Genomic DNA, 71,653 nt, shown 5'->3' with positions numbered 1-71,653 from the left:
GCGTGTTTCGCGATGACTTCAGAAAGCCAAACAGTTGTCACTTATTTCCGCATGTCTGCCCTCACTTTGACGCTGCTTTAAAGGTTCAATGATTTTATAGCCTGATAATTATGGTCCTATTTTCCCTATGTACATTCTAATTTCGATCTGGTAGCATCCGATCGGTATATATGTCGTGAACCTGAGCCGATAGAATTCGTCAAAGATTGTGTAACTGATCGTATCAGGTTCGGATCGTTTTGAAGGCAAACGACAGCATGCTGCACTGTATTTGAAGGTTCCCGACAGCTTATTTACACTGATGCGAGAGCGCTCCAGTGCACTGCGCACGCCAGATACATTCTCGACAAGCCATCCCACGATGGTTGGTGTGAAATGTTCGGAAAATCTGTCTGTGACACCAGCTTGAATAGACAAGGCAGCTTTGTGCCATGGCGCTCTTCAGCCACAGATGACCTAGCGCCATAAATATTCATCAGAATCGACAGTAAAGGCGAAGATGAGAGAATAAAATGTTAGAGCCTACGTGGATGGCCGAATTAGAAACGACGATCAACCGGAGTAAAGGAGACGATGGGGGACTGAAACACTATATGACATGTGAAAATGGAAGCAAGCATGATGGGAAGGTAAAAGCATAAACCTGCTTCCTGGCTGCCTAATGATGATGTTCGCATTTCTTTGTGACCTCAGCAGCCCATCTATGCAGGTTTTCACAGACTCTGCGCTTGTGTTCGCAATCTTACGAGCACCGCAAATCTTGTGTGTGCGCTGGGCCTACAGTTCCGTGGTTTCTGAAGCAATCACAGAAGGCGTTTGCTGTGAAGGGATTAAACATTCCTAGCGCTTCGCGCCACCACATCGCAGGATGAACTAGGCTGTAGCGAAGAAAAATGTGTCTCGGTGACACACACACCTGCGCCACACAGTGCACAGCGCCCTCTCCGCCCTCCTCGTGTCCGCCTTTTCGGTCCGCAAGCCTTTTTACAGCCTTTCTCTCTCTCTCTCTTCTTCGTGTAACCCAAGAAACAGTTGCTACATTGTCTTACCATCAAACTGTGTCATAAAAGCTATCACACTACAAGCAAGACAGACTTGAAAAAAAGAAAAACAACGCTTACGAGATCTGTTCTTACCTAGTGCTTGCCGTTAGCAGTACGTAAAAACTAACGCCCAGCTTCATTTCTGAGAGGACTGATCAGCACTGCACGATGTGAACTGTGCGGCTGAACTGGGTTCCAGAAGCCGCCACCGGAATGGCGGTCGCCATCAAAGGGAAGGTTTAATCGTTCGGCCTTCTCTACAACGGCCATGAATACATTAATGAAATCCTACGCAGCCGATTCGGCGTATACATCTTCCGCCCCGCATCGTACAGATGGGGTATGCCGCTGACTAATTTGCACCTCGACGACGATTCCCTTAACTTTGTCGTTCACTACGTTGTCGAATACGACCACTGCGCCTACATGTGGGGGATCCTATCGGACATAAGGTCGCGGATTGGCGGCATATATACCGGTTCGATACCCTCGCTAGGACATGGAGCCGCCCGGAGAATCTGCGGCCAATTCCGACACTCAGCATCTTCTCTGCTTGCGTTGTGGGTGAACGGATGTACAGTGTTTGATTTCTTGGCCCCGGAATTCTCACATCGTGTATATTATCTTGACGTGCAGAGCCTGACGTGGCATCGCGTTCCGACCAGTGCAGAGGCCCCGGCTAGCCGCTGCTTCCACACGGCGTCCGGGGTCGGAAACCGAATGTATGTTTCAAGTGGCCAGGCGTTCAGCATAAAGATCAATGACCGGTACGATAATTCCTTGCATTATCTGGAAACCACCACCTCGATGTTTGTGCACCAAAGAGGGGAATGCGAGCGCCCCAAAGGTCGCAAACGTCACTGTGCCTTCGTGTATGAAGAGCTGTACATCTTTCGTGGTGCAACGGACAGCTGGGTGCCTACTGTGCAGACATGCATAAGTATGACATCCAGAAGTCCTGTTGGATGGAAGTGACACCATGTGTGTTGAGCCCGTCTGCTAGGCGCTCGGCCGGCTGCAGCGTGATGGGATAAAGGATGTTAGTTTTCCATGGCAACCATTTGAACAGAGAACAAATCGACGTTTCTGAAGATGAAAAGCCGATAACTGACCTGCACGTGTTGCACTAAGCACCTACGCTGCAGAACTTGTGTCTCTCTGCTGTCGTCGACGCAGGTCTGGACGTAGGCGGATTACCGGCAGCTATTAGTAACGAGATCAACGCTATCTCTTCTGGCTCATTATAGACAGCGGACGCGTGCGGCACTTCGAACGAATGGCGCCCCTTCAATGGAGGCACAGACACTGGTGCGGTGAGCACAATAGCGATATAAATGCTTCTAGTTGAGTACGACATTCTTTGTTTCTGACAAATGGCCTAAAAACTGAGCCACAGCGGCGCGCAAGCAACGGCGTCTTACCGCCTAGGAGCGCCCTGCAATGCGATCAGCGCTCCGTCCTCGGCAGCCAGTAGAACCGTGACTGTGGTCCGCAGCTCTTGTGCGTATTCAGCGAGACCATCGAACGCTTTGAAAAACGCGCATGTGTCAATAGCGGGGCAGTGGTTGGCGGGTCGCTGCGGCGTCGTGGGAAACCAACGGGATGACGAACTCGCCACCCCGCAGACCAGCTGCCTCCCAACGACACCTCGTTCGAGTTTGGGGACAAGCGTGCGGTGATTCGCGGTGCACTAACACTGGCAGAACTGCGCCTCACACATTAAGAGCGCGGTTTCATCGCCAGCCCACGCGTTTAGAGTTGCAGCGTGCGTCTTTCTTAGGTGCCCCGTGGAAAGGCAGGTGCCCCACGGACATTCTACGAGCTACGCAGGCCTCGATTGTGGTACCGCGTAGCTCGCCGTAGCTCGTAAAACGTTTCAGAGTTTTAACGTGCCTTACCCGAGTAGTCGTGCGAAATCATTTGCTTAGCCTGGTTGACTCATGGTTTTGTTTTGCTCGGTCGTTGGCACCTCTGGCTACAATAAACTTTGGTTAAGTGCCTATGAGGTTAAGCTCGTCTATCTGCTCGCGCCGCAGGTGAAAGTCGAAGACAACATTGTGCAATGCGCAGCGCAAGGTTTTGTAGCAGTTAAACACGAGGAGTGATCGCCTACGGTGATAGCATATAGTGCCCTCGTGCAGTGACCAGAGAAGCTCATTTGTTCTCGCCACCTAGGGTTCGAAACCCGGTCACAGCAAATTTTTATTTTATTTCTGCAGGGTCTGAGCTGTGCTCAGCTTTACCAAGGTCACCTTCAAGGTCGAATTTAACGCAAACTCGGTGAGCTAGTTATACATACTGAAAAATTTGCGCAGAAAAAACGAGGACAAAGCAAGACAGACAAGAACGAGTGCTAACTCACAACTGAAGATTTATTCCGAAACACAAGCACATATAAATAGGAAAAACAAAACGAATCATACCAATATGACATCAAGAACATCACATGTCACCCCCTGTGTACCCCAGTGATGTTGCCAAAAAAGCGGAACTCCCTATCAGAGAAGCGGACGGAAGTCTGGCTGATGCATTATCTCCGCTGATACGCATATGAAACGCCTCCATGAGTTCCCGCACAAGTTGGTCCCTATGCCTGAACAGAATTGTTGCTTGGTCAAAGAGCGGTTTACACTGCAGCTTCTTATCACCGGCAGTACAAGTGCGGCAATGTTTTGGGAGGTTGTCAAGGGAATCTCCCCTGAGTAATCTTCGGTGTTCACCTGATCGTTCGTTGACGCATCGCCCTGTTGGCAGATGTACATCGAACCATAGGATAGCGGCAGCTTATACACAACTCCCCTGGCACAGGGAACGAAAGGGGCTGTGTGCTTGATACTGCACTCATTTTTTCTTCCTTGCCTTCTGCCGCCTCCTCCCTTCCGGCTGCTCACCTGCGAACAGATTGAAGCCAACTTTCTAGGTGCGGAAAACACATCAGGAACGTTGTAACGTCCGGCTAGGTTCTTCAGCCCATGCGCCAACCTGTGCACGTACGGTATAACGGCGACCCTTCGCCAGTCTGTTTGCCGGAGTTTGGGCCTCGAACCTGCGTTGATCCACCTTTACAACCTCCCGCAGGCTTCCACGATTCTTTGCGGAGGGTACCCACACACTAAACAATTTCTCACCCTTAAGGGTGCAAAAAAGGGTGCGCCATAAATTTACACCCTATTTCACACTCTTTGAGCACCCTATTGAGCTGCAGCACCCTACGAGCAGGAAGCAAAAGGTGCATTTACCAGAAGGGTGTAAACGAGGGAGCAAGAAGGGTGCTACAACTAATGGGTGCTGAAGTGCTGAAAAGGGTGTACATGGAACTAAGTATATTTATTAATGTACACATAGATATAACCAAGATATAACCAAATATCTAAACGAATAACAAGGCGAGAAATACAGCCAATATCCTTTGTACAGAATACATATTTATTTGCCTTGCAAAATACTACTTTGCTTTGTCATTCCTTATTGTTGAAAATGCATAGCGATTATGTGTACATATTACTCATGTAATTTATAGTAGCAGCAAATACAAGCGATAAATGTTTGCACAGTGGACAGTACAACTTCTGCTTCCGATTTCATAGGTTCCCAAAGTCTAACAAAGCTGACATCTGTCATTATTGCGCGCAATGTAATTAGCGAAGTTTTGTGAATGACTCACAAAAACAGTTGTCACCTGAAAACTAGTAGGATGCAAGCAATTACAAGTGTGCATAACAAATGCAGTTAGACAATACAGTTCAATGTTGTAGTTTTGCTTAAGCAAGTCCTGTTGCATTAAGACTCAAAACAATGAATGGCGAGTGTTTACAACACTCCGGCCCTTGTGTTCCCGCATGTACAACGGCTCTATGGCAAACTCTGAAAATGAAGTCAGAACACTGTACTCTTCAACAGGACTGACAACATATACATGGAAATGCTCATCAAAACAGACAGTCTCGAGCAGTTTAGCCATAACCAATAACACCTTGTTGACATAAAATAGTTGACACACAAGTAAAAATTCTGGGAGACTATCTTCTGGAACACTTCTGACAAGGCAGCATCCTGCACTGTATGTCCTGCCATCAACAATCACAGATTTGACAACCAATGTGTTCGTGGATTCAAGGTTATTCTCAGTTATTAACTCTTTAACACAGCCAGGAAGATGCTCATACAGCACACTCTTCACGCCTATATTACGGGGAATATTGTCATCACCTGCAGCAAATAAAAAACTCTGCAAGAACTGATGCCTCATTGCAAGACTGTGAGAGAGATTCTTCCAGTTCCGTATCTTTCTAGCAATATCTTTAAAATACTGGTGCTTGGCCTCGAACCGCATAGCCCATAGCAGGCTTAATGGTCCAAATTTCTCTATATATGAAGGGTAGTGTATAAGGTAGTGCATTTTACACGGAAGTGATGCTGATGGAAACAATTCCTTAAAGTCAAGACAAAAAAAATGAATCTTCCTTTGCAAGTAGGCAATATGTGAAGCAGGAATTTTGTGGCTCATGACGACATCAACAATTTCTCGGAGAAGTAGGTAAAGCTGCCAAACTGCACTCTCTGAAGGAACGCTATCCCCAACAAAAAAGGTTAGGTAGCGAAAGAGGCAAAATACTTGTGTTGCCGACCCGTTAAAACTGCTTTTCCTTGAAGATATGGCTTAGCAATGGCCTCTGGTTTGTTGCGGATGTCATGTGGATCATAAACCCATTCTGAAATGCTTTTGTTCAAATCAGTGAGTGAAAAGAACCGTTTTTCAATTAATGAAGATATTATATGCCGCAGAGCAAATGGTAGGACCCCTTCATGAAGGTCATGCATTATATCTGGTGGAAGGTGTTGTGTCGGATCAAAGCCAGGGCACGAAAGAGCCCATGGCGCCTTGACCCCATACAATGGCAGAGTCGGCAGCCCTGCGCTCAGCATACTCATGTGGTGCTTGTGCCCTTGAGGTGAGCGAAGCACAAAATCACCTTCCAAATGTTAATAGTCAGTTTCGGTCCGCAGAGCCATGCAGTACCTACAAATTCTTCCTTGGCTGAATGTACATTTGAAGCCTCCAATTCTATGGCTAGATAAATTGTCACCAGTGAAAATGAAGACAGATCCCTTTACAAGGTTTCCATTCACAGTTATGCCGTGATTTGCTAGTGTCCTGATATCTGTGATGAATGGCTCAAGAATTTTAGAAAATCCATAAGTGGCTATGTGTTTATCTTTGACAAGTAGTATGAGGTGAATACCTGACAGTGCTGACCGCAACTTTGCATGAAAATTTAGCACTGAGAAGTAGACAGCTGTCATTTTATGCTTTCCCCTCTTGCTGCCCAGTGGGTTGCAGACTTCGAACTCATCACTGTACAATTGCAAGCAAAGTTTACTTGTATTGCCTGCAAAATACTCATGGTTTTGAAAAGCACTTCCATCAAATACTGAATGCATAAAACCATCTGTACAGGAGTCAATGCTGAACTCATTTGGAAGTTCTGAACGTTCAAGAATGCACTTGAGCACTTCACAGAGAGGAACATATTCCATGGTGTCACTTCCATGCAACACTACCGTACGGGATTCAACAAGTGGAAAATGCGCCTTCCAATAGGTTGTTCGGGCAGATTTTGTACGCAGCTGGTCAAGTTGCTGCTCGCAAATTTCTTTTACGCTGATGGCTGGCCCGTCTTGAGGTTGTGTATGCTGGTGGTCTACAATTGTTTCCACGAAATCAATAATATCGTTGGCTAACTCATGCACAGTGGATTCAGGTAGCCGCCTTCCTTCTTCCACTTGAAAAGTAGCTTTGCGAGTTGATAACCAAAGTCACTTGAACTGGAGTCATGCTGTTCAGCCTCCCCGTCTAAGGGTTCTTCATGATCTGGAGGCACGTCACGTGCTGCATTTGTACCACTTCGTGCCATCGCCGCATATTCCTCCCAAGCAAGAAGCATGTTTTCGGTATACATGCTTCTTGTAGGATAAGAAGTGGCGAAACGTTTGCATGCAGCCACTCAAGCCACACACCCAATTTGTCTCATGGCCATGGGCAGTGCACAGGTGCCTAAAGAGTGTCTTTAAGGAGAATTGGTGACAGGCACATCGTGGACAACGAAAGAAGCGGATTCCTGGCATCTGAAAAGACAAATGATTGGTTTAAAAAAACTTTTTCATGGCTTTTACTGCCCATCAAAAAGAGTTGTCAATGTAAACACCGGTCCGTTTTGTGGAATGGATTAGAAATCTCCATGAAAGCAAATCATTTGCATGGATGAATTTATGGTGTTGCAATACAAAAAGAATTCTGTTATCAGCTGAAATTGTTTTTGGAACCATGAGCAAGCCGCTGTGTGCGAGTGCTAATCACATCTTCATTTTTGTAAATGCCTCATAGAGCAAAAAAAGACAAGCAAACATTTCCCGCGACATTCGCTGAATAAGGAGGCCATGTGCTGAGCTCCTACCAACAGCACGTGATTATCTTTTCTTCTACCTTCCAAGCAATTATTTTTGAGGTGCAAAATTATTACACCACATATTTCCATTCACCAACACAAAAATTAAGAAAAACATCTGGCTATGTTTTCCTTAGTTGCAATAATAGCCAACTTCCTTTATATGCATGTAGTAATAGTCTGCTGACAAAATTCACAGCTGTCATACAAATAACCAAATTGTGCACAACATGACTGAAGTAACACTCAACCTCACATGAGCATTGTATGCTAGCACATGAACATAAAAATAAAATTAAGAGAACATGCATAATTTACATTTCTGTTTGCTTTTTTCCATGCTGCAATATAGCAAAATGCTTTACTTACTACCCTATTTACTTGCATACAGGCAGACCTGACTTTTTCTTTTTTTCTTAACTCACACTGTTGAAACTCTCTTGTTCAGCCAAACTGGCTACAAACATGGAAACGGAAAGGTGGGACCCTCAGTGAAGCTCCTCCATGAATTTTCAGGCTGCTATCAATCAGGTTGGTTGGTTGTTTTTTGAGGAAAGGTAGCAGTATCTGTCTTGCATATCTCGGTGGACACCTGAACCGCACTGTAAGGGAAGGGAAGAAGGAGGGACTGAAAAAGGAAAGGTGTCGTAGTGGAGGTCTAAATAATTTCGACCACCTGGGGATCTTTAACGTGCACTGACATCGCACAGCACACGGGCGCCTTTTGCGTTTCGCCTCCATCGAGACGCTGCCCCCGCGGTCGGGTTCGAACCCGCGTACTCCAGCTCAGTAGCCAAGCGCCCTAACCACTGAGCCACCGCGGCATGCAGGTTGAAAGTCCCCGGTTCGGGCGACTGCCGCTTATCCCACAAAGCAGGCGGCACTTCCCTACTCTCGGCCTAACGGCAGCGGGCAAGAAGGCGCTCGCTGAAGCGCGCTTTCGGGGCGTCGTTGGCGTCGTCGCGGGAAACGCGGAGTCGGGAGGGGGAAGGGGAGATGGGGGGGGGGGGGTGGAACCACAGGCCATGGAAAGCAATAAACACCCACCTATAGCATGCCTCGCACGGTTGTGCTATTTATGACGATGATGAATGTGACCAAATTGACCAATATGCAAGTAAACACGGTAACTCTGCGGTCGTACGAAATGGCTTCAACGCAAATAGGAGCAAAAGTTGACTTTCACGATGCTTACCTTAGTTGTATCCCTTCTAACGCGGTACTGCTCGGATCGTCTTAGCTTTGCAAGTCCGCCTGCGCAGTTTGAGCCTTAATACACCGACGACACTGCCCAAGAGCAACGCACCAACCCATGATCGGCCTTTCGAGAACAAAAAGAACGCAAGCATGTAGGAAGGAAAACCCGGGAGAGGCCCTCGCCCTGGCCACGCTCGCTTTCGCAAGGCCTATTGGGAGTCTTAGTCCTCTCAGTAAAGACTCAAACTAGTTCCATAGTTCTCTATCAATTTTAAAACTTTTAAGTTGTTGCGACACCTATGGACAAATTTGTAAAACACTTAACGCAATTTGCCGCAAAAACTGCGCAGTTGTGTTTTTTTGTTTTAGCTATAGATGGCAAAAACATCGGTGTAGTCCTAATATTTTCAAGTTTATTTAATTTGCTAATATTCTTTGCATGCTGTGTGTGAGAAGTTTCGCGACTACCTCTTGTTTTGCTACGGTCACATGGTGTTGTTTCTTCTTGGTGCCGTCGCCGCTGCAACCGGTTGCTGCATCTGTGAGAGCCTGCTGTTTGGAAGTGCGTGCAACCGCGTGTGTACGATTCTGCCCTGCGATGCCGCGTTGCCTAGTTAACGTACCTCACCTTGGTGCGGCAAGAACGTACACGCTTCAGGGCGACACCCTCAGCGCGCTTAAAGACGCAGTGTGCGCGTGCCCGGTTATTGGCGGCAAATTGGACCTGGCGTCATGCTCGTTCCAGGCAAGTGCACGTGTGTTCCTTTGCTTGTTTTCAGCTGCACTCTATATTGTCACGTTGTAGTGACGGCAGTTCAGCGGTCAGGAAGACACCAGAAAGACTTGCAAACGAAGCTCTTTATTTGGGCTGACTTACGCCCGCAAAACAACTGAATCACTCGGTAGCGGCGTAGAAAGAGAAGTTTATTTTATCTGTCATAGCATAGAAAATACAACAAAACAGATGAACTTAATTCTCTGATCATTCAAGCACATGCGCAGTGACGCAGCACTGAGCATGTCAGTAATGCAGTAAAAATGCATGTCAGTAATGCAGCGGCGTAAGTAACAAGCGTGCTCGTCCATCGTCGAACTGCGAATGCCCGCCGCTCGCGGCATCGCTCAATTTAAAGCCCGCAAAGAAACTTCCAGATAGCAGGACAAGATCATCTACAGTAATCTGGAAAAACCTAGATGCAGCCTTTCATGGCTGCGATCAATCGAGATTAGACTGGTCGCTTCTCGCGTCACGAACAGAAATGATAACAGCCCTTTCCTGCAGCCTTGAGCGTGAACGAACAAACACTAGAATGATATGTGGCATTACCCCCCTTCCAAAGAAGCATCGTCTCGATGCTTTAAAATGAAAATAAACGCGGAAAAATGAAACTTCGAGTCCTTTAGCGTTCATAATATGGCTTCAGGCGTACGACATGTACGACTTCCGGGCGTGGGCGGCGTCACTGAGATGCTGTCGTGGCGTCGGGGATGACTTCATAGTCGAGGTCACCGATGCGACGGAGAACCCTGTACGGGCCAAAGTAGCGTCGCAGCAACTTTTCGCTCAATCCACGGCGGCGAACTGGCCTCCATATCCAAACCCGATCACCTGGCTTGTAATGCGTGTCTTGTCGGCGCAGATTGTAGCGTCGGGGGTCGGTGTGCTGCTGGTCTTGAATGCGAAGCCGCGCAAGTCTTCGGGCTTCCTCGGCGCGATGAAGGTAGGCGGCGACGTCGAGGTTGTCTTCGTCGGAAACGTGCGGGAGCATTGCGTCGAGTGTTGTCGTGGGCTTCCTGCCGTATACCAGCTGCAATGGGGTAAGCCTGGTTGTCTCCTGGACTGCAGTATTATAAGCGAAGATCACGTAGGGCAGAATGGAGTCCCACGTCTTGTGTTCGGCGTCGATGAACATGGAGAGCATGTCTGCGATGGTCTTGTTCAGACGCTCTGTGAGTCCGTTGGTTTGTGGATGATAGGCAGTGGTCGTCCGATGGCTTGTCTGGCTGTAGTTTAAAATGGCTTGCGTCAGCTCCGCTGTAAACGCCGTTCCTCTGTCTGTGATGAGCACTTCCGGGGCGCCGTGTCGCAGGAGAATTTGTTCGACAAAAAATTTTGCGACTTCTGTTGCGGTACCACTAGGCAACGCTTTTGCTTCGGCGTAGCGGGTCATGTAGTCGGTGGCCACGATGATCCACTTGTTTCCTGATGAAGAGGTGGGAAAGGGGCCGAGGAGGTCCATCCCTATTTGCTGAAAGGGCTTAGTTGGCGGTGGTATGGGGTTCAGGAGTCCGGCTGGTCTAGTCGGAGGCGTCTTGCGTCGCTGACACTCACGGCATGTTCTCACGTAATGGGAAACGTCGATAGCTAGCCGTGGCCAATAGTACTTCTCCTGGATGCGGTGCAACGTGCGAGCAATCCCGAGATGTCCTGCAGTCGGCTCATCATGACATGCCTGCATAATTTCTTGCCTGAGATTTTTGGGCACGATAAGAAGATGCACTGTCCTGTTCGGCGCGAAGTTCTTCTTCAGGAGGACATTATTGTGAAGGATGAAGGACGACAGTTGCCGCTTGAACCCTCGGGGAGGCGATGCAGTCTTGCCTTTCAGATAATCAACTAGGCTTTGCAAGTCAGGATCCGAGTGCTGCTGCTGCGCGAAACTGCTGGCGCTTACCGGTCCTATAAGAAAGCGTCGTCGTCTTCTTCTTCGCTTGCTGCGTCGACGGGGGCTCGCGACAAGCAGTCTGCGTCGGATTGCTTGCGGCCAGATTTGTAGACTACAGTTATGTCGAATTCTTGAAGACGCAGGCTCCAAAGGGCAAGGCGGCCGGAGGGATCTTTCAAATTGGCTAGCTAGCACAGAGCATGGTGATCGCTCACAACCTTGAATGGTCGTCCGTACAGGTAGGGGCGAAATTTCGACGTGGCCCAAATAATGGCGAGACATTCTTTCTCGGTCGTCGAATAGTTGGCTTCGGCTTTCGACAGTGAACGGCTAGCGTACGCAATAACTTTTTCCTCTCCACCATTTTTCTGAACGAGCACCGCTCCTAAGCCCACACTGCTTGCATCGGTATGGATTTCGGTTTCGGCGTTTTCATCAAAGTGCCCGAGCACAGGAGGGGACTGTAATCGGCGCTTTAGCTCTTTGAAAGCCTCCTCTTGCGGCGTTTCCCATTTAAAAGGCACGTCCGCCTTGGTAAGTTGGGTCAAAGGCTCAGCGATGCGCGAAAAGTTCTTGAAGAATCGCCGGTAATAAGCGCACAATCCAAGAAATCTGCGTATAGCTTTCTTGTCATTAGGCTGTGGAAACTGTGCGATCGCAGCCGTCTTCTGAGGGTCTGGGCGAACTCCATCCTTGCTTACGACGTGACCAAGGAACAGCAGCTCCTCGTAGGCGAAGTGGCACTTCTCTGGTTCCAGTGTTAGTCCTGAAGACTTGAATGTTTCCAGCACTACCTGAAGCCTTCTGAGATGGTCTTCAAAGCTTGAGGAGAAGACAACAACGTCATCTAAGTAGACTAGACAAATTTGCCACTTCAAGCCTGCGAGCACCGTATCCATTACTCGCTGGAACGTCGCTGGGGCAGAGCAGAGGCCGAATGGCATCACCTTGAACTCGAAGAGTCCGTCTGGTGTGTTGAATGCAGTCTTCTCGCGATCTCTTTCGTCGAATTCAATTTGCCAGTTGCCGCTCTTCAGGTCCATCGATGAAAAGTACTTAGCGTTGCACAGCCGGTCCAATGTATCGTCGATGCGGGGGAGGGGGTAGACATCCTTCTTCGTAATGCTGTTCAGGCGGCGGTAATCGACGCAAAAGCGAAGGGTGCCGTCTTTCTTTTTCACTAGGATGAATGGCTCGATGGCTGGATGACGTCGTCACGAAGCATTTCCTCAACTTGCTTGCGGATAGCTTGGCGTTCTAGCGGCGATACGCGGTAGGGGCTCTATCGCAGTGGTCGGGCGTGTTCGTCAGTGACAATGCGGTGTTTGGCAAGTCCGGTTCGTCGCACATTCGATGCTGATGAGAAGCAGTCGCTGTACCTTTGAAGAAGACTGCTTATTTTGTCTTGTCTGCTCCGTTGTAATGCTCGGTTGATATCAAACGTTGGTTGATGGCCTTGGTCAGATGGTTCTACGGGTTGGTCGGGGAGGGCAAATACATCTCTGATGTCTGCCAGCTCGTCGAGGAAACGATCGTTGTACCTTTGTTTAGATGCCGGTATTCTTCGGTGAAGTTGGTTAGCAACACCTGGGTTTGGCCATATCGAATTTCGGCGACTCCCCTTGAGACGCCCAATCCTCGATCCAGGAGTAACTGAGTGTTCCCCTCGATGACGCCTTCGGTATTTTCGATGTCTCTAGTACCTATGGAGGCGAGGACACTTGATCGGGGCGGCACGCTCAATGCTTCGTCGAGGACGTTTAAGGCAACGTGATGAGTCGCGCTCGTCACAACAGGTATGGCTTTGTCCGTGTTTTCCACACTGCGTGTATGTTTTTTTTTCTTTGCCGCAATCGTATGTCACCTTTTCTACAGTCTTTAGTTAAACATTATGTGAAAGTGCCATTTCGCCCTGTTGTTTCTGTTAAAAATATATTTCATTGCATAGTCAACTCTTACGCCGAAGTTACCAAGTTTTTGTACGGGGCGCAGCCCCTCGTCCAGTGTTTAATAGGCTTTTTGGCTGTGCCCCTAGCATCCCTGTGATGTTGAAATAAAGACGACTGGACTTGACTTGACTTGAAAGCTTGATCGACTTAGATCGAAGGTCGATGATCGCTCGATGTTCATTCAGGAAGTCCATTCCCAAAATCACGTCTCGCGAGCACTGCTGTAGGATCAGAAAGGTTGTTGCATAGGTTCTCCGTTTACAGTAATTCTAGCGGTGCAGCGTCCTGACGGCGTAATCAGGTTGCCACCTGCAGTGTAGATCAGCGGGCCATCCCAATTTGTTGTTATCTTGCTGAGTCGGACAGCGAGTGGCCCACTCATGACGGAGTAGTCAGCTCCGGTGTCCACCAAGGCAGTAACCGTGTGACCGTCGACCGTAACTTCAAGGTCACTTGTTCGCGTTCTCGTATTATACGTTGTCTTCGGTGTCCGATCTCGGCTTCGTCGAGTAGTCAGGCTGCGGTGGGCGTACTCCGACGTTACTTCACTGGGCAGCGGAAAACGTTTCAAGTCTGGTCGCGGCGTCGCGTCGTTGTTGTCGTCGTTGTTGTCGTCGATGTTGTCGTCGGTGTTATCGTCGGTGTTATCGTCGGTGTTGTCGTCGGTGTTGTCGTCGGTGCTGTCGTCGGTGTTGTCGTCGGTGTTGTCGTCGTAGTCGTAGTCGTAGTTGAGGCATGGACTTGGGTTTTCGTCGATGGAGGATCTTTGTACTTGCGCTCGGAAGCAACCTAACCTCCAGAGGCTGCTTTATTCAGTTTACCATCGGGAGCGGGGGAAGCGTCCACGCGCTGCGTAGCCTCGGCTAGGAGATACAAAGCGCGGTGACGATGGCGACGGGGAACGTGATAGGCGGCTGCGCGGTGAGCATTCTTCCCGACGCAAAAACACCTCGATTTCGGCTGGTCGCTGGCCGGGTCGGGGTCGTGGGGCGTCGTAAGAAAACCCTTGGATGCCCATTCTCCTGTATGGGCAGTACCGGAGAATGTGACCGGCTTCGCCGCAGTGGAAGCATAGTGGGCGGCGCTTGTCAGTAGTTCTCAACTCGTCGCATTTTCTCGGCTGGGCACGTCGCTCGTAGGACGGGCGGGTTGGGGCGAGAGGGCGGCGGTCCAACGCAGCTGGCTGAGGGCGATAGGGGCTTGGGTCCTGCCGTCGAGGGGCAGGACGACGCACAGCTGCGGCGTAAGTCATGGCTGGGGGCTGCAGAGGCTGCGTGGGTGTCGGCGCCACACCCAAGGCGTGGTTCCGTACGAGGCCTGCAAAGAGTTGTTCCTTAACTCTTCGCATAAGCAACTTCACCTTCTCTTCTTCCTTCATGTTTACGTCGGCCCGCCGGAAGAGACGCTTCATCTCCTCAGTGTAGACTACAACGGTCTCGTTTGGGTGTTGTATGCGAGACTGAAGGAGCTGCTGGGCTCTCTCCTTTCGCACGACGTTTGTGAATGTCTTGAGAAGCTTCTCCTTGAAGGTTTCGCAGTTCGTCAGGCTAGCTTCCTCATTCTCAAACCAGACTCTTGCTGGCTCTTCCAAGATGAAGAAGACGTACCTAAGTTTAGTGGCATCGTACCAGTTGCTGAAGATAGCCACACGGTCGAACTCTTCCAGCCATTCTTCGGGGTCGGTACCAGGTTCGTGGCACCCTGGGCTGGTGAAAAATGATTGGAGTCGTCGTCTGGGGCAAGCACATGGTGGACGTTGCTACTGGCTTTCACTTCCGGGTAGCGTCCGGCAAAGTGTCGAACTCAGGTGCGTCACCTAGCAGACGTCGGCTTGCGCGGTGAACTGGACTCAGGTCCTGCAGTGAATGACTCAGAGGGCTGGCGTCACGACTTGTAGGGGGTGTCCGGAACATGGAAGGTTACCCAGCACCTCCGCCAGATGTCACGTTGTAGTGACGGCAGTTCAGCGGTCAGGAAGACACCAGAAAGACTTGCAAACGAAGCTCTTTATTTGGGCTGACTTGCGCCCGCAAAACAACTGAATCACTCGGTAGCGGCGTAAGTAACAAGCGTGCTCGTCCATCGTCGAACTGCGAATGCCCGCCGCTCGCGGCATCGCTCAATTTAAAGCACGCAAAGAAACTTCCAGATAGCAGGACGAGATCATCTACAGTAATCTGGAAAAACCTAGATGCAGCCTTTCATAGCTGCGATCAATCGAGATTAGACTGGTCGCTTCTCGCGTCACGAACAGAAATGATAACAGCCTTTTCCTGCAGCCTTGAGCGTGAACTAACAAACACTACAATGATATGTGGCAATATGGTGGCGGTGTATGGAGTTTAACGTCCCAGAGCGACCGAGTTTTTGAGGGACTCCATAGTGGAGGTCCGCGGACAGTTTCGACCACCTGTGGCTCATTTAACGCGCACTGACATCGCACAATACACGAGTCACTAGCATATCGCCTCCATCGAAATGCGACCGCCGCGGCAGAGATCGAGCTCGCGTCTTGTGGGTCAACAGCCGACTCAACAGCCATCGCGGTGGCAGCTGATAAGAGGCTTTTCGCCAGATGTTCGAATCCGGATGGTGTTTAAATCGCTAAGAGAGGCATGACATGGCATGTGAGGACGAGAGCAATTTTGCAGTGGAATATACTCGTATGTTTCGCGCCTGGTTCGCGTCGTGTTCCGCTTGGCAACTGCTGGCCGAGCTTTAGCTTTTACATTTGTTTGTGTAAGAGCACATGGCGCATTTTGCACTCTTCCTTCGTGTTCTTTTGCGCAACTTATGTGTAAGGATTACATGCAGCAGTTATTATTTTTACTACTATGGCCTTACGAGAAGTGGCACTGCTGAGCTGTGCTATTATTTCTGGCGATGGTTGATGTTACTGTAAGTAACAGTAACAGTCGCGTTTCGGGCTTTGCGGCCGAAACCTATGTGCATGAACCTCAGGGCGACGGCGGCGAGCTACGAGGCGTTGCCGTCGAAGCGTTTTTTCAATGACTTTCTTCTCGTAGCTTGTTTTCCCAGTTTTCCAAAATTGTCCTTTTCGCCCGGAGATGGTACTTATATGTAGTTTGACTAATCAGGCAGTCACTCTCGGACTGTACACGTTAGCCCTTTGCCATATTGCTGCTCCTCCTTGTTCTGGCTTCGTCTTAGCAGTCGCGCCGTGCAGCCTAGCTGTCATCGCCGCTGCCTTGCACAGTCCGCAATAGGCATAATATTCTGTTTGCCGCGGCTGTGAAGCATAGCCGAGAAAAAAAAAGAAAATAGATCTATGCTTGTCAGTAACAAGAGGCTAAAACACTTCTTGGGGGGCTACATGCTAGTACACACAAGAGTGAAATGCATTTCATGCCAGTACAAGCACTTCATCCACTGTGCTGATTTTTTTAGTGGTCGGTGGAGGATCGCTCACCATGCAAATGCATATTAGTGATTTTGCTCATATCAGAATAAATTTAGGGCACATTACTGGTATGTTTTCTAATCTGAATGCATAGCTCAGCGGTTGCACATTTACTTTGTTTTGCTGCACTAGGCAACGGAGGCAGTGACGGCAGTCCTCGCCGCACCAACTTGTCTTGCATGGAGTTTCCTGAGACTCGTGCACAGTATAAAAATCAGTTGTTATTTGCCATTTCCAGATTTTGGACAAGGCGTTTGACGAATACGTCAACCTTTCTGCTGAGGACAGTATCCCAGATTTGTCCAAAATTCAGCTACGTGCACATGTCAGTGAGCAGCAGTGTGCACCGACATCTTCAGAGGTAACTTGATTTAGTAGCTGTGTAGTCAATGAAATCACAACTCAATTTCGAATTGATGAATGAGCTATTGGATTTTTCTTGCAGCCCACTGTGTCTGACAGGACTCTGGCCAGTGGCGGAGATGACCACGAAAATGGCCTTCATATGTCCTTCAATCTGTAAGTGCATTGAATTGAGTGGTACAGTACAATCTCAATAATGAGCCTCACAGGATCGCAAAATATTTGTTTTGCCTTTTAACCACGTTGTAAAGAAAAATTTATTAACTGTATAAAGGCAGAGAAGTCGGCCTGATGGACATAACTATATATTAACCTGCTACTCTGTGCTGGAGAGGGGAGGAGGAAAAGAGAGTTCAGAAACAAATGAACAATACACTGTAGCATGGGAAGTGAAACTACACCTATCCGCTATGGCTAACGCCATTGTCTGCTGCCCACTTTATCGGTGCTTGCAGTGTGCACTCTTCAACTAGCAGTCATGGCGGTGCTGATGTCAGGATAATGCTTATTGCTCACTGGCGCATTCACCGCTCCCATGTTTATATTGCCACAGTTTCAAGTAAGACTTCTCTACACCTCAGATTTTAAAATTCATACACACTACACTTGTGGTATGAACTTTTACGATTTCGAATCATATCGAAATTTGTTACAGATGTGATTGTATTACCAAGATTCTGCTTGGATGTAATTCTGCTTTCCTCATCATAACACTGGCTTTGAACATTAAGATTTTTAGAGTCCAAGCGTCATAAATATTCTGAAGCACAACGCGCTTAACATAGGCATCCAGTATGGCCTTTTGTTGCATTTAGAATAGTGGCTAACCTTAGAATCCTATAAAACAAATCCATGAGAATGTTCATTACTGATCTTATGCATTTCAATGCCTCCTAATGTATATACTAAACTAGTTCTGGAACCTTGACAGTGAATTTAGTGCTGGGATTCGCTGGCACAGACACTATGTTACTCAATCTTACACAGAAGGCGCACAATTAGGGTGCAGTAGTACAGCCAATGTGAATATTTTTTCTCTGCAAGCCCGTTGGTGATGAAAGGCACAGATACTTTGTTCCTGTAGCAATCTGTTGAGAACTGAGCTCTAAACTGCAGCTTTCTTGTAGGCCTTCTCACTCGGATGACGATGGCCACAACTTCAAGTTTGCATCTCTTGGAGGCCTCCATGAGAGCATCACCAATGGCAGCCCACTTTCTTCGGCAGCTTTCAAAAAAATTGTCAGTTTGCTGTTCTCAGAAATGAAGAAAAGCACGCTGTAACTAAATTACCCTCTAGTTTTGGCAACTGTGAGGTTTCCAATCACTGCTGAGTTAAGATCAATGGGAACGAAATGATATATTTTGCAAAATTCTTGCTATCATAAGTAATGTGCACAAATGAAGCCACCAGGTTTCTAAATTTCTTTCTGTTCTTTGGGAGAATGAGTAATACCTCGATAACTACAGGTTCGGTAGTTTAAAAACTGGGGTAATTCATAAAAAATTTTCATGATCTTGTAATTAGTAGCCAAATTTTTCGGGCTAATTTGTGCTAGAGTACGCACTGTCTCGGCAAATTCAGAGATGTGGACTGTGAAAACACGCTTATGCAAATATTTTATGTCGTCAATGCATTAGAGGTAAAGCCATAAACTATCTTTGTGGGCTACAGTAACGTTAATTTTGTCAATATTTTTCAGGTTCCCAACTCGTAATTTTTACACAGCAGTCACTTCACAGTTGCTTCAGAAATATCCACAACTGAGAGATGTCGTTGGGAGTGGAGCTGTAAGTATATTGTGATTTTACTGGTGGCAGCCTCTTGTGAGCATTCTAGATAGTGTGATTCTGGGAATATTCCTTATGATAGCTTAAAATATACAGTAGCAGCATTATTATTTAGTTGGAATTTTTCAGTGGACAGAAATTGCAACATGTTTGCGGCTTGTCGTATTCATATTCCATCACAGTGAAGAGCCCCTCCCATTCTGCAGTGTTGGCAGCCAAACTGCGTTGAAGCACATTTGACCTGCCTTCCTTTTTTCTCTTGTCATTATCACGTGTGCTGTTCTTGTAACTACAGCTGCACTTGCTTCTGATGAATGCCAGTTTCGGCTAGCTGGTTCACTAAACAAAGGTAAAGCAGCACAAAAGCACAGACAACAGAAGCGAGATAAACATGCAGTGACTACTAATAACCGAAGTTGGTTTTATTTGCATGCACAATAAATACCGATCAGAAAGAGCTAAGATTATAGACACCACAAGGTCTGAGGGTGGGAGACAATTTCTGAGACGAAGGAGCTTAAGAGTTCAGATAAAGCAGTTCCTTCTTCAAGAGTGATCGAAGGCGTGCTGACGGAGGTCTCTCCTCTTGTGTGGATGATGAAAGTTCCATAGATTTTTTGGTTGTTTTCTCTTGATATCTTCTTAAGATGCATGCATGTCTGATGAAGCGTCAGTCTGCAGTTTTTATAGCGTTTGCAGTGTATAGAAAGAATGCTTCCTTTGCCACTGCTCAGCAAAGTTGCATGCTCTAATTCGTATTGAATATTTGATTCGGCGTATTCCTTTGTGATAAATGTCTGAATTTGAACGCAGTGGGTAATATTTTATTGCTCATAAAATTTTCAGGACTCCTGGAAGGTAGCCCTGCGCTACAGGTTTAAAAATCAACGAAGGGTTCTCCCTAGTGATGGTCGAATAGGAGAGAACCGGACAAAGTTTGCAGCTCAAAGAAAATTCAGCGAGTCAGCAGCTACAATGGAGCTTGAGCGGCACAAAGTTCAAAAGCTGGTGAGGGGCATTCTGCAGTAAAATACTTTTTCATTTCGATTTTATTAAAAAGGATGATGTGTAGCTAGCTAATAAAGAGCACAATTTTAATTCGCTAATGCTTTCAAATATTTACATTTTTCTGTGATCACATGTGCTCAGAGTGTTAGTGTTTATTTTTGGGCTCTGTAGTGTTGTGATTTGGTGTTAAAATATTTTGGATGCATTGATTTGATATTGAAATATTTTGGAGCAGTTTAATTAGGCCAGGCTAAGAACCATAAATCAAAAACAGCAAAAAGGTAACAAAAATCAAGGCTACCCTTTTAATGGGGCCCTTGGGGCAGTAATAAAGTTGTTTGAAGTTTAGCCACAGTCCTTTGTGGGTTGGCTGCCAGTCAGCAGGTGGGAACAAGGCCAAGTGTTAAGGCAACTATTCGGCTTTTTTCATGACCCATGCAATTCTAGGTGGTCGTCAGTTTGTGAAGATGTATCGCATAAAAGCGCAGTACATGAGACCAGCTTTTAGACAATACTGCTCAAACATTAGTATACGTTTATATGCATTGCATACGTCTATTCATGCCACAGTTGGTTATGTTGCTGTTTTTTCTTTCAGGCTGCTGCAATCGCTAATATTTCTGGGGAGGACGAAACCAGCTTCGGCATGCACACAGAGTGGCTTCTGTCCGAGTGCCGAAAAGCCTCCCCAGATGAAGTGCAAATACAGGAAAGGATGGCGCTGACTTCCCGCCACAGGATTTCTGAGCTTGCAACGAATACAGTGCAAGAAGCCAAGGAGAAATACCCTTACTTAATGAACTTTGAAAGGGTAAGTCAACTCTTGCTACTATATTTGAGAGACAGCATTTACATTATGTTAGGCTGCTTCTTAGGTGAGGCAGCATTTGTTGAAATAGTAATATAGGTTCTGTGACTGGTCAAAAAACAAATTTTTGATGCACACTAAACGTGAGTGCTTGAATAAAACTTGAAAAATTGAAGAAAAATGCCAAATTTCGAAGCTGAATTTTCTGCACAGTAGCATCTCACACTATATGCACTATAAAATTTTGTCCAAATGAGCTGTTTGGGAATCTGCTATCCACATTGTGGCTATGTCTTTGTAGCAAGCGACTGCTGACGTCAGTCATGTGTCGGCTACTCCTGAATCCAACGTTATCTGTGCTGTGAAAAAAAAACTGGTCACAGTTCGGTAATGTGCACACTGAGCTGCTCTACGGGGGGAATGCATACAAAGCGTTGTGTACCTACATGCTCTCGAACCTTAATGCAAGAAAAGGTGCATGAGCGTACATTTTTTTCCCTAGCGATGACGTCATAGAGATGCAATAATTTTGTTACTGCTACACTTCTGCTAGCACTTCTACTACACTTCTACTAGCAGTTCCTGCATTTAGCTGTTGTGTGTTTCATAAGCCAGGGCTCACTGCGTTACCTCCAGTGGGCGACGCACTATGGGTAATTTATGCTGATGTCACACATTCAGGCGACTAAGTAGTAATCACCGGGCAGGTACTAACAACATAGTAAGCAAGAACCACCACGCAGGTGGTAATCAGGTTGTAAGCTTGGACGGTAACAGGTGGGGTGGGGCGTGTAGCCCATGAAGGAAGACACACCCTACACTCCTCAGCGTAGCACCGTTTTAAGATGCAAAACCAAGTGAAACAAAACGAAGTATATCAATAAAAGCAGCTCGAACTACCACGCTGTTTTGACTTCGCCTAGCCGAGGAAATGACTGCCATTTTTTAATGCGAAAGCATTTCTTGGCTCATGACGCGGTGTTCTGTGCGTCAAGTGTGTGAACAGAAAGTGCGCACTCCTAGTAGGAGAGCAACATGGGTCGCATGATCCGTATGGGTGCTTGTGGCAGGCAGAGCTACTTGCCAATGCATTGGAGCTTCGCTTAACTGCTGCACCACTGCACTGGCAGTGGCATGAGCTCTTACCGGCGTCTGTGAACGTTCAGTAGAGAATGACTAATTCTGCATATAGTATGGGGATTGGCCCATGGAGGAGCTCTGAATGGTGTGCGGTTTGGTGGCCACTGCGAACTAAATTCCACAAACGCACCAACAGAAACAGCAGTAGTGCACATTGCTTTTGCATTTCTCCACTAAAGCAGACTTCAGTGCCCCCGGTATACTCTTTTGATTATGAGATTGAATGTTCTCAAGCAAGTCAGGGCTTTGAAGTACGCGGTATTGGAGGGCTCCGAATTAATTTAGGTCATCTGCGATCCCATAGCAGACGGACGTTTTTACATTTCGCTTCCAATGAAATACAATCACAGTGGCCGGGGTCGAACTGCCGACCTTGGAATCGGCGGCCGAACGTTAGTCACTGAAATGTCATGCTGGGTAGACTGATGCTGTGCTTTGCATCAACTGCTTTCTATGCATTGCCACTAACTTTTCCTGAAAAGGATTTGCAGTAGCTTTGCTCTGGTGCCAACAAAATTCTTTACTTATTTCTGATTTGCAAGAAAAGTTTGTTGAATGAAAATGTGCTTTATCGTTTTTTTTTTACAAATGTTGCATTCTTCTGGGGAAGAAAACAAAAAATTGCCTTTTTCCTAGCTTTCAAAATTTCTTGAGATTTGACATCTCTTCTACGAACTCATGTTTTTTGTAGTACAAAAAACGGTCAGCTACTGCTTCCAAAACATTGATGTAGAGAAAAAGCTAGTGCTGAAATGCATTTGGGCAGAAGACTCATTTGCTGTGTCATGAAAGCTGTGCTTGTGCCAAGATTAAACTGTGAGCACCATAACTTTTGGTTTTCTTTCGTGTGTGAATCAAAGTTTTCAGGCACAAGTACACCTCCAGAAATAAGGTTGTGTTAGTATTTTGTGTGGTCAGAGTGCTTGTTTGAACTGCACATTTGTCAGTTCCTTGCCTTATATTCAGTTGATGCCATTATAAAGTAAAATCACTGCTTTGTATGTGTTGGGGTCTTGTTGTAAAGCACTTTTATATTTTTTTTCAGTTTTGCAGCGACTTTCAGAAACTGACAAAGGTCAACCCTTCAGCAACCATAGCAGAAGGGATCAACAAAGTAGTGAAATTAGCACATATGCAGCTGATTGCTTGCGAAGCTACCATCATGGAATCTCTCCGAAGTGCTAGAGAGATGGCACCTGAGAGGCTGCGAACGCGACGTGAGTAGTGTTACAAAGGCTTTATTGGTATATTTAAGACGTACACTCTCTAGCAAATTATTTTTGCATGGTTTCATCTTATAGGCATAGCAGTAGAGTTCATCCATGTTTGAAGGTTTGGTTCTTTCGATGTTTGCAACTCGTGTCTGGTCCTGAATGGAAAGAATTTGATGGCATGTTGCTTGATGTACGGAACAGAAATAAACTGTTGTAATATAGCAGAGTTACATGTGTAATAAGGAACATTTTGCACTGTGTCAAGCACTAGACAATACCTGAAGACCCGTTAGAATAGCCTTCAAGATGCAGCAGACATAAATAATATACTGTTAACCTAGCAGCAATGTTCCGTTACTTGTGGGCACAGGTTACAGAGCAAATCACTTTCTATGCAGCCGTTGTCACATAATTAGGAAACTTTAGGAAGATACTAAAAAAATGCATTGAAGCGTTCCCTATAAATGTTTTGCTTTTGCAGACATCTAACAGTCGCAGTTTTGCGCATACTGTCTGCAAATGTGAAAGAGGCGAACGGGCTCTCAGCTTTGTTTGTGCGAGAGGAGGTAAGTTTCTTGATTTTGTGCTGCTATAATGCATGTGTAGAACTAATGGACTTTACTGAAAGCATTGGATTAAGACGTTGCTGAGCTTTACTGTGATGCAATGAACAGAGGAAGCTTAATATCAATGTAGTTACTTTAGTGTAATGGTGTTATTTTGGTTAGCAAATGTATTATAAATAAATAAAGGTAATGAAGTTGTCATGTAATAATTGTGAGTGCTGCTGGTTAGGGTCCAAAAATTAACGTTGCACATAAACCAAAATTGCATGTGTAAATGTAAGAGAAGCCATTTTGTACTGTTAACATTCTTTGTATTGTACTGAAAAAATGTATAACGTACAGATAACTTTACGAAGGGGGTGACTTAAGCATGGAGAGATGGGATTGAATTAATCTCTTGTGGCCTGTTTCTAACAATGAAATATTTCTTGCCATCACAGGACTTGAGCGTTCCTGCAACGCCGTGCATAGTTTTTACGGGACGGCACATTGAAGAGGCGGAATTTCTTCACATCAAGGTGGATAGAGAAAAACTGTTTACTGTAAAGAACGCAGAGGAGGGGCTGGCGGCTGTTCTGTCGGCCTACTGGCTCTTTAATGTCCAGTACAACCGGAAGTTGTTCAACACCCTTGTGGTGTTAGAGCGCCTTTTTCTTGGCCTCACACTGAGCACACCAAGGGTGGTGGCAACGAAATTTCTCAATAAAGTTGCAAAAAGTGTGTAATTAATAGGGCCCGGAAATTTAGGCATTAAAGATCATCGCAAATAGGCAGGCATCTAGGCTCTAAAAAATATTGAAATAGGCGCTATAAAGCAAAAATAGGCGCTTTTAATAATACTTTTTTATTTATTAGTACAGGATTTGTCAGTCAAGCACGGAGCGTACGCTGTCCTCAATTGAATCACGCGACAATAAAGCACATTCTCAGATTTTCAACTTGAAGCTCCTTCGGTTTTCGCTAAGCATAGCTTTGTTGTTTAAAAAACTACTTTCGACGTCACATGAAGTTAGTGGGGTGAACCTAAAACATAAGAGTTCACAGTGGCTCAGGCGTTCAGGTGATGTGGCCGTATCGTCTCCACCTAGAAGGTCTCTGATTTGCGAAATTGTTTCCAGGTCTCTGTTTTTTTCTACCAGTAGTTGCATCTTCGTAGAATAGTTTGGTTTATGGTTTATGGGGCTTAACGTCCCAAAGCGACTGAGGCTATGAGAGACGCCGTAGTGAAGGGCTCCGGAAATTTCGACCACCTGGGGTTCTTTAACGTGCACTGACATCGCACAGTACACGGGCCTCGAATTTCTCCTCCAAAGAAATTCAACCGCCGCAGCCGGGATCGAACCCGCGTCTTTCGGGTCAGCAGCCGAGCACCATAGCCACTGAGCCACTACGGCGGCTTCTTCGTAGAATAGTAGCGCCTTTTCTTTCCAGTTTTCGAAGTGCTGCCTGTACTTCTTCGACTGCCTTCAATGATTCATCTACTGAGAATCCGGCCTTTTCCAACGTTGTCATCCTTTCTATAAGCGTTTAGAAGTTTGCAGTGATGTATGTCAGGTCACTTTCCACGCTCGACTCCTGGAACATAGCTGTTGTTTTAATCACACGCGCAGCGTCATCCTTGATTTCCTAAAAGACAGAACAGACCACTTAAGAGTGCCGTGTCTATTATACTGCTGCGTCTATCCATGTTCCCCATTGAGTCAAAACAGGCTTTGGCAGCAGAGGAATGTCAGGTGCTGTGGCGCTAAAAACAGCAATTGTTTTGTCCTAGATACTAACTCATCTACTTGGGGAAAAGAGAGTCGGATACATTCGGCCACACGATGCATTTCATAGACATCACAGGCCAGGTGAACCATCTTGCAGCATAAAAGCGTCAGTCCCATTCCTGCCTTGCACATGTAGTATGCACCATCCGTAACGAACAAAGGTATCATCTGATACTGAATATTTCCTGGCCATAGAGGCTCCAGACATGAAGTGAAAAAACGTGCTGTCGTCGAATGGCTGAAATTTTCAAGAACATCTGAGTTGAGCAGGATTGCTCGTCTGGATTTCTCTGGGCTCAGTGTTCTGACGATGAAGGTGGCCACATACCATCCGCTAGCGTCTGCGGTTTCGTCGACTGACACTCAATTTCATCTCTGATTTTGGCGGGAGTATCCTCGTAGCACTCTTTCACGTATCTCTTACGAAGCGCTGATTCATGTGCAACATGCTGCTTCGTGTACTTTCCCACAAAAATGCGAAAACCACTGTTAGTTAGTTTCCATTACAGGACATCTGCCTCCAAAAATGCTTGACATAACTCTGTGGCAAATAACGATTCCTTTGCTGCCGAACTACTGCTGAAAGCCTCTGCCAGTACGAGCTGCGATGTCCCCTCCGTCGTTCTCTTCAGGTTTGCAATATGCTTGTTGGTAGCGACGTGTTGCGCTACATGGCATCGCTTCCCTCTTGGTACTGAAGCTTCTCACCCTTTGCAGAACGGCAGAGTTCCATCAGTTTAAAAAGCATTTCCAAACTGCGAAACCCAGTGCCTGCAACGAGCGCCTCTCGATACCTTTTCTTTCGGCATGTCAATATGAAATGAAATGGAGAGCGCTGATGAAGCAAAGTTTGTGAGGCCACTCAAGTCAATGTCGCATGTTTTGGAAGCGTAGGCAGAGAAGTGGCCCTTCCTTGTGGAGGAGTAGGCGGTCGAGAGTCGACCGAGTGACGAGCGAGCAGTGAGCGCACGAGTGTGCTAGTCTTGTTGCGCGCTGAGGCTACGGTTGCCGGCTGGACGGCGCCGGTTCGGGTGTCGGGTTACACTCAAGCAGATATACAACGTGCTTAGTTGCGCCAGTTACACTTCGAGAAAAAGGTTTGGCTAGACTTGCCCCTCTTGTGCGTGCATCGGTGCGTGCCTTTCATTGTACTTAGAAAGATGTCTAAAAATTTACTTAGAAAGATGTCTAAAAAATTGAAGAACGGCACCTAGGACCGAAATGCCGGATTTAGGCATTTATAGGCAACAAGTACGGTCAAATAGGTATTATTTCTTAAAAAATGCCAAAAAGGCAGGCAAGTGCTAAAATCCCCCATTTAGGCATTTATAGGCATGTTTAGGCAAATACCTAAAGTTCCGGGCCCTAGTATAGTCGAGGTGACGTGTATTTTTCTTCAGTATGTAGTAGCATTGTGTGAAGTGTTTTTTGGTGTTTTTAATAAATTTGCTCTGTTATGCCAAAACTGTAGCCTCATATGCACTCACTCATCTCCACTCTGATATGCATATATACAAGGCTCCCTGTGCCGCACATGCCCCAAATGAGGAAAATGTGGCCCAATGCTGCATGATGTGTATTATCTGCCTTTGTCAAGGGAGTATATGTTACCTTTGAAGTGGTCAGCATTGTTTGCCATAATACATTTTTCCTTGCAGGCATGTCTGGATGGTGACCAAGCATATCCAGCACATGCATGTGTGCATGGAGGGGCCATCAATTGATGCACCGCATGCATGATCCAAAAAACTGGGTAGCTATAGAACATCATACAATGCATCGCAGTTGCCAGCAGTTGCCTGACAACCAGCACTGTCTGCAGATTCGATCGTTCTACACATATGGGCACATTTGCTCTCGTGCATCAATCCTAGCCTTTTGCTTGTTCGGTGAATCAATGCGGAGCACACTTCCAACACCCATTTTGAAGGGTGTTATGGCTAAAATAGCACCCTTTAGTAAGGGTGCAACCTTTACACCCTTTAAAATTTCATGCTGTGCACCCTTTCTTAAGGGTGCTGATGTCTGCACCCTTTCTCAGCACCCTTCTTCAAGCACCCAATTGGGTGCAAAGGGTGTTCGTCTGGGGACAAACTGATTTGCACCCTTAAGGGTGAGAAACTGTTTACTGTGTGTACCCTTCGAAAATGTCGTTTCGTTTCGTTTATGGGATTTAACGTCCCAAAGCGACTAAGGCTATGAGGGACGCCGTAGTGGAGGGCTCCGGAAATTTCGACCACCTGGAGTTCTTTAACGTGCACTGACATCGTACAGTACACGAGCCTCTAGAATTTCTCCTCCAAAGAAATTCAACCGCCGCGGCCGGGATTGAACCCGCGTCTTGCGGGTCAGCAGCCGAGCACCATAACCACTTAGCCACTGCGGCGGCCCGAAAATGTACAGTTCTTCGTTATACACGAAGGCTGAATGACCTCGCCGACACACAGGGGGACCTCCCTGTACCTGTGGGCGTACCCATGAAGAGGTGGTCGTCTCTAGGTAGTATAAGGAGTTGTCTACGCGATTTGGGTGGAATGGGTCTGCTAGGCTGCCTCCGAACACATACATGCTTGTCCGGATGGCAGACGCAGTGTGGAAGGCACGCCGAACGGGCGCTTCTCCGGTGGTGGGGACACGATGCCACTGCAGGGTATCCAAGTCAAGGACCCGCATATATTGCGAATGATCCAAGACGCCGAATATATACTTGCGGTGACCCGCAACGCAAGCTGTGCTGCCGTAAATCGATGTCGGCAACTCACCGGCCACCTCTGGGCGGCTGCATGCCATGGTGCTTGTGTCGAAGCGGTAAAGGACACTCGGAGATGACCAGTTTTGCGGGCCGCCCCACAGATACGCGCAGTGGCCGTACGCTACAACTGTGTGGCGGGAAATGTTAATCGGCCCGCCGTCTGGAAGCTGCGTCTGCACCATATCCCACCGGCGCGACGCGGGGTCGAAGATAAAGACGTGGAGCAAGTTCCATGCCGCGTGGTAACTGTCGAACGAGTAGACCTTGCCGTTGATGCGCACAGCCCTGTGGGTGACATGCTCTGGAAGACCGTTTAGCCGCCCCGTCCACATCCTGCAGAGACACCTGCTTCTGTAAGAAACAAGGCCCGGTTATTCCAGCGATGGTGGCGGCGTCGTACGGCTAATTTTTGAAGCAGCGATATGGTGATCTGTATTCGCTCCGTCAGCGGACATAGTGCGTCGACGGGTGACTATTTCCGTTAGATTTTAGAATACTTTTGTAAATCACACGAATGAATGTTCGAAAAAAAACATGTACTGTTGCTGTAACCAAGATTCAAATCAAATCAAAAATTTATTTTCAACATTGATACAATGCTGATGGCTTCCGTGACAAAAAGCTGTGAGGACAGCTTGACTAGGTCAGGGAACCATTTTGGCAGCAGCGACTTCATATACACTTCAATAATTCAAATACAAATGAAATGTGCAACAGAATACATGCATTGTCCTACTTACTGAGTACAATAGTTAAAATGCAAGTGAATATTGTAATGGAATACACGGACTTCATTCATCAACTTAACTACGCCACAAAAGAACAATGCGCCCTACAATAAAACTATGCAACAAACGAATAAAAATTAGTACCATAAAGCGTTTTACACGTGAGATCCCGGTGAGAAGGCAAACACACACACTCACTCTATATGCCCAATTTCACAATTACCACTCAAAATCATAAAACAGTCTTAGAAAATTGCCCAGAAACAAACATGCTGCGCAATGCGGTGCGCGTTAGGGCAATGGAACCAGAAAATTGTTTTTTAATCTCGTTTAATAGAAATGGTACGTTGTACGTTAATGTTTGCAGAAGATAATTAGTGCGTGGCCGTGGTACAAACCATTCATCAGACGCTCTGGTTCGATATGTGCGAGTTTGCAAAGTAAGAGTACACAGCTCCTTCAGGAACTGCTGGTAAGATACACTTGAGAAGTACAGCAGGTATAGTAGACGGTAATCGTAAATCTGTTGTATACTGACCAACTTGAACTGAGTAAAGAGGTCATGAGTGTGGTGAAAGTATGAAACATTAGCAATGCAACGAACAGCTTTCTTTTCGAGCCTATGTAGTATAGTTATGTTTTTTTTTAGTAGTAGTGGCCCAAATTAATGTGCAGTAGTTAATGTGGGACCGAAAGACGGAGTGAAAAACTTGAAGTTTAATGTTAGTTGGAAAAATATCTCGAGATCGACGTATTAAGCCAACAGCGGAAGAGAGTTTTTTCACCAGTTGGTGTATATGCGCATCCCAAGTCATACGGTGCGATAGTACCACTCCTAAAACCTTGTGCTCTTTGACTATATCGATTGTAGAGCTGCCCAAGCGGAGCCCGCCAATCAAACTTACTGGTTTGTTTTTTGAAGCAAACAGAATGGCTTTTGATTTTTTAGGATTTATTCTTAAACAGTTTTTGCTCGACCAATCAAGCAATTTGCAGAGAGTTTCATTAGCGGTATGCAGTAGGTGAAAACTATTATCTGATGTGAAAAACAAGCTGGTATCATCAGCGTACAAAACAAACTTGACATGCTTATCAATACGAACCACATTGTTCACATAGATATTAAACAAAAACGGTCCCAAAACGCTGCCTTGAGGGACGCCGCATGGTATTTCTTTAAAGGACGACAGACTGCCATCAATAACTACAGACTGCATGCGTGTTGCAAGGTATGACTTTAAGAGTGAGTGGGGTACGCCCCGAATGCCATAGTGATACAGTTTATTAAGGAGAACAGTATGGTTGAGGCTGTCGAAAGCTTTGCTGTAATTAAAAAAATTGCTATAATTAAGATTAAAAGCGGAAAAAGCCCTTATAAAGTGCGCGTAAGTGGTCAAGAGGCTGGTCTGCCATTACGGGTTTATTTCAGAGCGAATAACCTTCTTGACGCCGCGAGATACGTGGTTAACGCTTTCCAATCGAGAATTTCGTTTAGGTGATCGGTCATGCCAGTCGCATTGATAGGGACTGAATATCTGGCGTCCCTAAAAGAAACGTGAAATATATATTGCTTAAATCCTGCGGGACTTTTTTCTTTTGTTTCGCACATGTTTGGTTGCCGCCTTATCGTCTTGCAGGTGTATAGTATCGGTGTCATGCATTCCCTTCGTGAGCAACAACCCTTCTGTTGAACCCGCGTCTTTCGGGTCAGCAGCCCGGAAGGCGCGGGTTCGATCCCGGCCCGCGGTGGCCGAATTTCGATGGAGGCGAAATTCTAGAGTCCCGTGTACTGTGAGATGTAAGCGCACGTTAAAGACCCCAGGTGGTCGAAATTTCTGGAGCCCTTCACTACGGCGTCCCTCACAGTCTGAGTTGCTTAGGACGTTAAACCCCAATAAACCAACAAACCACCAACCTGGCCGCGATGATGAAAATGTGGCGTGAATGGTGGGGATTTCACCTTTGCATTTAATCTTCTAGCAGGAATTGCCTAAAGTGGGTCAATTCCTACAGCTTTTGCTGATGAACTGCAAACATGTGATTTTAGTCGCTGTGCCTTCCATATATACCACTAAATAAGTTGCATTGGACAAAGGGAAATTTTGCACTATTGTCTCACTTCTAGGTGGACACCCCAACTGCGCCGTGAGGGAAGGGAGGAAGGTGGGAGTGAAAGATTTGGATTGTGGGGGTTAAACGCTCCATAGCGTCTCAGGCTATGAGGGACGCCGCAGAGAGGGGCTCTGGAAATTTCGACCACCTGGGGTTCTTTAACGTGCACTGACATCGCACAGTACACGGGCCACTATATTAACATCGTATAACTGCTTAGGCTTCTGTGTGTAATCTAACGTTTCTTCGGATCTCCACATTATCTGTGTGACCAGTAATGCTAACCGTTCTCTAGGTTACTTGGAACAAAATTTCTTGTCTTTATATTCCTTTACCTACAACGTTACAAATCACTTGTTCGTTGTAAACCTGAGAATGCGGCCTCAGAACAGCACCCTGGTCTTGATTTTCTAGTAAGCTACGAACATAATAAGAATCGGTCTGCTCGTTACATTCTCAACTACTGTCATCGTACCACCAGCACCCCTAGTATGAAAACTAATTTGTACCTTCCTCTATTGTAGTTACGTAATCAAATTCTGCTGTTACGTTTGCTCCTTAAAATATACTGCCAGAAAAACTTTACGATATTTTGATTGAGCGGCTCAACTCTGTAGAACCAACGAGCCCTGGTGACAAGAGCCCGGGCCGCCGCGGATGCCACAGGGATCCCGGACTAGGGATCCCTCCTAGTGATTTTGAGGGCCGGGCCCTTCAGGCACGGTCCAAGCAATACCTCTCTCGTATATAGTATAAACAAATGTTTTACACCACCACCACCGATTAACACATCGCGCCACTTGCACCGCTGTGAAGAAGTTGCACATTTTTAATGATACACGAATGCTTTTTATCGCTCAGTCCTGCCTCGTTCAATTCAGGACTGGAACCACTGTCATGACGCGCTAGTTTCAATAGCATATATTAATTCGTTTACAAGTGTTTTAACAGATGATTATAGTGTGTAGTGTGCCAACTGTGACAGGTTCCGCTACCGCCATGCGCCGACACTGCGCTGCGCCTGACGACGACGAAGTTATGCGCCGACACTACGCTGCGCCTGACGACGACGAAGTTGCCCCGCTCTCTTGGTGCTGGCTACGCCCGTCTACGCGGCCAGATCCTGCACAGCGGTTCGGTCTCTTGAGGACGCCGAATAAACGCACCCCTACAATTGGTGGAGGTGCTGGGTATGTCCCCTACCAACCTGGAACTCCGGAGCCGTACGCTGCCGCCTGTGTCAACCATGCCAGATGAGACTGCCCCAACACCGGCGGCCAGTTCAACCACCGTCATTTGTTCTGGCGCCATCCGGCAGCGTGACCCTGCCCTCTTCAGTGGGACTGCCGACCAAGATGTTGACGACTGGTTGTCATCGTATGAGCGAGTGAGCAGCTATAACAAGTGGGATGACACTATCAAGCTGAGTAACGTCATCTTTTATCTCACAAACGTGGCGAACCTCTGGTTTCGAAACCATGAGGCGGACCTACCCACTTGGCCCGTATTTAAGAAGAGCTTTGCGGAAGTGTTCGGCCGCCCTGCGGTGCGCAAGCTCCGTGCCGAACAGCGCTTACGGGACCGCGCTCAACACACCGACGAGACCTTCACAAGTTACATTGAGGACATCGTTGACCTCTGTAAACGTGTCAACGCCGCCATGCCAGAAGCGGACAAGATCCACCATATCCTCAAAGGCATCGCTGACGACGCATTTCAGATGCTCCTCGCGAAAAATCCCACCACCGTCACTGAGGTTATTAAGCTTTGCCAGAGCTACGACGAGCTCCGTAAGCAGCGCGCTTCTACACGGCGTGCCGGTGTGTGCGACGAAGCCCTCTCCACACTGGCCCTGGGCGGTACTACTCCTGAGGACTCCCCTCTTCTCAACCAAATCAAAGCCTTCGTTCGTGAAGAGGTCGCTCGCCAGCTGTCCCTCATATCCCATTTTCAAGACCCCGCCCGCCAAGTTCCTGACTCGACCCCGTCTTTGGCTCCTACCATTCGCCGTGTCGTGCAAGACCAAGTCGCTGATCTGCTACCGTCCAGCCCTGTGCCCGCGCCTGTGACAGCACCCCTGACGTACGCCCAAGCGGTGGCCAGGCCATGACATACGCCGGCACCCGATTCCTACCAGGCCGCCCCTTCTTTCCGTCCTCCGCCGCCGTCTGAGCCCCCGTCTCAAGCTCCGTTCTCAAGGGTTCGCCCACATCCTACCAATCCCTGGCGTACTGCGGACAACCGACCCATCTGTTACGCCTATGGTCTGCCCGGCCATGTCGCGCGGCTTTGCCGCCAGCGCCTTCCGCCTTCTCGACCTGATCTGCGCTCCTACCCGTACGATGCCGAACTATCCTCGCCGAGAAGGCCACCTGGTCCCCCCTTTGTTTCCCCTGATCGCCAACTTTACACCACTCGCCGATCGCCTTCCCCTCGACGCCGTTCCCCTTCTCCGATGCTGCGACGTTCTAGCTCCGCGCTTGAGGGAAACTAACAGCCGCAGTTCCGGGGGCAAGAACTGCTCTTGTTTCGAACTCCTCAAGTCCTCCGTGTCGTCCCGCTAATGTAATCGTAGTGTTCGTGGAAGGTGCCAAGGTTCTCGCCCTCGTCGACACGGGCGCTGCAGTATCTGTCATAAGTGAAGCTCTCTGCCGCTGACTCCGCAAAGTGACTACCCCGATTTCTGACTTTTCGCTTCGCACCGCCTCATCACAGCGCATTCATCCCTCAGCCGCATGTACGGCCCGTGTCCTCATTCAAGATGTTTTGTACACCATCGAGTTTATTGTGCTGTCTCACTGCTCACACGACATCATCCTGGGATGTGACTTCCTTTCGACTCATCGTGCCGTTATTGACTGCGCTCGTGCTGAAATCGCCTTTTCTCCGATGTGTGACGCTCCCTTTTGCGACGTACCTACGCAGTCTGCCAAACTTGTGGTCGCGACTGATACCGACATTCCTCCGTTTTCTGCTGCCCTCGTGCCGCTCTCCTGTGTCGGCGTCCCTCATTCAACTGTTTTCTTCACGCCTTCCGAAACCGCTTCCCGCCATCCCTGCCTCCTGCTTCCCTTTGCTGTTCTGACGATCGACCATGGACAAAGTGCAATTTACGTCTCGAACCCATCTTCGTGCCCGTCAGCAGTGCTCCGAGGTGAATGCCTCGGGCGTATTGAAGAACTTGATTCCTGCCTTCCCTACCCTATTCTTGATTCCACCGCTTCCTTCGATGTCGATGTGCTCAGCTCTTGTGATGTTAAGAATGATCCACCGCCCTCCGACGTCTTCCACCGTGCCATTGACGCCGACCTTCCACCCGCGCTACGTGATCAACTCGTCGCCCTCCTCCAGCGCTTCAGTTCTTCTTTCGATCTTCCTCAGACTGCCTTGGGCTGTACGTCTGTCGTTGCGCACACCATCGACACCGGTACACACGCCCCTCTTCGCCAGCGCCCCTATCGTGCCTCGGCTTCTGAGCGCCGCGTCATTTCTGATCACGTGGACGACATGCTCCGTCGGGGTGTCATACAGCCCTCCCACAGTCCCTGGGCGTCTCCTGTTGTCTTGGTAAAAAAGAAAGATGGTTCCATCAGGTTCTGTGTTGATTACCGCCGGCTCAACAACATCACACGCAAGGACGTCTATCCCCTGCCACGAATCGATGACGCCCTGGACTGGTTGCAGGGAGCTGAGTATTTCTCCTCGCTGGATTTGAGGTCAGGCTACTGGCAGGTGCCCATGGCTGACGCTGATCGCTCAAAAACTGCCTTCATAACACCTGACGGCTTATATGAGTTCAACGTCATGCCGTTTGGCCTTTGCAACGCCCCGGCAACTTTCGAACGCCTGATGGACACTATCCTTAGTGGACTCAAGTGGGAGAGTTGTCTTTGCTATCTCGATGACATCGTCGTCTTTTCTGCGGACTTTTCTTCTCATCTCATCCGCCTCGAGCGCGTTCTGACTTGTCTTACTGACGCTGGGCTCCAGATGAATTTGAAAAAGTGCCGCTTTGCTGCCCGACAACTCACCATTTTAGGACATGTAGTCTCTAAAGACGGCATTCTTCCGGACCCCGCCAAACTTCGTGCAGTTGCCGAATTTCCGAAGCCCACCTCACTGAAGCAGCTCCGTAGCTTCGTTGGCCTTTGCTCTTACTTCCGTCGCTTCATCTTGAATTTCGCCACGATCATCGCTCCTCTGACCCAGCTACTCGCAGGCAGCTCCAACCTCTCCGCTTGGACGCCTGCTTGCGATAACGCCTTCGACACCTTGCGCCGCCTTTTAGTTTCGCCTCCCATCCTGCGCCACTTTGACCCGACTGCGCCTACTGAGATCCACACTGACGCCAGCGGTATTGGACTGGGTGCCGTTCTCACTCAACGCAAACCTGGCTTCCGTGAATATGTGGTCGCCTACGCCAGTCGGACCTTGAGCAACGCGGAGGCCAACTATTCTGTTACCGAACGAGAATGTTTGGCCATCATTTGGGCCATTGGAAAATTTCGTCCCTATGTCTACGGTCGCCCGTTCTGTATAGTAACCTACCACCATGCCCTGTGCTGGCTGGCCTCTCTCAAAGACCCGTCAGGCCGCCTAGCTCGCTGGGCTCTGCGATTGCAGAAGTATGACATTCATGTCATTTACCGCTCTGGCCTCAAGCATAATGACGCGGACACTCATGCGCCATGCGCCGACACTACGCTGCGCCTGACGACGACGACGAAGTTGCCCCGCTCTCTTGGTGCTGGCTCCGCCCGTCTACGCTGTCAGATCCTGCACGGCGGTTCGGTCTCTTGAGGACGCCTAATAAACGCACCCTTACAAGTGTTACGAATATGCAATATTTCCACACTATATATTATTTGTGATTGAAACCATTGTATTTACGTCTGCGTTTTCTCTTTTTCCTCTGATTTACTGCCATGAGATAAAGCCTCACGTCCGCGAAGCATACGCGTTAAATTCTATCGGGAATTCGCACATGACTAGTTACAGTGGTGGATAACATGCCTAACATCAGGCCTTTGTCTACGGGTGTTGCCAGGGGTGGCTCAGTGTCGAACATGCCGGACCCGAAAGCAGGACGATTACTGCGGCACGTGTGCCATTACCTCACCCTCCCTACCCAGAATGAAGCAATCTCATTTCATTCTGGATCGGGACGGTGACGTAATGGCACACGTGCCTTGAATGGATGATTGCTGTTCCTTTGTTTTCTCTAGTTTTACGCTTGTGAGTGGCAACAGATTATCTGGGTTTGACAAGACGCCTTTGCGCATGTTTGTGTAAATGTATAAATGGCTGCCTATGTGTGAATAAAATTCAGTTGTCAGTTCAGCGCCGTCAGTCTGTTTCACCTTGTCCTCGGTCCATGTTCTTAAGCGCTGGTTTTTTACGATGGATCACCACCAACTCACCCAATCCTCAGTTCTTCTGCAAACAGGAGCAGGGACAGCGAGCAAGCTTGCTTCAGAGAGCAGCGTATGCGGACTGTTTGTGGAAGAGGGCGATTCGCAATAAAACTCGAGGAACAGTGTTCGTGGCAAAGGCGCATACCAGTCGAAATACATTAACCAAGATTGACGTGGTTTACAAGACAATAAAGAAACAGATAACACACGCGATCAAATATCTTTGCCAGGTCGATTTGCGCCTGTGTAATTGTTCGTGAGCCCCACTGCAATATTTCAGCACTGTACGCACTGCATGTAAATTAAGCCACATGTTTGCAGAGGTTCATTCAAAGTGGGCATTGAAAGCTGTAGCCAATTTGAGAGAGCTCAAATCTTATAAACAAGGTGGTAAAATTCAGGGGCACTTTGGCTCTCCAAAGTGCTGCAAGGCGAAAGCGTTTCCTGGTGCACTGTTTGGCGTTGACTGCAAGACTATTTGTGGTGTACTAGTGCTTTATTAGACTACACACTTTGACTACACATTACAACTACACAGTTTGACTGCTTCTCTAGCACGACTCTCTATCTTCTTCGATGAGCTCGGTTGTATCCTTGGCTCTGTTCGCAGTAATGAGGTATGTAATGTGGTCAGCCACGGACGCCTTACGCCCACTGTCAGAGCGGACGACAACTATGTTATTAGTTGTCGCGTGCTCCAAAAGGGGGCGTCAGGCATCCGTGCGTGACCTCATTACTTCGAACCCGCGCACTCTGACGTCATAACCATTTCGAACAACCGAAAAGCGTGACACCTCTGCTGCCAACCTTCTGTTGCCAACGGCGAGTCATTAAAGGCTTTCGCCTTAAAACGTGAGAGCTTCGTATCCATCTGCCTATCGCAGTTCTTCCTTTTCGTCAGTGTCCGGTGTTAAGAGAATATGACTTCTGTCAAATGAATGTAGCAAAAATCGAACATCAATGCTCGTCTAAAAAAATTCATATTTTATTCACAAATATCACATTTTATACTCTCACTTTCGCGTTCACTGTTGGCAGTGATGAATTTTTACGGCGCGAGGTTATCTGCGGCTGCAGAGCGCTACGGCAAAAAATTGTTTTGTCTATTCAAGTTGGTGTCACAGACACATTTCTCGAACATTTCACCCCAGCCGTCGTTGGATGGCTCGTCGAGAGTGTATGTGACGTGCGCGGTACGCTCTCAGATCCGTATAAATAAGCTGTCGAAAAACTTCAAATATTGGCCAGCATGTATTCGATTGCCTTCAATACGATCTCCACCTGATACGATCAGTTGGCCAAGTTCTGACGAATCCTATCGGCTTGTGTTCAAGACACAGATGCTCGGGTGCTTCCAGATTGAAATTAAAATGTATATTGGGAAACGTAAACCATAACTAGCAGGCTTTAAAATCAGTGAACATATAAAGCAGCGTCAAAATGAAGGCAGACATGTAGAAATAAATGGTAACTGTCCGGCTTTCTAAAGTAATCACCAAAGACGCAATCTGTTTCCGGAGAAGATTCAAAATCGACGCCTACCGCCACATTCAGCATCTCAATCTGCCTACTGCTTTGAAAAGGATGACCACCAGGGGCTACGCGGCCACCTAGACTTCATCGCGAGCTTCAGACCCAAGTAACATTGATGTGATTCCCTTGAAGAAACTATCGGGCTGGAATGGAATCAATTTCAGAGAACAGTTTTTTCAGAAAATTTGTTCTTGGTAATCTTTCAAAAGAAGTTCCGCCTGAGAATTGCATGAAATGAACAAAACACCAGCGATTTTCTTGCCTGCGCGAAAATCAAGCACTGGAGGAAGGCATTCGTTGCGTATAAAAGAGGAGTTTATATCTGTGTGAATCAGCGGCGCCGAAGTTGTATGATCGCCGCACCCCCAAGCTGGCTACACCGAAGGCACTCCATTTGGTTGACATGCAGCATCAACCATCGACTACGATGGGTGAGAAATGATGGCGTAGACCATTTCTCTAATGGAGGGTGCTGACGGGCTTAGATCCAGCCGTGCATCAATTACTGCAAGTATGCCCAGGTTCTTCAGTGTAGGTGCCAAGTGCAACACGTGGAGATCCGTCAGCGCCCTTCTCTCCTCAACTACCTACTCCTCATCCTGGTCGGATGCCGGCCCAATGCCACAGAAGATAAACACTCTTTCACCCATCACTGAGCAGCTATGCCAGGACCTGGGAGATGGTGGTGAGCCACATGGCTTCACTTCGGTCCAGCACGACGTCACGGGGTCGTACTTGTGCATATCTGCTAAGAAGGTCTTCAGCACACCGCTGTACCCTCCGAAAATGTACAGCTGTTCGTTGTACACGAAGGCTGAATGTCCTCGCCGACACACAGGGGGAACGCCTTGTACCTGTGGGCGCACCCAGGAAGAGTTGGTCGTTTCAAAATAGTATAGCGTGAGGGAACGGTCTGCTGGGCTGCCGCCGAACACATACATGCGGGTCCCGATGGCAGACGCAGATTGGCAGGCATGTAGAACCGGAGCCTCTCCGCTGGTGTGGACACGATGCCACTCTAGGGTATCCAAGTCAAGGACCCCCATATCTGGCGAAGGATCCCAGTTACTGAAGATATACTGGCGGTGACCCACAACACAAGCTGTGCTGCCGTACATCGATGAGGGCACCCCACCGGACACCGCCAGACGGCTCCATGTCATCGTGTTTGGGTCGAAGCGATAAAGAACACTTGTAAATGGCCAGTTGGGCGGGCCGCCCCACTGATACGCGCAGTGGCCGTACGCTACAACTGTGTGGCGGGAAATGTTAATCGGCCCGGCGTCGGGAAGTTGCGTCTGCACCACATCCCACCGGTGCGACCCAGGGTCGAAGATGAACACGTGGACCAAGTTGGATGCCATCTGGCAACTGTCGAACGAGTAGACCTTGCCGTTGATGAGTACAGCCGTGCGGGAGACATGCTCGGGAGTGCCGTTTAGCCGCACCGTCCACATCCTGCAGAGACTCCTGCTTCTGTAAGAAACAAGGCCCGGTCATTCCAGCGTTGGTGGCGGCATCATGCGGCTTTTTTCTGAAGCAGCAATACGGTGATCGGTATTCGTGGCGCGTGCAGACTTAGTGTTTCGACGGGTGACTATTTCCGTTAGATTTTTGAATACGTTTGTCATTTTATGACACTCACACGAATGAATGTTCGAAAAAGGACATGCACTCTTGCAGTTACCAAGATTAAAAGCGCTAAAAGCCGTTATAAAGTGCGCATAAGCGGTCAGGAGGGCTCTTCTGCCATTACGGGTTTGTATCAGAGCGAATTGCTTTTTGACGCCACGAGATATGTGGTTAACGCTTTCCAATCGACAATTTTGTTTAGTTTATCGGTCATGTCAGTCGGACTGATAGGGATTGAATATCTGGCGGCTTTAAAAAAAATGTGAAATATATATTGCTTAATGCTTAAATCCTGCGGTACATTTTCTTTCGTTTCGCGCATGTTTTGTTGCCGCCTTATCGTGTAGCAGGTGCTTGGTATAGGTGTCATGCAGCTCTGGTCTATTTTATATCGCGAGCAACAACAACTTTGTTCAACCTTGCCGCGATGGTTGAAATGTGGTGTGAATCGTTGGCATTTCGCATTTTCATTTCCTGTTCTGGTAAGAAATGCCTAAGGGGCCTGAATACCTGCAGCTGTTTCTGGTGAAATTGAAACGTCATTTCGTCACTGTGCTTTGTACATACACCTCTAAATACGTGGTTTTGGGGAAAGTTTGGTTTTATGGGGTTTAACGTCCCAAAGCGACTGAGGCTATGAGAGACGCCGTAGTGAAGGGCTCCGGAAATTTCGACCACCTGGGGTTCTTTAACGTGCACTGACATCGCACAGTTCACGGGACTCTAGAATTTCTCCTCCAAAGAAATTCCAGCCGCCGCGGCCGGGACCGAACCCGCGTCTTTCGGGTCAGCAGCCGAGCACCATAACCGCTGAGCCACCGCGGCGGCTTTTGGGGAAAGGAAGTGGCACCGTATCTGTCTCACATATATCGGTGGAAGCCCCACCGTACCCTGAGAGAATGGAGGAATGTGGGACTGAAAGGCGAAATAGAGAACGAGGGGCCGTGGTGGAGGGCTCTAGATTAATTTCGACCACCCGAGGACCTTTAACGTGCATTTACATCGCACAGCACACGGGCTCCATTTGTGTTTTCCCTTCATCGAAGCGCAGGCCGCCGCGGGTGGGTTCGAACCCAGTTTCTCCTGCTGAGTAGCCGATCACGCTAACCTCTGAGCCACCGCGGCGGGTATCTACCGGTTCTGGGAAACGTGTTACGAGCGGGTCGAAGTTGTTGGAGACGCGATTTGCAACGCACAGCGCGAAAGTGTGTCGCAGTTACGTGATCGGTTGCGGCGATAGCATCGCACCCTCGTGCAGTGGCCAGCGAAGCTGACCTATTTGCTCCGCCGCGGGTTTGAAACGCCCTCGTGGCAATATTAATCTATTGAAATCATGCGCAGTAACGGTGTCCGATAAATTACGTTGGTTTTACCCTTCCGGTACTGTGTGAATTGACAACGGAATAGACGCTTTATTTGCACACACCGCTCGCCGCTCTTTTTTGAACTACCGGAGATAATTTCTTTAGTTATTGAGCAGCAGACAGAAGAACGTTAACACTGTATCTGACTGCCTTCTATCGACCTCATGGCGCCGTTTTAACGCGACAGCTTTAAAGGCCCCGGTGTCCTCGTCGGCGTGGTGAGTGAGAAATCACGGCCATGGCTCTGGCAGGTTGTTCCCCGAGAGGAGCCTAGGAGGCGGATGGGCCGCCCAAGGTCACGAGACCATGCGGCGTCGTCACAACCTGCAAACCGGATAGTGGGAAAACTGCACACTGTGGCAGTTAAATAAATGATTGGTAGCTCGGGAAGAGCAACCTGGGGTCCAGAAGGCCCATCGCTTAACCACTCTACTAGTGCGAAAGGAGGTGTATGAGGACTCCCAGGGATCTATTAGTGTGAAATCGAGAGCGGCCTTCTCCATACGTGGGAAGTAGCCCACTACGCTATCGCGTCGTACTCCTAAGGCGGAGCTTAAGTGTCCCCTCCAATTTTATTTTTTTTAAGCAACAGCATTAAAGGTCCCGTTCGGCCGCAAACCCAGCGTCAGCATGGTTGACACTAGAAAATCCTGATTGCTCGGGAAGGTACTGGAGTAGGAAGGCTATTTTGCTTATATAAAAAAGCAAATGTGGTCAGTGGGAACAGAAACCGCCACTGAGGAACGTGCGTTAAGTGGGATAGATAGAGGCCTTGTACCAGTACTTCGCATCGCACACGAGGCAAATTACTTGAGAGGACCACATAGCTAATGAGGGTCAATAATTATAGGCACTAAATAATGTGGACGATGATGTGCAATAAAACGTTTATGATTTTAACAAGTGTGTCGATGTCTGCAAAACGGTGCGCCAGGGAAAACCCTAGCGACCGTACGGACACTTTAACGCTATCACGTCGTACTATTAATGTGAACTGAAGTTTCCCAGTTTTTTTCCGTTGAAGTAATAATCCTTAATCATGCCGAATATGCAATGCTAGAATAAAACTAAAGGAGCAGTTACCGCCAGCAATGTGAATTGCAGCGAGGCATGGGCTAGCGCGCAGATCTGAGGACTCGCGTCTACGTCACTTTGTCCCGATACTGGGACCAGTGCCATGGTTATACGCGCCCTGGACACATGCGCGTAATATGAGGGCTGCGCCGTGCCCCTGAGGCCTTGAACGGTCCAAACTCGCTTGCATAATAAAGTTTTCAATCCACCATGGGGGCGCAAGCATTTGGACGTCCGGATTTTAGGGGTCCTGTCGCGTAGCGCGTTTGAGGTCGGCTTTCCTATTGCGTTGACCCCTTTTCCAACGGCCGCATGTTAGCTGGCTTTGGCCTCCCCCTGATGTCAAGTGGCCCAAGCCAAGCCCGATCCTGCCCCCTGCCTCCATCCACGGCTGCCCAATGCTGATGTTAGCATTTCTTTGTGACCTCAGCTGCCCGTCTATGCAGGTCTTCTTGGACTCCGCGCTTGTGTTTGCAATCGTACGAGCGCAGCAAATCTTGTGTGTGCGCAGGGCCTGCCGTTCCGTGGCTTCTGAAACAAACACACAATGCCTTTGCTACTCAAGAGGTTCAATATTACTATCGCTTCACGCCATCATATCGAACGATGCACTAGGCTGTAGCGAAGAAAAATGCGTCTCGGTGTCATACACGCCTGCGCCACCCAGTTCGTAGCGTCCTCCCTGCTTTCCTCGTGTCCTCTCTTTCCCTGCGCAACCCTTCTCACACGGTTTTCCTCTCTCCTCTTCGCGTAACCCCAGGAACAGATGCTATATCGTCATAACTGCAAAGGGTGCGTTAGAAGCTTTCTCACTAAAATCAACACAGGCTTGCAGAAAAAAAAAAACGCCTACCATACCTGTTCTTACCCAGTGCTTGCCCGACAGCAGGAAGGAAAAACTAACGCCCGGTTTCATTTCTGAGAAGATTGGTTACCACTGCACGATGTGGAACATGCTGCTGAACGGCATTCCAGAACTCGTCAACAACATGCTGTCGCCATCAAAGGAAAGGTCTACTAGTTCCACCCGTTCTACAACTACCACGATGACAGCGATGAAATCTTAGGCGTCCGTTTAGGCGTATACATCTTCCACCCCGCAACGTGCAGGTGGGGTGTGCCGCTGACTGACCTGCACCCTGAAGGCGAGCCCATTAACTTTAGCGACCACAGCGTTGTCACCTACGGTGACTGTGCCTACATATGGGGGAGCTCGTCGGACATAAGGGCACGGATTGGCGGCTTATACCGGTTGTATACCCTCGATGTGACATGGAGCCGCCCGGAAATGTTCGGCCAAATGCCGACACTGAGCATCTTCTTCTCTCGTTGTGTGCTGTGTCAATGGATGTACATCATTGATTTCTTGGACCCGGAATCCTCACACCGTGTATATTATGTTGACCTTGAGGAGCTGACGTGGCAAAGCGCTCCGACCAGTGCAGAGGCCCCGGCTAGCCGCTGCTTCCACACGGCGTCTGCAGTCGGAACCCGAATTTATGTTTGGGGTGGCCAGGCGTTGGAAACAGAGGTCAACGACTTTTAAACTATTACTGCTAGCCTCCCTCTGTGTTGAGAGGTGTGTAGCTCACCGCGAGTAATATCCTATCAATATTTAGAACTTCGAATACAAGGTTACCCTCGGCGCAGTGACGTGACAAATTTTGGCTATTTCGACGGGTTACCTGAACTGGATCTGTTGCTTTGCCTCCGGGCTTTTCGAAAGTGCATGTATTTTGGCGCGGTGTGAGCAAAATTTGTTGGGCCGTGGGTAACTGCGTTTTGTAAATTCTAAAAACTGATATCCACATTACTTAAAGTGAACTGTGTGCCTTTCAATATATAGAGACTAGCACTAATAGAAAAAAAATGGCGGGGGATTATCTTTGGTCAAGCCTGGTAGGTTGCGAAAGCACGTGTTTTACACTGCATATGCAGCGCCTCTAGTGGGATGAGCGCGGCGCGCCGTGCCAAGCGGTCGCCGTTACCCGACGAGCCGAGTTGGTAGCCCGGCTCTCGCTCCTGGTATGACGTCACGCCATAACGTCACTAGCGACTCTAGCGGGAGGAGCGCGGCGCGCCTTGCCAAGCGGCCGCCGTCACCCGACCCGGGAGGACTGGGAGGCGACCCTGCTCGGCTGCCACGACTTACAGGCCCAACAAGCCTTAGTCGGGTGCGCCCGGGCGGCGGCTACCGCCACTGGGGTCCCAAACTAGGGACCTCCACCTAGTGTTTGTAAGGATCGGTCCCTTACGGGCTCATCCAAACACCTCCTGTCCGTTCTGAAATAAATGTTTTCACCACCACCACCACCACCCGACGAGCCGAGGTGTAGCCCGTCTCTCGCTCCTGGTATGACGCCACGCTGTGACGTCACTAGGCATGGTAAGACGTCAGAAGGCAATCTAAAGGTCAAACGTGACAGGTGGCCGCCGCTACGCGAAAGGCCGTTCTTGGGAGTAGTATGGCTTTCGCAATAAAAATTGGCAGTGGTTTAGCTCTGGTGAAACGGGGTAAATTGCGTTAGCAACGGTGCGCGCGTTCTTCTGGTGATTCTTCGGCGCGTTGCCTTCGGCTGGTAGAACTGCGGCGTTCCTGAGCAGTCAGGTGTTGAGATTCATCGGTGACCGATGACCTGGAACAACTCTGCGAGGTAGAACGGTGTCGCCGAGCTGCATCCTTAGCACGACGCTTTGCAAGACGTTCTTCAAGCTGTTCTGGCGTCTCTAGCGCACGTTGTCGCTTTCTCGCTTCTTCCTGTCGCTGCCACTTCTCCTTAGAGGTCTGCATAGCAAAGCATTCACGCCAAGGCAAGCGTGCATTTATAGACGCTCTACAGCGCGGGAGCATGCGCTTAGCCATATTTGGTCACGTGACCATTCCGCCACGCTGCCAGAGATTCCACAGAACGCCATTGCTCGTTCGGCTGTACGCCTTCTCGTCGGCTGATTGGTTTTTGAGGAAAGGAAATGTATCTGTATCACATATCTCGGTGGACACCTGAACCTCGCCGTAACGAGAATGGAGGAAGATTGGAGTGAACGAAGACACCGTATTCAGTAGACGCGCCTTTGTTGATTCGAAACCATGCAGCTGGCATAGCGGGGTGGTTAGAGTGCTCGTCACGCACTCCGGAGACCCTGGTTCTATTCCCCAACTCGACCAGTTTCCTACTCGGTGGTATTTATATATGTGGTCTGATTATAAATTAAGCTAATTGCTTAATCGATATCATTCGAATGCCATCGATGCACTGCGCGCCAATGCTGCTAACGCTGGCTTTGAAGGCCAGAAGTGGCGGACCTCCTAGTGGCGTCATCTGTCGTATACCGAGCAAACTACTCGGCGCCGCGGGCCGCGCGGCGTGCCGATGATGCTGCCATCTGGCGGTGCGCGGCTGAAGCAACGTGTTCAAGGTCATCCGTCCCTTACGACCCGGGCTACGCAACGAGGCGAAACCTACAGTAGTATTTCTAACACAATAAAATTAACTAGTCAATTTCAGCTATGCTGGTTAGCACACTTTAGCTGTATTCGGACAGGCTACAGCGCTGAGAATGCTAAGCCGTAAAGACCACTCCTACTGAAAAAGGCCGGTTTTAAAAATTGCGGAACAACTTAGGTTATACACCCGGCATACGCGTAACATGGTGATGGAACACATTCGGGAGAGTTTAACATGGCCACCGCTTTCCTTTTTTGTTTTTATGAGAATAAAGATTACAATTTGGATTTCGTCGTGTATGGAATTTTTTTCTTTCTTTCAAATTCAATCATGCAGAACAGAAGAAACTCATCAGACTTGACTCCAACATCATTACATAGTAATTTGGATTGCATGTAGATGGTTTCACGTCAAAACGAAAACCACAGTTGTAAGTAAAGATGGTAATGGGTGCCGATTTTGGGCTTCGACTGGAATTGTGGGCATGGTAGAAAAGTTATTTCTTGAAACCCTCCAATGAAAGAAAAAACAACTTTTGTTCCTGCGCAGCTTCTGGGAGTAACTCTTTGCCCAGACGTTATTATTTGATCGTTTCAACAGGTTTGAACCCAGGAATGCATTTAACGATTGCTTTTGCTAATTGAAAGTTTTTTTTTCAACTTACACAATGCTGATGGATATCATGGCAAGAAGGCTGTAAGAAAAGCTTGATAAAGCCAGGACACTAGTGAATGGCAGAACAGGAGTGCACAGATGAGGCTGAATAACATACAAATTAACATAATAAATATCATGAGCATTGGCACCCGAAAGAAAAGGAACAGCAGGACCTCTTAATAAATGGATTAAAGCTGTTTTATAAACACTTTTATAAAGAGGTGCGCCTCCGAAGTGAATGTCAGATAAATAAACTAATGTGAAATAAATACTGCACAATATATAGCAGCGACTCTATATGAATACATAATATTACACTGTCTGCATTCGTACAAAATACTGCATCCAACGTCTTGAAAGTGAGCATGTCGACATAAGGTAGTTAAAAAAATGACTTGGAGGAAAAGAAACAGCAATGAAGCTGCATCCGTGTCGTGGTGCGGAATCGAGCAGACTAGCGTTCTGCAGGCAATATGATTAATTGGTTAACCATTATTGATGTTACATTTGAACATGTCACGTAGCGCTCTAGGAGATTACGTACTGAAGTACAGGCGGCAAGTATCTAATTTATTGAATATATCTGCTGCGTTATGCGCCAGCTACTGCCTAAATCAAGCCATGCGATGACGTTGCATAACCAACTTCGCATAAATTGGCGTTTGACGCGTATTATTTCTCCCTGCCAGGCCTGATAGGTTATTGAAAATGTTTCCTAATTGCCTTTCCTCTATATTAGCCTGTAGAGCAAACGGTATTTGTAAAGACGTTCGATACTTTTGTTCTGTGTGAAAGAACAGGTCTTTAGCTGGGTGCGTGTTGACACGTTGGAAGAAGAGCGAACTGCTTTTAATGCTATAGTGGTAAGGGTACCGTTCAGCGGAGAACTCCGCGTAGTTGGCGTCTTCACTGGTGTGCGCGGAAACCCGGATTGGTCAAGAGGGTGCTGACGTCACACTTGGAGCCGTGGAATCAAAAGTGATAAAAAACTGCAAAACTAATGAACAGAACGTGGAAACAAGACTGTATTGTCATTGGACGTCTAAGTATAGAAAGCAATTCATTTGCGCTGCAAGCAAATTTTGGGGCAATTGGTCGTGAATCGAACGCTTGACCTGTCGGTTGCGAGTCTGGCACGCTTTCCCAAGACCAGGCAAGCTTGTTTTTATAACATCACACTTAAACCATTTTGTAAATAAATATTTCATTTATAAATTATTTACAAAGAACTCAGCTAGCGGCTGCACTCCACTACCATGATAGAAGACAACACAACTAAAAGGGCTAGGCAGACTTTTTATTTTGGATGAAAAAAAACACATGCCAGATATGTTCTTTTTATTTAACATAGTATTTATTACATTCATGCAATGTTCTACGTCTATGAACTGTGTGCCATCCTTTAGAAAAAATTGTTCTATTAACACGATGCGTTCAAGTCACCAAAGATTGGAAAAGAGACGATGGAGAGAGCACACGACTAACGCATCATAATACGTTAAACTAATCAAGAAGAAATAGAATAAAGACATTGAAGAGCATATTAGTAAGAGCGAGTGCCACTAGGGTTTGAACACATTGTGGGGTTACACTCCCTTTATGTCAACAATAATCATTCTGAAGTGACCTTTTGCAGAAACAAGATTCGCATTGTCAGTATATCATGAGCGCTTTCCAGAAGTCGTGTAGCTCAGTTAAAAAGAACAAAGAGTCATTAGCAAATGAAAGTCCAGTGTGATATCGTACAGAATGCGGTGTCTAAACTTCTTTTGCAATGTCTGTTGTATGATATCACAGAAGACTAGTAAGTCTTGATTGATGAAACAATGCTGAATTGTTTCTGGAGCGTCGCGGAGGGTTGGAGAAAGGAGGGGGGCGGCATTATAAAGGTGGAAATTTGCCAATGACACAAAAATTTCCCTTTGATCTAATCACGTTTTAGCGGGCAATGTGTCAGTAATGGGTGAAAAAAAACGCATCCTTTTTTCTGTAAACCTTGCTCAATTAAATAAAATACGCAGCGGGGTACATGGACGGAGAGAAGAGCATACAAACTAAATCCTTCTACAACGATTTTCCCGATACTGAAAACCGGAAATCATTGGAGAAAAGAATAAGTAGGAAACGAACAGGTAAGTACAACCGCCTGCTCAAGCCCGAAAAAAAGGGGCTATCAAAAACATTTGAAGACGCAGGAAGCTTCGGTAAAACATAAACTGACTTGACTTGCAAGAATGCACGCACTATTGGGCGCGTAAAGTCCAGTAAAAACATGAAACGCGAAACTACCTATCCGACATACAGGTAAATAAACCAAGGCCACCAGCGTTTACAGACCAGCACAGATAATCAGATCAGACAGATTCAAAATATGAATCTCACATAAAGGAGCGAAAATTTTTGAAAACCTGGATATAAAGTACTGTGCATTTAATATTTTCGCGTACATAAGAAATTTTAGGGCGAGAGACAGGTTTCAGACGGTCACCGTGCCAAGAATCGAGATACCGTAAGGGACACAAGCATGATAAGAGTGCTGAAGAGTTTGCACGCGGTATTTTCCAATAATGTGCCCTCGTATTACGGACACTCAAAGAGACGCCAAGGCGCTTGAGTAGCCTAGGTGTACACGCCACACCAGCATATTCAGAAATAAAATAGGATATATGAGATATGAAAGTGGAAACAAGCACGACGGGTGGGTAGTAACAAAAAACAGGCGGATGAGCGAATAGAAGAAACAGGGTGACGGAGTCAAAACATAGCCTGAAATAGTTACAGACAGGCACGGCGAAAAAAAAATTTCTGAGGCTCAGCTTGGCTAAGCCTGGGGAATGCGAAGCATATTAGTGGCTAGGCTTGGTAATACATGGCTTTCCTTGGTTGAATACTTGGTCATTTTAATACAACCACTAGAAGCCTTCGTCGTGGGGGAAGACAACGGCATGGCTACAGCGGAACGCCGACTAACCCCGAGACGCGCGTTGGGTGAGCGCCTGGATTGCCACGGAAGCCGCGTCTGCCTGCCCGGTGGAGCGAGCGTTTCACCTACACCGAGTGTGAACGCGCGTTCGAAATGTGCGGGAATGCGCGGGTGTGACGGCTAGGGGTCCCACGGCGACGGCGCGATGTGGAGGCCGGCTCTCTCATCCGATGTCACGTGGTGGGACGTCAAGGTGTCACGTGGCGTGACGGCTAGGGGTCTTACGGCGACGGCGCGAGGTGGAGGCCGGCTCTCTCATCCGATGTCACGTGGTGTGACGTCACGGTGTCACGTGGCGGTCCCGCGGCGACGGCGTGAGTGGTAGCTCTAGCAATATGCTTCGCATAAAAAAAAACGCGTGATAAGTAGCAAAAAGCTTTCCAATCGGCCTGACAGGAAAACAATTTTATAGCGCAGAAGTGAAATATACGGCGTACTGAGACACTTCTCACCACTATTAATATCGTGAAACGCTTCTGCGACCACCCTCCTTTGTGTTGTGTTCAGTTCTGAACAAAACGTCGTTTCCAAATGTACGTTTATAAGAAACCTTTTCATACCGTGACGCTTATATTTTAATCGCTTACGAAGGTTTGTTGAGTGACCTCCGGGATTATTCTCTATTTGCAGCCTGTGTTCACATGCTCCTTCATTAAAACATGTACCAGTCACTCCAATGTAGAAACTGTTGGAAGTGAGGAAAACTTTCTGCGCGACTCCTGAAACACACTGGTGAACTTCTTATCATGCTTCTTGGTACACTGCCGGCTATTCTTCTTTACATTAATCACAAACGGGCACATACTGCGAAGTTCACACAGCGGAGACAAAAAAATCTTAAATCAAATCAAATCAAATCTAATGCAGCTTATTTCCGTCAGAAAGAAATCAACGGAGGAGGCTCGTGCAAAAAGTGAAACATGTTCACTTGATTGCGCTCAAGCCCCCTTTTACATGACATGCAGTGACGACAAACAGGTGGATATTATATAAAACATACTCGTGGAGTATTGAAATATGGAACAAAGCAAACAAAACGTACAAGGTTAAACAATATAGAGTGGTTTTGCAAAGCTCTGTTAACCGCTTGAAGGCTTGCCACATTTTTGATGCTACGTGAAACGCGATGTATGCAACGCATAAGCTCCACCGCTTCTTTCTTGACGGTCTCTTTCTGCTCGGTACGGAACGCAAGGGCTACAGTTGCTGATAGTAATTTTTTTTCTTTTGTATGATCATAAGAATTCTTCCAGGGCGTTGCTGGCCATGTTTTCGTTTTTTATTCTGTTTTTCCCTTTCGCCCATACACCCGTTTTATGTTGTTACCTTCCCATCATGCTTGCTTGCATTTTCGCCTGTCCTATACTGCCATATACTGTCATATACTTTTAGTACTCCATCGCCTCTTTACTCCGGTCGGTCGTCCTTTCTAATTCGGCCAACCACGTAGGCTGTCACGATTTATTCGCGCACCTTCGCCTTTACTGTTGATTGTGATGAATTTTTTTCTGGCGCTAGGTCATCTGTGGCTAAATAGCCCCATGGCACAAAGTTGATTTGTCTATTCAAGTTGGTGTCACAGACACATCTTCGAACATTTCACACCAGCCATCGTGGGTTGGCTTGTCGAGAATGTATCTGGCGTGCGCAGTCCACTGGAGCGCTCTCGCATCAGTATAAATAAGCTGAAAGGAAGCTTGAGATACTGGCCAGCATGCTGTCGACTGCCTTCAATATGATCTGCACCAAATACGATCAGTTACACAAGCTTTGACGCATTCTATCAGCTCAAGTTGAAGACATAGATACCGATCGGATGCTTCCAGATTGAAATTAGAATGAAATTGCACTCCTGCACTAAAACTGACGGAACGGTTACCACCACTAAGAGGAATTGCGGACCAAGAATGGCTTGCCCGCAGAGTTGAGGACTCGTGTCTACATCATTGAGCACAGATATTGCAGTCGCACGCATTTTGTACCTCGGGATGTCAGCGATCTTGTCGTGCAGCGCGTTTGATGTCGCCTTTCCTAGCGCGTTGATCTCCTTTTCCAACGGCGGTATTTTCGCAGACTTTGGCCTCCTCCTGATGTCAAGCGTCCCAAGCCCGAGCCTGCCTCCTGGCTGCGTTCATGGCTGTCTAATGGTGACGTTCCCATTTCTTTGTGACCTTACCTGCTCGTCTATGTAGGTCTCCGCAGACTAGATCCGCGCCTGTGTTCGCAATGTTACGAGCACGGCAAATCTTGTGTGCGCGCAGGGCCTAGAGTCGCGTGGATTGTGAAGCAATCACAGAAAGCGTTTGCGGTCAAGAGGCTAAATATTCCTTGCGCTTCACGATATCACATCGAACGATGCACTAGTCTGTAGCGAAGAAATATGTGTCTCGGTGTCACACACGGCTGCGCCACCTATAGTGCGTAGTGCCCTTCCTGCCCTCCTCGTGTCCTCCTTTCCCTGCGCAGCCCTCCTTACACGCTTTCCCTCTCTCTTCTTCGCTAAGCCCAGGAACAGTTGCTATATTGTCATAACAGGAGGGGATGAGCCAGAAGCTATCACACTAAAACGAAGAGAAGCTCGGAGAAAAAAATACGCCTACCAAATCTGTTCCTTCCTAGTGCTTGCCCGATTGCAGGAAGGAAAAATTAACGCCCGGTTTCATCTCTGAGAAGACTGGTCATCACTGCACGATGTAGACTGTGCGGCTGAACGGCGTTCCAGACCTCGTCAACAATATGGCTGTCACCATCAAAGGGAAGGCCTACTCGTTCGACACGTTCTACAACTATCACAATGAAAGCGATGGAATGTTATTGCAGCCACTTAGGCGCATACACCTTCCACCCCGTAACGTGAAGGTGGGGTGTGCTGCTGACCGAGTTGCACTCCCAAGGTGAGCCGATTAGCTGCATCGACCACGGCATTGCCGCCTACGGGCAGTGCGTCTACATGTGGGGGAGTTCCTCGGACATAAGGTCGCGAATTGGCGGAACATACCGGTTCGATACCTTCGCTATGACAGGGAGTCGCAAGGAGTTGTTCAGCCAAGTGCCGACAATGAGCATCTTCTTTTCTGTTTGCATGCTGGGTCAATGGATGTACCGTCTTTGTCAAAAGTAACCAGGCTGCATGGTTTGCTTCAAGCTTGTATAGTGGGACCCTTGTGGCTTTCCTGCAGATCAAAGGGTATTGGAGGGTAAGAAGACCCCCAATCTTTACCTTTAACGACCATTTCAGCTTGAGGGAAGCCGTAAGGGCTCCACTGTACGAGCTAAAAGCAAACCATGCAGCCTGGTTACTTTTGACAAAGGCTGTACATCTTAGATAACTTGGACACGGAATACTCGTACCGTGTATATTTTCTCGACCTGGAGAGCCTGACGTGGCATCGCGTTCCGACCAGTAGAGAGGCCCCAGCTAGCCGCTGCTTCCACACGGTGTCCGCAGTCGACATCCACCGTCTTTTCCCGGCCCCTGCAAAGGGGCTGAATAAGACGGAGGAGCGAACTTTAAGGCGCCTGCAGACAGGTACTCTACTCTGTCCTGCAATCTTAAAGCATTACGATCCAAACACGGATGGGTGATGCCCGCACTGTGGGGAGACCACATGGTGTGGGCATGTACTCAAAATCTTACCTCCCCCCTTCCCCTACCCCTTCCAGAGAGGCATGGAGACTGCCCTCCTCAACTGCTCCTCGCTTGAGTCCCAAAGGGCTCTGGTGAAACGGGCGATAGACGGGGCAATGTCATGCGATGTGCCGGACTAGGGACGCCGACCATGTAGCGGGGCCACTCTGTGGCTCCCAAACTCTATTTCAACAATTAAATGTTTTCACCACCACCACCACGAGTCGGAACCCGCATGTTTGGGGTGGTCAGGCGTTCAACATAGAGGTAAACGACCGGTACGATGATTACTTGTATTATGTGGAAACCAACAGCTCGACGTGGGTGCACCCAAGTGTGGAAGGTGTGCGCCCCAATGGTCGCAGAGACATCACTGTGCCTTCGTGCATGACGAAGAGCTGTACATCTCTGGTGGCTGCAACGGACAGCTGGGCGCCTACTTTGGAGACATGCACAAGTATGACATCGAGAACTTGTGTTGGGTTGAAGTGACACCACGAGGGTTACGCCCATCTGCTAGGCGCTCGGCCGGCTGGAGCGTGATGGGAGAGAGGGTGTTAATTTTCGTTGGCTTCGGATCTGCACCACACCATGCAAACAGAGAGCGTGGAGACAATGCTTCTGAAGAGGGAAAGGTGGTGACGGACCTGCACGTGTTGCACTTAGCACCGACACTGCGGAGCTTTTGTCTCCTTTCTGTCATCGATGCAGGTCTTGATGTAGGTGGATTACCGGCAGCTATTGGAAACCAGATCTACGCTATCTCTTCTGGCTCATCATGACAGCGCACTCGTGCTGCGCCTCATACGAACGGCGCGCCTTCAGCAGAGCCACAGACGGTGGTGAGGCGACGACGGTAGTGATTTCAGGGCCTGTACTTAGGTAGGTAATAATGTTTTTTTTTCTGAGAACCACCTTAAAAACCGAGCTTCCGCGGCGGGCAGCCAATGGCCCCCTATCGCCTGTGAGCGCCCTGCTCTGCGATTGGCGCTCCACCCTCGGCAACCAGCGGAACCGGGACCAGCAGGATTTGACTGAACCACGCTGAATCGTTCGTCATCCGTCAGATGGCGCTGTCAGCGCTCGCGGAATAGAGTCACTGGAACTCTATTGCAGAAAGGCGAAGGAACTTTTTCACCCGCTGTCATGGCGTGTCTGACTAGCTACGGCCATGGCACTAACAAAATAAACAAAATAAAAATAAATCTTGCAAAAACAGGGAAAACTTTCTTTTCCGGTTGTTTTTTTCCATTTCTCAAAAGGAAAAAACGCTCGAAAATTTCATACAGTAGATACGCGCACAGTACCACATCATTGCGCACTGCGAAAATTGTTCCAAATCAGCTGTTTGCAAGTCTGCCCAGCAGCTGCAGTTGTCCACATGGTGGCAAGGTCGCTGCAAGAATTAAACCCTGACGTCGGTCACGTTTCCGCAACTCCTAATTGCGTTATCTTCTGTTTCGACGACAGCGCTGGTTTTTCTTGAATACGAGCTCCTTAAAGCTGTCGTTTAAGGAGCTCAACTCAGCTTTTTACGCTCCCGCGTTAAAACTGAACTTTTTCACACCAATTACAATTGAAGTTCTTTGCTACTCCGCTGCTGTGGTTTAAATCTCCCATTGTTTTTAGAGAGCTGCTCCATGTTGGTCAGGCGGCACTTCTTTTCTTCCGTTCCGGGTGACTTGCTAAATCCTCGCCCTATGGCGCTTAGGGGCGCCTTTTTGTGCGCATTTTTTTCGGCTCCATGTCCTCTTGAGTTTCTTCTGACTCGCGCACGTATGGAAGCTGTCGAAGACGACGATATGCAAAACACAGCGCGGAATATCCGGGTGAAAGGCTGCGACGAGGGCCGCATGGCCTTAAAGGAGTACAGACACCTAACTTTTAGGTGCATGCTTTCTTGTTTGTAATGATGCAAAAGGTATTGTTATACATGGATTAACACGTGGTATTCTCCTACGACCAATAAATAATTTATAATCGAATTTCTTTCTCGTGCTGTTTCGGTTTCAACCGCCGAACGATTGATTGTGACGTCAAGAAGTGGTTTTAGATCACGTGGGACATGAAAAAACTACAATATAATCGCTGATTCTACATTCATTCTCATTCTGTCTCTTGAGGAAGGCTGGCTTTAGCACTATAAGGAATTAAAGCAATGAAGCAGTGATTATATCGACGTTTATACTTGCATGACATAAAACTACTGCTCGACCTCAAAGCCACCGTTCGGCTGCTAAACCGTAACAGCGCGACTGGAAAAATTGGTTATAAATTATTTAGCGGTCGTAGACGAATATACCACGTGCTGATTCGTGCATAGTAACGTATTCCTGTCGCTGTAGAGAAGAAAACATTCCATCAAGATTGGGTGTCAATACTCCTTTAAAGGGCAACTGCAGCACTTTTTTGATAGTTTAGCGATACCCAAGCATTCAAATTTATATAGGCTGTAGGTGAAGCATGCCGAGTGTTTTTGCACTAGCATTTAAAATAGTGAAGTTAGCTACGATTGACTTTTACGCTTCTCCTCAATGCACCAAAGGAGTGCAGGGAAACTCAGTGTGACGTCAAGGAAGGTACGATTTCAAATTACCGCTGTCGTCAGCCACGCCCTGCCCTGACTCGTTAGACGCTGCCAAACAACTCTCGGCAGGGTTGGCCTTCGGTGGCGTTGGTTTTTTTCCTTAAAAGCAGGCGTTTGTTCATTGCAAATGTACCGATACCTTCGGTGACGTCATCATGCGCCCCCCGCTTGGAATTGTGCGCTGCGGAGAAGCTTGAAAGGGATCCTGATTTTAATCGGCGATTACTTCACTATTTCAAGTGCTAGCCCAAAAAGACTTTGCATGCCTTACCTGCAAGTTTCAAACATTCGACCCTCTTAAGGTCGTTGATTTCTAAAACCTATGCAGTTTCCCTTTAACCGGTGGAAAATGAAGCTGATATGTTCGAGCTCCGCATATTCGAAGTCCGCTGTGGACTCTAAGCATGGTGAGTTTTCCAAAACCACTTCCAGCTATGAGGCTTCACAAGGACTACGGGAGACGGAGTTTACGCGAATGGGGGTTATAATCCTAACGCAAAAGGAAAAAAAAATCGATTTTTTGACGCAAAGGCGCTTTGGCGCATCGGTAGACATGCGCTTCTATCCGGCACCGCAATTTTCAATATATTTTCCAGAATCAAAACCCATAAGGACGGGCGGTTTCGGAATGCTCGACAAGAATTTCGACGTCAATTTGGCGTCATGTTCGTCATCGCATTCGCCGTGGTTCCCGGGTGATGTTCGCCTGAACCTGCCAAGAATGAGATCTAAAAATCTGGCAGTGGCTTAGCTCAGCTAGGCCAGGACATATGTAGTGAAAGCAGTTTTGTCTACTGACGTTTCGGTTGTGACACGACGTCGTTGTCGTTCAGCAGCTTGGCGGTGTCTCTTCGCGAGACGTTTTCACGCTGTCGGCCGGCCTTGTACCATGCGAGGATCGGAAGGCTCAATTTCACGCAACCTGTGCTGCTGCCGTGACGAGCGCGGCGCTCTCCTTCCTCCATGGTGCGCGTCTTAGGAGCGAGCGCATCGCTCCCGGCTTGTATCCCAGCTGTGCGGCGTGATTCTGCGCATGCGCAGTGAGCTGGTTGCCATGGTAACGGCGCACGCGCAGTAGTTACCTTTGGCAGGCACCCCGAAAGGCGCTTCTGCTAGCTTAGTGTAGCTTTCGGTACAAAAGTGATTCGTGCCTAAAAGCAGCTTTGAATCACACGTCTACATATAACTTTTTTTTCTCGAATGCGTGCATTTAATTGAAGATTTCATGAGATCGAAAGCTTAGGAACAAATCAGAGTTCATTTAAAGCGCGCTCTAAAGCAAATGGCGACGACCTCTGTTGTGGCAAGAAAAATACACTGCGCTGCAACCACAGGAAAATGAAGACGGCGATGCTGGCCAGGCAGCTCCCGTTTCTTAATTTTTGTGGGCAGCAAGGCTGGCTGAGGCAGGTACTTACCTCTAGCACGAATACTTTCGGTAGCGGCCGGCTTCACATAGTACCACGACACGTTTAAGAAAGCGGCTTACCTGTGTTGTAATCGGAAAGCGTTCCCCGCAAGAAAAATTATCCAGTCCATTTATGTTATGTTATTGACTACACGCTACGCATGGCGCGCTCTGCACTTCTGCAGTGCCGTCTGAATACTGAGGTTCTATTCCATCAAAGAGGCCATACGAACAGTGCAGATCTCGCACAAATTAAACTCCCGAAATCTTGTTAACTTACTAAGGCTTTCTATGTCTGCCAAGAAAGGATTAGTAAGTTCGGATTCGGATGTTAGGTAGTTCACCTACATCAATTTCGATATTTTACGCCAGTAATACTCTTCAAGGCTATAACGCGTTAGCGTTGAGACTACATTTCTGCAGAGTGGTGGCTAACAACATGAGATAATACAATCCGTACAATAGACAATTACACGCGGCCAGCGGGCCGTATCTACACCCTCCGGATGTATTGTCCCTCGAGGTCCTCGCCATTGCGCATGCCCTTCAGTCATTTGCTCTCCTTCCCTCTCTTCAAGAGTACACAGTCCATTCAGACTCACAAGCCGCTATACACCACATACAGAAACGCACCCTAACCCCTTCTCTCCAACAGGAGGTCGAACGAGCGGTCTCTGCACTGCAGTCTTCCATTGTTTTCCTCCTCTGGGTCCTTGGGCATTCAGGGATTGACGGCAATGAGCTGGCCCAACAGCTCGCCCACGACACACTTTTCCGGGCACCGTTGATCCCCTGGCCCAAGCCCTCGGAAGACGGTGGGAGGCTCACCCTTCGGCGCACCATAAAAGAGGTCTACCTCGAGCTCACTCCCGACAAACGCCTTTACCCTCCCCCTCATCCATCGCTTACGGTTCCGGAGGCTCGCCTTCTTCGGCACATCCAAATGAATGCAGTTATCACCCCGTCTCGCCTCTTTCTCTATCGCTATCAATCAGACCCTTCCCGTCCCAACTGCCCCTGTATCTACGCGGACCTGGCCCATTGCCTCTTCTATTGCCTGGCAGCTCAGCAGTCGAGTTCCTACCCCCAACCTTATTTATCCATCACCACCTGGCTCTACTGGCTTGGCGCTGAAGGGGAGGAAGAACAGCGACATCTGGTCGCCCAGGCGGTCGACATGCTCGGCCTGTAAATTATGGCCGAATAAAGGTCTTGTACTACTACTACTACTATTATAGTAACACATAAAACAAAACAAACGCCAAACCAACAGACAAAAGCAATACTGGCTGTTACACAGTTCTCACTGAAAATAAAACAAAAAATCTCTGCCTCTCCCGTAACCGAGCGTAGAGTAAGCATGAAATGTTTACGGGCGTAACACATTGGTTGTAGATGGTACTAGTGAAAATCTTGAAATGGCTCTAGTGTTCAACACACCACACCACACCACACTCTTCTTGTTGCGTCGAAGCGATTGCCGGCAATAGTGCAGGCTTAGGTAGGCAGCCGCGAAACGTGGCGGCCTTGTCGCTATCGGGAGCGGCCGCATAATCATGGCGTTGTCGGCAGAGGCGAGCAGTCTTCTGCTGTGGCGTATCGCTTTCCGCAAGACGCTTCCTATCTCTCCTTTCATCAGGCTCCATTGCTCGGCTTAAGCAGCTGTGACGGTGGCGGCAGTGAAATGCAGGACGATGCAGAAGCGTACGCGGACACGACGAGACGCAGGCCTGACAACATTGTAACTGCTGCGCGTTCGAATACTCCTCGAGCGTGTATACATCTGCCTGCCAAAGGGGAAACCTTCATGGGCTGAAGTCCCAGAGGCCGGTCTTTTACATTCGTGAATGTGGGACCGCAGCGCCATCCTTGGGGCCGGCGCGGAAGCGCGGCCCTCTCTCTTAGAGAGTCTCGTTAAATCTAGTAAGGTGCCCGGATGCTCTCGTTTCATTGCCCGGATGCTGGCTCTCGGTCTCGGCGTGACGTCACCACACTGCCGAAAACGGGAGCTAAAAGCATTTCATGCTTAAAATAAAGCGAGAAACGTCTTGCGATATCATGACATCCTGCCCGCCGTGGCGGGTGGCAGCAAAAATTCAGGGGGCACTTTGACTGTCTAAAGTGCGTAGAGGCGAAAGCGTTTCACGCACCACTTTTACTGCTTCTGTGGCACTGTTGGCGTCACATGTATTTGGGTACTAATTACTAAGTGATGACAAATCACTAATTAATGGTTAATTACTGATTAATGCCTGATTACTAATTAACTGCTAATTAATGACGCTTAAGCTTCGCCTTTAGGAGTGGAACGCGACAGCGTGTTGTAGCGCTGCCAGGGAGTCCACGGAACGCCACCACCCGTTCGGCTCGATGCCTTGCCGTTTGAACGCAACGGTTTTTGAGGAAAGGAAATGGCGCAGTAATTTTCTGTCATCTCGGTGGACACCTGAACCGCACCGTAGAGGAAGGGAGGAAGCGGGAGTGAAAGAAGAAAGACAAAGATGGCCCGTAATGAAGAAAATGAAAATTGTATTTGAGGAAAGAAAATTACGCAGTAACTGTCTCACATATCTCGGTGGACACCCGTCAAAATTCAGGGGGTGGAGGGTGCACTTTTTTTACTTAAAGTGCGGCCACTGATGTGTGGCTAAGATGTTAAGCATCGCCTTTAAGAGTGGAACGCGAGAGCGTCTTGCAACGCTGCCAGGGAGTCCATAGAACGCCATCGCCCATTCGATTCTACGCCTCGCTCGTCGGTAAATTGGTTTTTGAGGAAAGGAAATATATTTCTCTCTCATATCTCGGTGGACAGCTAAACCTCGCCGGAAGGGAAGGGAGGAGGATGGCAGTGAGCGAACACACCGTATTCACTAGACGCGCCTTTGTTCATTCCAAACCATCGAGCTGGCATGGCGGAGGTTTTGGCGGAGTGTATATGCTGCACGCGAAGAACCTCCAAGCTGGCTGCCGTGCCTAGATGCATGTGTGTGCCTCCCTGAATTTTGATGTTTTGATGGGTGGGAATGCAGTGTTGAGTTAGGGCTATCGCGGGCTCCTATTAAGCAGCCCGGCAACTTGAGACGCGATCCAGTCTGATTGAAGTTTTCCTCCTTTCAACGGATGTTCGTCCATGCAATAAAGAAAAAAAAGAGCTGGCATGGCGGAGTGGATAGCATGCTCGTCTCGCACTCCGAAGACCGGGGTTCGATTCCCGAGCTCGACCAATTTCTTACTCGGTTTTATTTATTTATATGGCCTGACTAAAAACTTAATTAGGCTAATTGGGTAATTAAGCAATTAACTAAGCTCAGTCCCACTTACTTGGAGCATCACTAATGATCCCTTCAATTGGTTGCATGGTTACTAGCCAAAGTACAATTGGCCCCGTTTGAAACTGGCGCACTGTGACGTCACGACCGTTGCGACCAACTGAAAAGCGTGACATTTCTGTCGACAACTGCTGCTTACAACGATGAGACATTAAAGGCTTTCGCCTTAAAATTATTGATTGGTTGCGCGAGGCTGCTCGGGGAGAGCAATCTGCACAGGAATGGGAAACTTCCATACACACATTTGTCCAGCAAATGCAGAGGCCAGCGCCACTTCCATCCACAGCGTCTGCAGGGACGCCAACTGTAGCGTCGTATCGTCGTCACAAAAGCGGTATCGAGCAGAAAAAGCTTCATCCCCGAGCGGGATTAAAACCAATTCCCGCGAAAAAAGCAGCTTCGTATCACGGTTCCTCAGACAATTCGGTTACAGCCGTAGTTTTATAACGCCGTACGTGTGTGTGCAGAAATCATTCACTCTTAACGCAAGGGTGCATCCCCGCAAGCTATGAATGTAACGTAGAGGATTACCATGTTTGCTACGTGATACGCAGGGGACCCCAAACGGCTGAAGCAACCAATTAACGCTATAGCGTCATACTATTAAGGCGGTGCTCTTAAGTCTGCCCTCGTGTCTTACCCACCGTCTTATTTTCTCAAATTCAACACTGCCGCGGTCTGCTTCAACCTTCTCGGCCCTCTCCTTGAATGCTGCAGTCCCAGCTGACTCCTATTTTACCTCCAATAAATATATATCACATTGATCGAGCCGGTGTTGAACAGGTTATTCTACCTTGACGACCATGTCCATGAAATATTAACTATCTCGATAATTTCGGCTATCCCGATAAGCTTGCTCCTACTTTTGTCAGAACACTTTTAAGCTGGTCTTCTTTTTGTTGTGCAAGCTAGGAAAATTATTTCGCCCCTCGTAGCTTATAACATGAGATGTTTGGCGCTTCCAAATTTTGAAGCGAAAAACTTCACTACGAGGGTCGGAGCCGACCTTCGCGTATGCCGTATGCCGCGACCGAGTGGAGTCACGCGCAGCGTTCGACGCAGCCGCGCACTACTGCGCATGTGCGCCGCCTTCTCACCGCCGCTACTACTGCGCGCGCTCCTCTCCTACCTGCCGTTTGACCTTTCGTTGCAGCCGCGTGTTGCCCGCGTCGCAGCCGGCAACACTCCTCTCCGCATTCCTGCGGGCAGTTTTAACTGCGCCGATTTCCGTCTCCTCCTCCGCCTCCGTGCAGGCAGTGTGTGGACGGTAGTCAAACCAAGTACAACTGAAGCTTTTCGCTTGTGTATCCAGGCTTAACCAGAGCTATGCCACTGCCTAATTTTTTCCTCTTGCCATCTAAAGCGTTAAAAAGCGACTCAGTCATGGCAATTCCGGGGCTGAGATACGATCAATAATCGCATTCGCAGCTTCTGAAAAACAGTATTCTTTAGAAGCACCTCGTTACAATGTAAAAACACCTTGGAATATTGCATAGAAGAAATGTATTCACAAACACAGCAACTTAGGAAGAAAAGCGGTTAGAAATATGCAGCAGCAGCAAGCACAAGAACGATGATGTGCACAGAGTTTTAAAGAAAAAAGCTTACTCGGTAATCATGCCCACCTGCATGACTTGGACGCCGGGATTAAACGCGTTGCCGCTCGTATCACCACCACCGTTGAGCTAATATAACATGTACACGTTCTTACATACTGCACACTCAAAAAGCGGAGTGTCATCTGTTGCAACTTTTAACACTGCACGCTAACAGCGGGGCTAATTTCCTTCCATAGGACAGCACATGCAGAGCGTCTGACACGGCGCGGCTAACGGGCGACGACAAAACAACTTCAAGCCAGTCTTCTCGATGCATGCAAAGGCCCACTGTTGTTGCGCCCCTGCTGGGCGCACTGCTACACGCCGAAAGAAACGCCGTAGGGTAGTACGGGATAAGCTCTAACCGCCTGTGTGCCTGCAGCAGCTCGCGACGCTTACAGACACTGAAGTTGGCCAACGCACCGCCACATGCGGCTCTGTCCAAGGCGCTCCATCACGATGACGTGCAACACGAACCCGGCGATTAGGATTGTCTTCATTTGATGGTGTTAATCTCTTTTATAATCAGTTCTGGTAATTCATCCATATCCAGACCTGCATCGATGACAGCAAGCATACACAAGTTCTGCAGCGTCGGTGCTAAGTGCAACACGTGCAGGTCCGTCAGCTCCTCTTCTTCCTCAGAGATGTCCTCGAGATGCTCTTCCTCCTCAAGCCTCGGTGGAAGCCCGAAGCCACCGAAGACCAACACCCTCTCTCCAAGCACACAGCAGCCGGGCGAGTTCCACGCACACGGGCCTGATCCAAATGGCGTTACTTTAGTCCAGCACGACTTTTCAACGTTATACTTGTGCATATCTGCAAAGTAGGTTTCCAGCATTTCGTTGTAGCCACCGAAGATATACAGCTGTCTCTCGTACACGAAGGCACCGTGACACTCGCGCTCCTCCGGGGCGAATCCTTGCACTTGTTGGCGCACCCAAGTCGGAGTGGTCGTTTCCAGATAATATAAGCAATTGTCATAAGGATTGTCGGGTCGTGAGAATTCTAGGTTCCCTTAGCAAAAACTAATACGTTTGGAATATACGGAGGGCTATTTAAAATGTATTTTAAACATATTTTGTATTCATGAATGCACTAAAAATATGTAGGAAATACGTTTCTGAAATTTCATGCTTGGTATTCGAAATATATTTTTAAAATGTGCCAAAAATACCTCACTTAAAGCATACTTCGACCACTTTTCAAATACATGAAAAAATATGCATGCAGTTTTAGCATCTTGTCAGTGTATTAAAAGTGTATTTTCGGAAATATGAAATTAATTCATCGAAAGTATACTTCAATTCTAGAAAACGGGCAGCCCTTGTAAACGTATATGTATGCAGTTTTAGCATCTTGTCAATGTATTAAAAGTGAACTTTCGTAAATATGAAATTAATTCATCCGAAATATATTTCAATCCTAACAAACGGGCAGTCCTTTTAAACGTCTTTGCACACTTCTAGCTGCCATGAACAGTCGAGTGCTCGAAATCGCGTTTCGGGAAATGGCATTTGCGTGTCGTCAATGTATTTGAAGTGTACTTCCGTAAATACGTAATTAATTCGTCCAAAGAACACTGAAATTCTAGCAAATTGGCAGTCCGCATTAGCATATTTGCAGCGCACTACAAGCTGTCGTTGAACAATCTAATGCTCAAAATCGAGTTTCGGGACATCGCATTTTGGTGCTGGCCATCTATTTAAAGTGTACTTTCGTAAATACGCAATTAATCCGTCTGAAGTATATTTAAATTCTAACAAATGGGTTGTCCACGTAAACATATTTGCATTACACTTCAAGCTACCGTGGAACAATCTAGGGCTCGAAATGACGTTTCAGCGAAGAGTGAAAACTTTCCCTTTCTTGTCATCCTTTCGTTTATGGTAACTTCTAGCAGGAAGGTGATCACCACTTATAGCCCTGCTACACGGGCGCTTCGAATGCCTTCCAGCCGAATGTCATCTAGCGATGCTACACGTGTTCTGTCTAAGGGAGTGCTTGAAGATAATATTACGCCAATGAATATTAACCGCGTCAGCATGAAATTTCCCCGGGAGTGCGCCGATGGGGACGACTGCACTCATACTGTTGTTTACATCGCTTGTTTACATAACATAAAACGCAATCTGCGCTTTGGTTCTAATAAACAATCTGTTTTCTTTTTTACTGGTTGTACTCGTGATTGTTTACGCAGTGCTACAATGTGTGGTAAGCGATGATGCGATCGCACGCCTGAGAAAGCCCGGTTGTTGGCATCGCGCAGGACTGGCGCTTCTCGCTTCTTGTCCCGGCTTTCTCCGACGTGACCAGTACTTTTTTATAAACTACTTTATCCAGAAGTATGTATGGCGACTGTTCGCTTTAACTGAAACGGCCTAACTTGTTATCCACAAGCTAGCGACGGCGACGACTGCTGCTGGCCGTAAAGCACGGCTCGGCAGTCTGGGTCACACCGGCGATTCCCGTTCATCGTACGCGTGCCCTGCGATGTAAGCAATAGTTGATTTCAGGTCACTGTTGCCAAAACTACACCTGGTGACCATTTGCATTCGCTAAAGCTTGTGATTCGCTCTTCACAACCGCCGAAATCACAGATCCAACCCTGCGAACTCGCTGGGCCTAGTCGTCGCGGAAGGGAACAGAGCCGTCGTCGATTGAAACTGATTTGGCAAGCGCTTATCGCTGGTGAGTGTTCAGGTATGCACACGTGAAATATAGCCGTTCGTTTCGCTCATTTAGAAGCGCGAGCATACACACACCGCCGCCTCATCACCGTGCTCTCGCTCAGCCGCCGCCAAGGCTGACCGTCCGCCGACCGGATTCGTCGGTGTCGTTGGCCTGAAAAACGTGTTCCTCTAGAATCATATTATAGTAAACTAGATATTTCACTATAATTACATGCTGTTGTTCAGCGTGATATATACTGTCGTTGTCGGGCTAGTGTGACCGCCGTCGTCGTCGTCGCTGTACACTGAAAACGAGCTGAGGCTTTCGAATGCGTTTCGAAAGTGTCGTGCAGCACCGCGGCAGTCCGTCGAGTCCGAATGTCATTCCTATTCTCGAATGTCTGTCCACTCAATGTCATTCGAACATTTCCGTGTGAGAACGTGATAGCATTATACCAGCAAAAGCGCCTTGGGTACTTCTGGGTCCGAATAAGCCAGCGGAAGGACCCCGTGTGGCAGGGCAGACCGGCTCCCTTACACGCCCATGTATCTGTTGGTTGACAGTTCGACTCCTGACCTGTGCGTGACGCAAGTTTCAACTAGCAATTCCGTTCTCAATTAACCCCAGATTCGAACGCGACCAGTAGGGTACTTCTGCGATAATTTGGAAGCCCACAGTATTTGCGGAAAAATAGGCATCACCGTGCAAAATAGTGCGTTGCTTTCGCTGGGTATATATACGGCAAGCCAAGTATAGCGCTTGTCGTAGGATTTGTTGTTTGCTGTGTCGCTGTCGTCTTGGTATGTTGTATGTAGGTATCTGCCGTTCCCATTCAATCACGTGACCTTATAATATCAGACTCCTGTTGATTAATGATAAATACCCGTATATGATTTGTTCATCAAGTTGATGAATTAACCCGTGTCATTCCATGTAGCCGCCCAGTAGACTTTTTTTAAGCCCGAGTAAACACATTTTTAATGTATTAAATGTGTATTTTTAGTATATTTCTAATGTATATTTTTATTATATTTTTAATGCATTATAAATATGCTAAGCGGGCAAAAATGTACTTTTCACGTATTTTTAAGAACGTTTAAAATATTCCTAGTATACTTAGAAAGCATTCGTATTGCAGTTTAAGCATAGGGACAAAAAAATGCGAAATAAATATGAAATTAATACAATACGTTTGAAATGTATTTTTAGCACATCCTCTTTTTTGCTAAGGGTTGCCACCCCAAATGTACAAGCGGGTTCCGATGGCGGTCGCCGTGTGGTAGTAGCGCCCGAGGGGGGCTCTCCGCTGGTCGGTACCCGATGCCACTCTAGGGTCTCGAGGTCCAGAAAACGTACAAGGTTCGATGAATCTGTCTGGAATCCATCAAAAATGTACATCCGGTGACCAAGCACGCACGCCGAGAGGTTACCATCTGCTATCGGTACTTCGCCTCTTACCTCCGGACGGCCCCATGTCAAGGTTTGGGTATCGAAGCGGTAGAGGCCGGTAACCTCTGGGCTGATGTGCTGCAGGCCCCACTGGTAGGCGCAGTGGCCGTTGGCTACAACGCTGCGGCCCACGATGGTAATCGGCTCATCTTCGGGAAGTGACCGTGTCTGTATTCTATCCCACCGGTACGAGACGGGGTCGAAGGTATACACGACGACCAGGAAGCCTGAGACTTCATCGCTGTCCGGGTAGCAGGTGTCGAACGAGTAAACCTCCCCTTCGATGGTGAGCGACGTTTCGTAAAGGAGTTCTGGAATACGGTTGAGCCGCGCCGTCCACATCGTTCGATGGCAACCAGTTCTAGCGAAAAGCATATCGGGCCGCTTTGTCGGTCGGTCGGTCGGTCGGTCGGTCGGTCGGTCGGTCGGTCGGTCGGTCGGTCGGTCGGTCGGTCGGTCGGTCGGTCGGTCGGTCGGTCGGTCGGTCGGTCGGTCGGTCGGTCGGTCGGTCGGTCGGTCGGTCGGTCGGTCGGTCGGTCGGTCGGTCGGTCGGTCGGTCGGTCGGTCGGTCGGTCGGTCGGTCGGTCGGTCGGTCGGTCGGTCGGTCGGTCGGTCGGTCGGTCGGTCGGTCGGTCGGTCGGTCGGTCGGTCGGTCGGTCGGTCGGTCGGTCGGTCGGTCGGTCGGTCGGTCGGTCGGTCGGTCGGTCGGTCGGTCGGTCGGTCGGTCGGTCGGTCGGTCGGTCGGTCGGTCGGTCGGTCGGTCGGTCGGTCGGTCGGTCGGTCGGTCGGTCGGTCGGTCGGTCGGTCGGTCGGTCGGTCGGTCGGTCGGTCGGTCGGTCGGTCGGTCGGTCGGTCGGTCGGTCGGTCGGTCGGTCGGTCGGTCGGTCGGTCGGTCGGTCGGTCGGTCGGTCGGTCGGTCGGTCGGTCGGTCGGTCGGTCGGTCGGTCGGTCGGTCGGTCGGTCGGTCGGTCGGTCGGTCGGTCGGTCGGTCGGTCGGTCGGTCGGTCGGTCGGTCGGTCGGTCGGTCGGTCGGTCGGTCGGTCGGTCGGTCGGTCGGTCGGTCGGTCGGTCGGTCGGTCGGTCGGTCGGTCGGTCGGTCGGTCGGTCGGTCGGTCGGTCGGTCGGTCGGTCGGTCGGTCGGTCGGTCGGTCGGTCGGTCGGTCGGTCGGTCGGTCGGTCGGTCGGTCGGTCGGTCGGTCGGTCGGTCGGTCGGTCGGTCGGTCGGTCGGTCGGTCGGTCGGTCGGTCGGTCGGTCGGTCGGTCGGTCGGTCGGTCGGTCGGTCGGTCGGTCGGTCGGTCGGTCGGTCGGTCGGTCGGTCGGTCGGTCGGTCGGTCGGTCGGTCGGTCGGTCGGTCGGTCGGTCGGTCGGTCGGTCGGTCGGTCGGTCGGTCGGTCGGTCGGTCGGTCGGTCGGTCGGTCGGTCGGTCGGTCGGTCGGTCGGTCGGTCGGTCGGTCGGTCGGTCGGTCGGTCGGTCGGTCGGTCGGTCGGTCGGTCGGTCGGTCGGTCGGTCGGTCGGTCGGTCGGTCGGTCGGTCGGTCGGTCGGTCGGTCGGTCGGTCGGTCGGTCGGTCGGTCGGTCGGTCGGTCGGTCGGTCGGTCGGTCGGTCGGTCGGTCGGTCGGTCGGTCGGTCGGTCGGTCGGTCGGTCGGTCGGTCGGTCGGTCGGTCGGTCGGTCGGTCGGTCGGTCGGTCGGTCGGTCGGTCGGTCGGTCGGTCGGTCGGTCGGTCGGTCGGTCGGTCGGTCGGTCGGTCGGTCGGTCGGTCGGTCGGTCGGTCGGTCGGTCGGTCGGTCGGTCGGTCGGTCGGTCGGTCGGTCGGTCGGTCGGTCGGTCGGTCGGTCGGTCGGTCGGTCGGTCGGTCGGTCGGTCGGTCGGTCGGTCGGTCGGTCGGTCGGTCGGTCGGTCGGTCGGTCGGTCGGTCGGTCGGTCGGTCGGTCGGTCGGTCGGTCGGTCGGTCGGTCGGTCGGTCGGTCGGTCGGTCGGTCGGTCGGTCGGTCGGTCGGTCGGTCGGTCGGTCGGTCGGTCGGTCGGTCGGTCGGTCGGTCGGTCGGTCGGTCGGTCGGTCGGTCGGTCGGTCGGTCGGTCGGTCGGTCGGTCGGTCGGTCGGTCGGTCGGTCGGTCGGTCGGTCGGTCGGTCGGTCGGTCGGTCGGTGGGCCTCAAGTAGAATGGCACATACCCACTACGGGGGAGTGTTCAAGACACAGGAGGTGAAGGCCGCTTTGTTCCTTTCCAGCCAACGGCCACGCGCTGAAATCTTGTACTTCTTCTCCACAGTAAATCAAACCTGGTGGTGGGCGTTATTCGCTTTTTTTCGTCCTTCGTTTCACAGAGCGAGCTGCTGGTGCGCCGCCTGTCGAAATCACGGCGTGGTCGGTTATGTTCATAGCTGCACGCAAAGAAAAGAGGAGGAAGACGTGATGGAAGGCTGTCGTCCTAAAAAATGGCACGAGGCGAGGGGATGCGCGCTGCAGGGTTGGCGGCACATGGCTTTTCGCGCGAGACTTTTCGTCTTTCCCTCTAGCTTTCTACAGAAAGGTAAACAAGCGCAAAACACTGGACGAGGGAAGAAAACGATACACAACGCGCTGACTAGCAACTGAAGTTCAATCCGCCAGGAGCGAAATATCTTTACTTAGAATGTCGTACCACCCTGCCCATGCTTCCGCCTTTATCTTTGTTGATGGCCCGGTTCGGTCACACACCAGAAGTAATTGGCCGTTAGTCTAATAAACACTTTGTCTGATTGTTTCGCATGCCACAGATATTAAGGACACGCTGATGGGCTGCAGGAGGACGGAAATTTTCGGCCGGAGGCAGAGAGTCCCCGAAGATCTTGCTCGACGTGCGTAACAGGCCAGAAGAAAATACGAACATCGAAGCTAGGCTTTGAGTGTAAATGATGAGTGCATATTGAGTGTCTATCCTGGTGATTTCGTAATTACTAATTGATTGATCGCTTAGCAGAGCCTATCCGATGTCTGCTCAAGAAGTCAGGCGAGCGCACAGCTCGAGCCTCGAAGTCTACTTGTCCTCTGCTCTCCGCGTTTGTAGAAACACAAGGAGCGGACGTGTCTGGGCAGATGACACGCCGTCTGCAAAAACTCCGCCTTTGGAAAAAGGGATCAACGATTGTGTTGTGGTTCATGTTCATTTCATGTATTATATATATATATACATATATATATATATATATATATATATATATATATATATATATATATATATATATATATATATATATATATATATATATATATATATATATATATATATATATATATGCTGTCTGCGTTCAACAATATCTGTATCTGTGGCATTCGGCCTTCGGGCTGCGGTAGTGTATGTTTTTTCAGCCAGCGTCCGTCCTGGCGGACGCGGTTGTTGCGACGCGCGTCTTTACTCTCTCTTTTACTCTGTCCTCTTATCTTTGAACTCTCTTCCATCTGCACGTGGCAGCGGTGGTGGCTCGGCTTGAGCCAGTGGGCAGGCCCGTGCACTTTCCTTTTCATCCTTCTCTCTGTCGCAACCAACCTACCAATAAAAATTCAGGGGGCACTTTGGCCCTCTAAAATGCTGCAAGGCGAAAGCGTTTCCTGGCCACTGTTTGTTTTTATTTACTTTTTATTTTTCATGTGTTGTTTCTTATTTATTTTTTCCTCCTTTTCTTTATTTTCTTGTTTTTTTATTTTTATTTCCATATCTTATTTTTGTTTTGGGTTTATTTTTGTTTATTTTCTTATTTTTATTTTTTATTTTCCTTTTCTTGGCTTTAATCCTTTTATTTTATTTATGAAGCCCATGCATTCACTAGATGCGCCTTTATTCATGCTGGAACCTTGAGTCTTTTAAGCAGTGACCCCGAAAGGCGGACGAATCTGCCGACGCGTCTGTCGACACGGCTGCCGACGCGTCTGCTAACGACAGTATGAGGCATTAAAGGCTTTCGCCTTAATATCTGTCCTCGCTTCGGCGAGCGCGGCTCCGGCCGCTTATCTGTTTTTTGAGCAGCGTCCGCTCCGGCGGACGCAGTTGTTGCTGCGACACGCCTCTTTGCTTTCCTTTTTTTCTTTCCTCTGATCTTTTAACTCTCCTCTATCTGCACGTGGCAGCGGTGGTGGCTTGGCTCGAGCCAGTAGGCAGGCCCGTGCAATTTCGTTTTCATCGTTCTCTCCGTGACAACAACACAACAACAATAAAGTGTCTTGGTCTTTCTTGGTCACGGGACAGAAGCACGGGCTCGGCTCTTGTTACTAAGACGGCCAACACCACATTGGCGATCGAGGATGGGATAGGCCTACAGGAATAGAGGATGCCATCTCAGTATCTTACAGTAATCCGATGACATCCGTCATCTTACGAAGTAATCATCCTGCCATTATCTGCTATGTAAGCTGCACGAAGAAGCCCCGTCGACAGAAGGTCATATTTCGAAGATATTGGAAATTTTCTTCCCGTTTTCTTACACTTTGTCGACTAGCGTGGTCGTCGCCAGCGAGGTCGTCGCCTGATGAGCCACAGCCTGCTGGAATGCTGTTCTGGGCCGAATTCACCGTGAAAAGTCCGTGAGTCAAAACATATTTCCATTCTGTGAAGAATTTCAAGAAGGCAGGCAAGAAACTTTCATGTTGGCCGTAGCACATGTGAGCTACCCTACGTCAGGCTTTGTGCGTATTCTCAAAAGTTCGTTCATCCTCGGAAGTTTTCAAGCGTAATATTTGAACAAAGAGCGTTCGTGCGCTGAGTCGCAAATGTGACCGTTCGTCTTCGTGACTCAAGTATGTTGCGTCAAGCTTAATCAAGCCTCGTCGTCGAGGGAAACAAAGAAAAATGTGGTCCGGTTACAAGAGAGGAAATATTCATGCATTGACTGCCGCGTTCTCCGTCTTCTACGCTAGGTAGCGTCTGCAAGGTCAAAATGGCTTTATCGTCTTTCACTGGCGTCTGCGAACCGGACCCATTTCTTCAGCATCCGGGTCGTTCACCAGTTCCATTTAATCAATGCATGCAAACTTTTGAACTGTAGCTGACTGTATCAGGTGGGTCGACAGCGGCCGCCGAGCTCAAAAAAGCCCTTCTCCTATATAGTCTGGGAAATGAAGGAAGGAGAATTTATTTCGCTCGCGCTGCATGTCAAAGTGAGACGCTACCTCACTCATCGACAGACGCTCGCGTTCAAAGTGAGACGATAGCCCACTCATCGACAGACGCTCGCGTCGCAATTCAAAGTGAGACGCTAGCTCACTCGCCGACAGACGCTCGCGTTGAAAGTGAGAAGCAAGATGTCTACAAGTCAACTGTTGCCTTACTGCGATAAGAATTCAGTACCCCTTCCAATTTAGTGATGGAACGGAAAAGATTTCAAAACAGGCAGCAATTACCGGGCGAGTCCATCACAGAGTACATAGCTGCCCTGCGTGATTTGGTTCAGCTGTGTGATTATGCTGCTCCTGAAGAAATGCTGAGGGACCGATTTGTGACAGGAGTTTCTTCCCAAAGGGTTAGAGAGCCACTTTTGCTGGAAGGATCCCGAGTTACGTTCTCCGCAGCGTCTAGCATTGCGTTGCAGTACGAACAGGTGACTCGCGACGCGCAAGAGTTCTTGGCCCCTGTTGAGCCCATAAGGAAAGCAACATCGAATTACGCAGCGTCCTCACAAAGGCCGGCACCCAGGCAATTTTGTCCTCGTTTTTCATCACAAGCGTCGAGTTCACAGCAACCACCTGCGTCGCAGGCTGCAGAATATCAACATAGACGGTACAGTCCGCCCTACCCGCGTCCGAGTTATCTTCCACAAAATAATACAACATCGTCGATGTCGGAACAGCCTATGAGGCAACCTAATACCAGGCATTTTCAACCGCAAAATCAGCGTTCCAGGTTGTTTTTGTTGCGGATCAACTCGTCACAGT

General features: G+C 48.6%; 2 protein-coding genes and 1 pseudogene across 2 annotated transcripts; 2 read left to right on the top strand and 1 right to left on the bottom strand.

Moving 5' to 3' along the window:
* Positions 1-5,633: 5,633 nt before the first annotated feature.
* On the bottom strand, positions 5,634-7,169 carry LOC149357077 (uncharacterized; annotated as a pseudogene).
* An 11,176-nt stretch (positions 7,170-18,345) lies between these two features.
* On the top strand, positions 18,346-24,334 carry LOC149357076 (sterile alpha motif domain-containing protein 3-like). The gene is made up of 7 exons (XM_089577875.1): positions 18,346-18,362; positions 18,786-18,873; positions 19,720-19,881; positions 20,480-20,692; positions 22,875-23,050; positions 23,525-23,609; positions 24,050-24,334. Exons 1-7 carry the CDS (start codon positions 18,346-18,348, stop codon positions 24,332-24,334), a joined length of 1,026 nt encoding a protein of 341 aa, XP_089434001.1.
* Positions 24,335-42,931: 18,597 nt separating this feature from the next.
* On the top strand, positions 42,932-53,483 carry LOC149357075 (kelch domain-containing protein 3-like). Its single transcript, XM_089576495.1, has 4 exons — positions 42,932-42,999; positions 43,098-43,215; positions 51,771-51,932; positions 53,067-53,483. The coding sequence occupies exons 1-4, from the start codon at positions 42,932-42,934 to the stop codon at positions 53,481-53,483; spliced, it is 765 nt and encodes a 254-aa protein (XP_089432621.1).
* Positions 53,484-71,653: the final 18,170 nt, after the last annotated feature.

This window comes from Amblyomma mixtum, chromosome 3 (assembly GCF_055824585.1).
Source record: "Amblyomma mixtum isolate Tamu chromosome 3, ASM5582458v1, whole genome shotgun sequence".
NCBI classification, from domain to species: Eukaryota; Metazoa; Arthropoda; class Arachnida; order Ixodida; family Ixodidae; genus Amblyomma; species Amblyomma mixtum.
This window is presented reverse-complemented; position numbering and strand designations above follow the sequence as displayed.

Bases quoted from the DNA above. Each gene is read 5' to 3' on its own strand.
- LOC149357076 (XM_089577875.1), top strand. The intron at 18,874-19,719 runs GTAAGTATATTG...TAAAATTTTCAG, and splicing joins ATGTCGTTGGGAGTGGAGCT to GACTCCTGGAAGGTAGCCCT. The intron at 20,693-22,874 runs GTAAGTCAACTC...ATTTTTTTTCAG, and splicing joins ACTTAATGAACTTTGAAAGG to TTTTGCAGCGACTTTCAGAA.
- LOC149357075 (XM_089576495.1), top strand. From the start codon at position 42,932: ATGTGGAACATGCTGCTGAACGGCATTCCAGAACTCGTCAACAACATG. The intron at 43,216-51,770 runs GCACGGATTGGC...TGCACGATGTAG, and splicing joins GGAGCTCGTCGGACATAAGG to ACTGTGCGGCTGAACGGCGT. The intron at 51,933-53,066 runs GTGGGGTGTGCT...CAATGGTCGCAG, and splicing joins TTCCACCCCGTAACGTGAAG to AGACATCACTGTGCCTTCGT.